At 34.7% G+C, this 71292-nt stretch overlaps 7 protein-coding genes and 1 non-coding gene across 13 annotated transcripts in view; 3 read left to right on the forward strand and 5 right to left on the reverse strand.

Moving 5' to 3' along the window:
• Positions 1-3140: 3140 nt before the first annotated feature.
• LOC133295421 (uncharacterized) lies at positions 3141-8219 on the reverse strand. Of its 2 annotated transcripts, none has more exons than XM_061494259.1 (4): positions 8072-8219; positions 7575-7702; positions 6548-6582; positions 3141-3390 (listed from the first exon to the last, which is right to left on the reverse strand). In XM_061494259.1, the coding sequence occupies exons 2-4, from the start codon at positions 7617-7619 to the stop codon at positions 3162-3164; spliced, it is 309 nt and encodes a 102-aa protein (XP_061350243.1). In that variant the 5' UTR covers positions 7620-7702; positions 8072-8219; the 3' UTR covers positions 3141-3161. The 2 variants fall into 2 exon arrangements, 1 of the variants encoding a protein (XP_061350243.1); XR_009749336.1 differs by lacking the exon at positions 3141-3390 and adding an exon at positions 5640-6149.
• A 10439-nt stretch (positions 8220-18658) lies between these two features.
• Positions 18659-22230, forward strand: LOC133295411 (serine/threonine-protein kinase BSK5-like). Of its 4 annotated transcripts, none has more exons than XM_061494242.1 (10): positions 18659-18745; positions 18860-19066; positions 19179-19314; positions 19563-19696; positions 19781-19886; positions 20035-20120; positions 20326-20514; positions 20658-20822; positions 21440-21553; positions 21941-22230. In XM_061494242.1, the coding sequence occupies exons 1-10, from the start codon at positions 18659-18661 to the stop codon at positions 22181-22183; spliced, it is 1467 nt and encodes a 488-aa protein (XP_061350226.1). In that variant the 3' UTR covers positions 22184-22230. The 4 variants fall into 4 exon arrangements, with proteins under 4 accessions (XP_061350226.1, XP_061350227.1, XP_061350228.1 ...); XM_061494243.1 differs by having other exon boundaries at positions 18866-19066; XM_061494244.1 differs by having other exon boundaries at positions 18869-19066.
• A 733-nt stretch (positions 22231-22963) lies between these two features.
• On the reverse strand, positions 22964-27012 carry LOC133295418 (protein DETOXIFICATION 42-like). The gene is made up of 12 exons (XM_061494255.1): positions 26936-27012; positions 26545-26666; positions 25847-26056; positions 25497-25687; positions 25223-25358; positions 25033-25129; positions 24726-24826; positions 24016-24179; positions 23752-23823; positions 23454-23672; positions 23225-23346; positions 22964-23084 (listed from the first exon to the last, which is right to left on the reverse strand). Exons 1-12 carry the CDS (start codon positions 27010-27012, stop codon positions 22964-22966), a joined length of 1632 nt encoding a protein of 543 aa, XP_061350239.1.
• Positions 27013-28896: 1884 nt separating this feature from the next.
• Positions 28897-32587, reverse strand: LOC133295415 (dicarboxylate transporter 1, chloroplastic). The gene is made up of 3 exons (XM_061494252.1): positions 31237-32587; positions 30408-30629; positions 28897-29590 (listed from the first exon to the last, which is right to left on the reverse strand). Exons 1-3 carry the CDS (start codon positions 32320-32322, stop codon positions 29228-29230), a joined length of 1671 nt encoding a protein of 556 aa, XP_061350236.1. The 5' UTR covers positions 32323-32587; the 3' UTR covers positions 28897-29227.
• Positions 32588-45630: 13043 nt separating this feature from the next.
• Positions 45631-45712, forward strand: TRNAS-GCU (transfer RNA serine (anticodon GCU)). The gene has a single exon. It is a non-coding gene; the product is annotated as a tRNA-Ser (tRNA).
• A 3591-nt stretch (positions 45713-49303) lies between these two features.
• LOC133295420 (transcription factor MYB83-like) lies at positions 49304-51489 on the reverse strand. Its single transcript, XM_061494258.1, has 2 exons — positions 51209-51489; positions 49304-50043 (listed from the first exon to the last, which is right to left on the reverse strand). The coding sequence occupies exons 1-2, from the start codon at positions 51481-51483 to the stop codon at positions 49350-49352; spliced, it is 969 nt and encodes a 322-aa protein (XP_061350242.1). The 5' UTR covers positions 51484-51489; the 3' UTR covers positions 49304-49349.
• Positions 51490-63517: 12028 nt separating this feature from the next.
• LOC133295414 (nucleolar GTP-binding protein 1-like) lies at positions 63518-66581 on the reverse strand. 2 transcript variants are annotated; one of them, XM_061494249.1, is made up of 3 exons: positions 66496-66581; positions 64019-66060; positions 63518-63764 (listed from the first exon to the last, which is right to left on the reverse strand). In XM_061494249.1, the coding sequence occupies exon 2, from the start codon at positions 66049-66051 to the stop codon at positions 64024-64026; it is 2028 nt and encodes a 675-aa protein (XP_061350233.1). In that variant the 5' UTR covers positions 66052-66060; positions 66496-66581; the 3' UTR covers positions 63518-63764; positions 64019-64023. The 2 variants fall into 2 exon arrangements, with proteins under 2 accessions (XP_061350233.1, XP_061350234.1); XM_061494250.1 differs by lacking the exon at positions 66496-66581 and having other exon boundaries at positions 64019-66063.
• Positions 66582-69490: 2909 nt separating this feature from the next.
• Positions 69491-71292, forward strand: part of LOC133295419 (uncharacterized) — a 12623-nt gene continuing 10821 nt past the window's right edge. The window contains exon 1 of the mRNA XM_061494257.1: positions 69491-69627. The gene's annotated coding sequence lies outside the window, so the exon portion shown is untranslated. The remainder of the gene's footprint in view (positions 69628-71292) is intronic.

Raw genomic sequence — 71292 nt, forward strand, 5'->3', positions numbered from 1 at the left:
ACTTATACCGTGAGCAGAACCGGTATCTGCACTTTTCGTCAAAAAAGCGACTTTCAGCATTATTGATTACTTTCTATAATTAATTAAGCCTTCTCATAATTATTAGATTCAATTATGGAATTATCTCATTAAACTCATAAATAATTAATTACATTCCTTAATTAACGGTGCGAGTTCTTACAGTGAGGATGGTGGTGGAGGAGGTGACTACAGTGGCTGCAACAATGGTAGTGGGGATAGTGGTTGGTGGCATAGGTGGCGGTGATTGTGATGACATCATGGAGATGGTGGTGGTAGGTGATAGTGGTGGTGATGGTGGCGATGGTGGTGGTGGTGGCAGTGACGGTGGTGGTGGTTGGCGGCGATGTCGGTGGTGGCTGCAGCAATGATATTGGTGGTGATGGTAGCGGTGGCGGTAGGTGGCAATGGTGGTGTAATGGTGGTGGTGGGGATGGTGGTTGGTGGCATTGGTGGGGGCGACAATGGTAGCGGTGGCATAGTGGTGGTGGTTGTGATGGCATCATGGAGATGGCGGTGGCGGTAGGTGGCAGTGGTGGTGGTCGTGGTGTAATGGTGGCAATGGTGGTGGTAACGATGGTGGTGGTGGTTGGTGGTGGCGGCGGCGGCTGCAGCAATGATAGTGGTGGTGATGGCAGCGGTGGTGGAGGTAACGACAATAGTTGCGACAATGATGGTGGGGATGGTGGTTGGTGGCGGCAACAATGGTAGCGGTGGCATGGTGGTGGTGGTTGTGATGGTATCACGGAGATGGTGGTGGTGGTGGCAGTGGCGGTGGTGATAATGGTAGGTGGCAATGGTGGTGTAATGTTGGCGATGTTGGTGGTAATGGCTGTTACGATGGTGGTGGTGGTTGGTGGCGGCGGCGGTGTCGGTGGTGGCTGCAGCAATGATGGAGATGGTGGCGATGGTGGTAGTGGCAGTGGCGGCAGTGGTTGCAATGATGGTGGTGGTGGATGATGGCGGTAATGGTGATGATGGTGATAATGCTGGTGGTTGCGACGGTGGTAGTTGTGGCGGTGGTGATGGTGGCTTGGTGGTAGTGATGGGTGGAGGTGGTGGTGATGGTGGCGGTGGCATCATGGTGGTGGGGGTGGTCACAACAGCACTAGTGGTACGACGACGGCGACGACGGCGACGACAATGATGGCGGTGGTCGTGTTGGTATGATGGTGGTGGTGGTGATGATGGTAGAGATAGAGATTGATTAAGAGAGATAAGTGTTTCTCATTTTGTGCCCGGGAACAAAAAAGCAGAAAATTTTCGATTCTTTTTTCTGTTCTCCAGCTCAAAAATTAATCCGGTTCATCCTGGGAACAAAAAAATAAACTGATTTTACCAAACGAGTTTTCTATCCATTTCTGTTCCCGGGAACCTAAATTAAAAACAAAAAATTGATTCCGAAAAGGTTGTCATGCGCACCCTAAGTGCACTAGAATTTATAGCAAAAGGAAGAGGAAATCCTAGCAAAACCAAAGGCACCCAATCCATCATAGACTTGTAAAACACTAAGTGAACATAGAGATTTGTAAAATGACAAGTGGACTACAAGTACAAATAATCCCAATAAAATATGCAGAACAAAAGGCAACAGCAGTGTAAGGTCTCCAAAGTGCCTTCAATCAATTATCAATTCGTGTCTCCAATTTAGATGCCACTATGTATGGCTGAACCTATTTGTCCGTCCCCAATAATTACTATAGGGATCATCGAATCAATAGTAATAAGTCTTCTTTGAAGAAGCTCGTATACAGAGAAACAAGGTGTTGTTGATATTAATGTTGAATGCCACATTGTATAAGCCTTTTTTTGTTGTATAATTTATACATAATTTATGCTCCGGTATCTTGATTACATTCCCTAATTGTGTGGGAAAAGATGATCAAAGATACTGTTAAATTGTTCATTTTTTATTCAATAAGTTTGTTATTCAAAATGATTAGTTTCATGTTTTTCCATAGAATAACTGTCTTGTCCCTTGTTGCTTTCCGCATCAGAAATACCTAGGCACTGTGTATGTTTTCCAATAACAGACACGTGGCTAGTGTCTTGTTAGAACTGTACTAACTTCAATTTTGGCCTAATTGACATTTAGGGTTTTCAACGATCTACCATCCTTGGCGAGGTTAATATTAATCTGGCTGATTTTCTTGATGCTTTGAAGCCTGCAACTATCACTTTGCCTCTTGATGAATGCTAGGCTGCAACGACACTACAAGTGAGGATTTCTAACTTTGTATTTGCCTGGTGTAATATCATCTTGTGTTCGTTAGTTCTTTGTTTAAACACTTGTATAGTTGTGTGATGCTCACCGACAAGGTACCGATCGCACAAGTAATATAATGAGTAAGTAAAGTATCGTTTCCTCCACAGGAATTATAAATCAAGAACCACAATAACCAGTCCCCTTAAGTTGGAAAACTCGGTTGTTTTTGGAAAATAGTGAATTGATGATAAAATAAAGATAAAAATTTAAAATATAATTTTCAATTTAATAAGCAATGGTTAAATTTGGATTTTTGAGAGAATAATAAAAGACATTGCAGCTAAGGTACACGCACCATATGATCCCCGCTTTAAACTTTGGATTGATTAAAAATGTTCATTCATTTTAATAACTCAGACAATTTATCATCTAGAAATAATTAGTTAAATCACAATTCCTTGGTAATCTAACCCTTTAATCTATTTGGAACCCTAATTCCTTAGCAGCCCCGCTTGAAATTAAGCATTAACCACAATAAATTAAACGAATGCAATTCACACAAGTCTATCCCTAGAGCATGCATAAATTGTTACTTTACCCCCTTTCAAAATCAGAACCCCAAATATTCCTATTGCGAGCCCTAATTCCCAAATTATTATCTCCTATTAGGTTGATAAAGTCTAACAGAAATAATAAACAATACGCACAGGGTAAAAATAAAATATATTAAAATAAACGAGCGAAAGTAAATCAATCCATTGTAAAAAGGGTTCACATAAGGTTTGTGACCCTAACTACAAAAAAAGAAATTAGTCAGCCATAGACATAGCTGACATACAATTATAAAAGAGAAATCAAAATAAAATTACGATGATCCACTAAGAACGATGAATTGCTCCCTTGATGTACTCCTCCAATTGGAATCCTTGTCCTTCTGTCATCCCCAAAATTCCTCTTTTTTTCTTCTCGCAACGTCCTTTAAACGTTCCGAATTTGACTCCCCGCTGAAGTTCGCGCGGGTCGCCCGGAGTTGGCGTTGCAACCGCGCCAACTCTTTGGAGTTTGTATGGTGCACGCATTCCCGCGCGGGTAGCGCCAACTTCCACGCGGATAGCGCGGTTTTCTGTTCCTTCTTTTTCCAATTTCCTATTTCTTCGTATTTTAACCTGTAAAAATTATAAAAAAAAATGAAAAATAAACTGAAATGAAAAAACTAAATAATAAAAGCAATTAATATACAGAAAATGCTCTTTTATAACTAAATTCTTATTATTTTTGGCTTGGAAAATATCACTACAAGTGAGGATTTCTGAACTTTGTATTTGCCTGGTGTAATATCATCTTGTGTTCGTTAGTTCTTTGTTTAAACACTTGTATAGTTGTGCATAAGTTTGATTTCTTAGGTTGTACATTTCTATTTACATGGAAATGGTATCTAACTCTTGCATATCTGTTGAAAAATTTTCAAGTTGCTAGAGAGATCAGTGATATCACATTTATTGTTTTGTTTCTTTTCCTGTTTGAAGCAAGGTCACCATGTTACAATATCTAAGGTGCTTTAGCTGACAACAATACACTTATTTTAAGTTATTATTCAGCCAGAAATAGGTGCAATGAGAAGAAGTTCACCATTAATCAAATTTAGAAGCAGCTTAAAATTTCTTGTTATGTGAAAACAATATTCTTACTGAAAAAATTAACGAGTTGAAAGCCTTCTGACAGAGGTGAGAGGTTATGAGAGTCAATACATGGTTTGCGGTACATATGGAAGAATTTCTTGACAAAAGAGAGCCTCAATGGTCATCTCCGTGATGAAATATATGTTTTGCAAGAAGAGAAAAAATCTATAAGAACTAAATTTAATGGCTGGCTTCTATGAATGATAATCTGCAGAATTTTGACAGTTTTTTGTCTAATAAATTGCAGATATTATTGGCATCATAATCATATGACTATAAATACGGGGAACTTTCTTTTTGTAGTAGATCTACTTGTTCGGATTCAAGAGTGGAAAATTGCCTTATTTCTATGAGTTTGTATTGATTAAGAATATAAAAAATTTAAAATACAGAAAATGTTGATGGTGCCAAATTTCTAATGAAGGTATCTGATAAAGTCCAACCAGAATTATAGGTTAAAAAAGAAAAAGACATGGAAAATTATATTGATAATGGTTGATTCAACCGGTATACAGCTCAAAACAAAGCCAGATTTCAGCAACAGAAATGAAGAAGAAAATTTTAAAATAACAAGAATAAGGAAAAGATATTCCAAGAGAATTCAAGAGCCCCTGGTCTCTTCCAAATGCCTAAGTCTTAGTCCCGAAGATGATGAATTCCTTTCCATGATCCCTTTTAATGCAAGAGAATTGTAGCTCTAGAAGCTTCCCATCATTCCACCAAATCAACCATATTCTCACCGTTTCTCGTACTAACTAAATGGTGAATATGTGGTGCTGACTCAGCATGTGGTAGTGGAGCTAAAGATTCCCTGAATCTCTCCCTACAATACAGCCTCATCTTCTTTGATTCCCTTACAATATCTTAACTATGAAAGGAAACTCTATTTTACCTAGTCTATCTTGAGTGGTAATCCTTAACAATGTGTCCCATAATCATTGCATAGAATCCTCTTGCATTTTTAGGTATAAATGGATACGAAAATGCTGGTATTGAAGAGGACTTGCAACAGAATGAAGACAAGAAGTGAATGGCTTTAACTAAAAGCTTGAAATGTAGCATGGACCCCTTGAACAAGGAGGTATTTTGTTTTCTATGATTCATTTATTCCAGTTTCTACTAATTCTTTTTTTTTTCTTTACTCATAAAAAGTTGTACTTCCCTCCTCTAATATCATGCATAAGGGAATGTAGATAGTATTTACATATTCCTTTTTTGAGTTGCTGCTTTCCTTGTTTTGTGTCTGATCCAATGTCATCAAATGATTGCAGTTGGAAAGGGTAAGAAATGAGAATTCGCTTCCTCCAGTGGATGATCACATCGATGAGGCAAGTTTTCCTGGTCTGCAAAGAGAAATCATGCAGCTACATAAGGTAAATGATTCTTACTGCATCTTCCTTTATAGTCATCCTGTATGAACATGTATTTTCCAGATTCTTATTTATTTTTACTCTGCTCAGGCCAATCAAAGAGTTGGGAAATATATTTTGTGTTGAATAAATCTTCATCAATGGTAATGCATTAGAAAGAGTTCTTGCATTGGAGATTGAGCTTGCTGAAGCATTGCATGCCAAGAAGAAATCAAGCTTCCAATTTCAGAGGTGTGGTCTTCTTTACAACAGTAATGAAATCTGATAAATGTTTTACCATTTTGGAAGCACTCCACCTTTAGAATCCACTTCTCTTTGTTCTCTCGTTTAAAATGTGAAGACTAGTAAGATCCATCACTTGATCTCTGAATGTTCCTTCAGTTTAGCACAAGGATTTCTGGAAGTAGCCATTTGACAACAACCAATTTATTCCAAATGCTTAAGTTGAAGTTTTAGGGTTCAATAGATTTTTAAGTAACTGATTAGAGATGACTTATTTTTTATTCTGTCTTCAGTTGGTTAATTACATGTATAATTACCTGAGATAAAAAAAATTCAATTAAGTAAATACAAGCTATTATGCACTCGTCATTTTTTGCATCGAGGTCAGATTACAGATTCACGGCCATGATGCTAACTCACGTGACTTCCAGTAACATGACATATTGGTTGTCAGATTTGTAGCTTAGTATCAATCTAGATATCTATGACTTGGCAACTGATAAGTTCAGCCTGCCCAAAACCCCTAATGGCAACTACTTCCCAAACAACTGCTGTTGTTTCAGCAACTGATTCCAGAATAAATTCATGCAAGGACTTGCGTGATGAAGGGGTTGAGGTTGATGGTGAAGAATCCAAATTACTGTGCAGATCGGCCTGGAGAACAACAATATCATGATTGGCATCTTTTGTAATGAAATGAAGCTTTCCATGGAAACAAGCAAGTAGATATGGAGACTCTGAATCAGTAAAATCATAAATAGGGACTTTTCCAGTAACTACTTTTCATTTATCTTGTCCTCGATCATATACCTTGATCATTCCACTATCCATAGAATCAGAAGGATCAAAAGCATATAATTCACCATTCACTACAACACTCAATTTTGTACAACCCTCAGCCATTCCAATTGTCAACCACACAAGTCATATCTTTCGTTAAGAACTAGAAATAAAAATCCACTGATATAAAAACTTACAGGTTTAATTGGTCTTCAAAACAAATAGAGAGTGTTAATCCCAGTTCAATGTTGAAATGCAATTATTTTAATTACCTCAGTGTATGCAGTGGAGTCATATAGGGGTTCATCTGCAACAAAGAAACCAAAATAATGAAAAACTAATGAAAATAACTATTGATGAATATTGACAATATTATTAATTTAAGATTTGAATCTTAAAATAAATTAACCAGGGAAGGGAGTAAAAATTAGAACCATATAAAGAAGAAAGAAAACATCGAGTTTAACTGGATTAAATTAAAAAAGTGCTCATCAATTTTTTGTAAACGACCCACAATGAATATCAATGCACTTGCACGGCAATCACTAGTTAATGCAGATGGCTTTATAGAGGAAATCTTTATGCTCGGACAATATGCTATGGAGATGTCTTCAACAGTTTATAAAAATTGGGTATTTCCTGACCAAGCATTAACAGCTTATCAAGAGGTAATCTATATGAATACACCCTACATGGATGATATTATATCTAACAAATTCATGCTTACCTTATCCAGAAATTTAACTTCTATTTAGAAGAAGAGAAGCGGCAAAGATTGCACTCCTAACTACTTGGATCTTAGAGGCTATGATATCTTGTCAAAAACTAATAAACTTTTTGTTATATGAGACTCCTGAATGGTTTTATATCTAAAAAAACTGAAGGGGTACATTTTTCAAATATTGTATCTGTAATAAAAACATAAGATAACCAATTTCAGAACTGTAAAACCACATACAATTTCTCTTTGATGATGGCATAAATTAGAAGAGACTTTTGATGTTAGTAACAAGTGTATTTTGCTTGATTCAGAGGAATGGCAATTGAGGATCCATGTTCCCTTCATGTTCTTCGCCTTGAGTTTAACTTAAACTAACATGTAAATTTAACATAAATGAGTTTTCTCCAAAACTGAACAGCATATTAAATATCAATATCAGCCAAGTAAACACAAAACCAATCCAGATTTTTCTTATATACAACAAACTTAATGAAAATATTGAAAGTTGAATAACTTATCCACAACATGAGAGAGAGAGAGAAGAAAAGGATATAAAATAAAATAGTGCATATCCTCACCTGTCCTAGAAAGAGCTCAGCCAAAACACAACCAGCAGACCACATATAAATAGCAGTTGTATATTCAGTTGCCCCAAATATAAGTTCTATCGAGAGCAGATATATGATATGTTGGGCTCACCCGGCACCTAAAAATGCAATAATATCATAAGCTCAGATACATACAGTCAAAAGATCTTCAAATTCAGTAGAAAATGGAATTAGCTTTCCTTTTTTTTTTTTTTTTTGGGGGGGGGGGGATAAACAAAGAATTAGCTTCTATTTTCACGTAATCATCATATGCACATTAATTAATTTAACAAGAGTAAAATAATTCCATAACAATTAAATGTTTTCAGTAATCTACACTCAAAACCGATTTCAAGGTCGTTAACACATGTACTCATCAAATCAAGTAAAAAATAAATCACAGAAATCAAAGTCATCAAAATTTTGGCAAACTCGGATACTGATAGAAAAAGAGAAAGCGAAGTTGAAGACACAGAGTATTGAAAAACCTTGTTGAACCAGGGATCGTGGAGGATGTCAGCATCGTGGAGGAATTGGGACCTTAATATTACCAACTGGATTTCACCTTCACCACTGTATAGTCATGGTAGCCACCAACGTCCTCTCACTTTACCACCTGTCTTCCACACTCCAATCCATAAACAGTGTAAGGTATCAGATGCATATGCAGATAACAAGAAAGGAAGAAAAGCTAAAAGAGATTGAATGAGAATTGTATTGAATAATGAAATACACTGAGATACCAGATCCTTATATAGAGGGATTCTGTTATGATTAACAGAATATAAACTTGACAGTTATAACTAACTTGGCTAAACTAATCTATTAGCTATATTACTCTATCATCCCCCCGCAAGCTGAGCAGTGGAGAGGAGAGAAACGCGAAGCTTGTTGCGAAATTCGGTAAACTTGATGTTGGAAACTGGTTTGGTGAAGCCATCAGCTACTTGATAAAGTGCAGGAATATGATGAATAAGAACTTCCTTGGTGATTACTTTTTCTCGTACAAAAAACAGGTCCAGCTCGAAATGCTTGGTTCTGGAGTGAAATAAAGGATTAGCAGATAACATCACAGCACTTAGGTTGTCGCAGTACAGTATTGGAGGTTTGGGAAGAGGAACTTTCAACTCAGAGAGCAATGAACGAAGCCAAGTGAGTTCTGTAATGGTGGAAGCTATGCACCTATACTCAGCTTCAGTGCTTGATCTACTAACCACTGGTTGTTTCTTGGAGGACCAGGATATTAAGTTGCCACCAAGGTAGACGCAGTATCCAGATGTAGACCTTCGATCATCTGGGTCTGAACCCCAGTCAGAATCGCAGTAGGCAATGAGATGAGAATGAATCGAAGGAGAAAATTGAAGACCGTAAGATGCAGTGCCAGAAAGGTATCTGAGAATTCTCTTTACAGCTTTCCAATGAGAATCTAAAGGATTGTGCATAAATTGGCAAACTTTGTTGACACAGTAAGAGAGTTCAGGTCGAGTTATCGTGACATACTGGAGAGCACCAACCACTGACCTGTAGAGTGAGGGATCATGGAAGGGAGAGCCATCTGTGGAGGAAAGTTTCAAGCCCGATATCATTGGAGAAGGCATAGGTTTGCAGTCTGCCATATGTGCTTTGGTGAGAAGATCAGCAATGTACTTGGACTGATTGAGCAAAATCTGTCCAGTGGGAAGCTTGTGAGCTTCAATTCCAAGAAAATGATGAATGTGGCCCAAATCTTTGAGGGCAAATGCAGAATTCAAGGACTGGATAAGTGTTTTTATGGTTGAAACACATGATCCAGTGATCAGAATGTCATCTACATAAACTAAGACATAAATTGTAGCAGTGGAAGTGAAAGAAACAAATAGAGAGCTATCACATTTGGTTGCTGTGAAACCAAGACTGATGAGGGTGGAGCTTAATTTCTCAAACCAAGCTCGAGGAGCTTGTTTTAAGCCATAGAGAGCTTTGGTTAAACGGCATACAAGGGACTTGTCACTAGCCACAAAGCCTGGAGGTTGTTCCATGAAGATATCTTCACTTAGATCTCCATTGAGAAAAGCATTGTTTACATCAATTTGATGGATGGGCCACTGTTGTGTTACTGCTAAGCTGAGTATTACTCGAATGGTTGTGGGTTTGACCACTGGACTGAAGGTCTCAGCAAAATCAAATCCTGGTTGTTGATGAAATCCTTTAGCAACTAGGCGTGCCTTGTATTTGAGGATACTGCCATCCGGTTTGTATTTGGTTCTAAAAACCCACTTGCAGCCTATGGGTGATCTGCCTGGAGGTAAAGGTTCCAATTGCCAAGTGTGATTCCTCATTAGTGCATCATATTCTTCATTCATTGCCTTGACCCAATGAGGTTGAGACATGGCTTGAGTGGCAGTGGTTGGTTCCAGTGCAACATTTAAAGCTTTTGGTTTGAAGACTCCAGCCTTGGCACGGGTAGTCATCCGATGAGTATTGGTGACAGCAGGTGCAGGCAGTGGAGGATTTGAAGTGTTGGTGACAGTAGGTGCAGGCAGTGGAGGAGCATCTGTGATGGGATTGACCTCTGTGGGTGCTGAGATACAAGGATTTGAATTGGCAGTGGCTTGGATTAACCTGTCAGGAGAAGAAACAAATTGCAAAGTAGAAACAGTTTCATTTACAATGGTGTCAGTAGGCAAAATCATAGCATTATGATCATTAGTTACTTGAGTTGAGGACTGTGACTGAACTATAGGAATAAAGGGAATGGAGGGTAAAGTTACTGAAGTTTGATGTGGACTAGGATTTTGTGTTAGTGTTGTGAAAGGAAACAAAGTTTCATCAAATAGAACATTTCTGAAAATGAAGATTCGACCAGAGGAAGCAAGACATTTGTAGCCTTTATGATGAGGACTATAGCCAAGAAAAGTGCATTGAGTGGATCTGTAATCCAGCTTGTGAGAGTTATAGGGTCTAGTGTGAGGGTAGCAAGCACAACCAAAAGTTCTGAGATATGTGTAATTGGGAACTTTGTTAAACAGAACCTGATAAGGAGATTGGTTTTGAAGCACTGGTGTTGGGAGAAGGTTAATGATGAAGGTTGCAGTGAGGAAGGCATCTTCCCAGTACTGTGTAGGTGTAGATGAGGCAGCCATGAGTGCCAAGCCTGTTTCAACAACATGTCTGTGTTTCCTTTCGGCTGTTCCATTCTGTTGGTGAACATATGGACAAGAGAATCTATGGATAATGCCATGTTCTGTGAGAAATGGGGTTAGTTTGATATACTCCTTGCCATTGTCTGTTTGGAGTGTTTTGATTTTGGTTTCAAATTGTAGTTCAACAAAAGCTTTGAACCTGGTGAATATAGTGAAGGTTTGAGATCTGTTTTGCAAAGGGAAAATCCAAGTATACCTGCTATATGCATCTATGAAACTAATATAGTATCTAGATCCATTTGTGCTTGGAGTAGCTGCAGGTCCCCAAATGTCTGAGTAGATAAGTTCAAGAGGTTTAGTATATATAGTGTCAGAATTGAAAAAGGGAAGTTGATGCATCTTGGCCATACAACATGCTTTACAAATGGCCTGATCAGTTTTATTACAGAATGGAATATTACAATGTTGAAGTACAGACTTTACAGTTTTCAAGGCTGCATGTCCTAATCGACCATGCCAAAGACCTAGAGTAGAAGAATTGAATTGACTTGATACAGTATAACAGGAAGTATTGGAAATGCTAGACAGACTCGAATTAGTACAAGTAGAAGAAGGAAACAGTCTTGGATGCTTGGACTCCTTTGCTGGCTTTGAAACAGCAGCACCCTCAAATGCATAGAGACCATTTTTAAGCTTGCCTTGGAGAAGAATCTCCTTGGTAGCCTGTGATTTGACAAAGCAGACATTAGCATGAAACTCAAAGAATACAGCATTGTCTTTTGCAAACTGAGATACACTTATGAGATTTTTGGATAAGTTGGGAACATGAAGCAAATTGGACAGTGTAAAGGCTAAAGAAGAAGATTCAAGAACAGAATGACCAATGTGCTTTATTTGCATACCTGACCCATTACCTATCTTTACGGTTTCTTGACCTGTGTAAGGTGTTTTGGATGCAAGGTTTGAGGAATCTGGTGTGAAATGGTTTGTGGCACCTGAGTCAGGGTACCATGTGGGATCAAATGCAGAGAAGAAATCTGAGGTGTCATCACTTTGTGAAGCACTGGAACTTGCCATAGTCATGTTGGATTGAATCTTGGAAGGTGCTGAAAACACTTGTTGCTGCTGCTGCTCAAATGGATTGGGATAGCTTTGACTGAAGCGATGGTAACACTCCCAGCCAGAGTGACCATATTTGCCACAAACCTGACACTGCTGTTTGCCTCCATTGAAAACATAACCAGTTTGGAAATTGTTATTGTTGAAGCGACCTCCACTTCTGAAACTTCTTCCTCTGTAAGGCGCATTGCCTCTGTATGGACCTCCTCTGCTGTTGAAATTGGAAGGACCTCCCCTATTGTTGAAGTTAGAAAAACCTCCTCTGAAATTGCCTCTTCTGAAATTCATCTGTGTGAAATTGGCTTGGAGATGATTCAAATCATGTTTCTTGTGTTTTTCAATTCGTTCTTCCTGAGCTAGCAGTAGAGCTTCTATCTCATTAACACTGTAGGCATCAGATCTTGAGGTCACTGAGGTAATAAACGGATCATATTCTTCACCTAATCCATCAAAGATTGCATCAATATGGTCCTCAACAGAAACCTTGGAACCAGTTGCTGCTAGTGCATCGACTATCTTCTTAATCTGCAAGAGATATTTTGAAACAGGTCCTTCTTTCTTGGTGTTCTTGAGTTGAATCTTGAGCTGTTTTATTTTGGCACGAGTTTGGGAAGTAAAGAACTCTTCAAGATTCTTCCAAACTTCATATGAATAATTGCAGCCAACCATTCTGGTGTGCATCGACTCAGACATTGAAGCCAAGAGCCATGACATGAGGAGCTGATCTTGTTGCTCCCAGATTTCTTTTTCTACGGCAGATCTGATATTAGCAGCATCATCTTTGCTGATGTATTTCTGCAACTTGAATCCTTTAATCGTGGCCATAGCCTGTTGTTTCCATGGTAAGAAATTTCCATCATCCAGCTTAAATGATACTGGATTGGAAAAAGTGTGTAGAGGAGAGGATGAACTCGCGGAAGCAGAAGACGATTCTTGAACTGTGGCCATGGATCGAAGTGAGCTCTGATACCATGTAAGGTATCAGATGCATATGCAGATAACAAGAAAGGAAGAAAAGCTAAAAGAGATTGAATGAGAATTGTATTGAATCATGAAATACACTGAGATACCAGATCCTTATATAGAGGGATTCTGTTATGATTAACAGAATATAAACTTGACAGTTATAACTAACTTGGCTAAACTAATCTATTAGCTATATTACTCTATCAGAACATATGAAAACTCCTCACTCTTGTCACATAGTGGAGACACGTAACTTTTGTTGCCTTGAGATTCTATTAATTATATATATGGTCAAATCAATGGGAGACTGGGGAGTACATTAATGAGAAAAAGCATAGTCTCACTCTAAATTAACCTCTACTACTTTTTAATTTTAATTTTATCTCAAATTAGTCTTTAAATTTTAACAACTGTTATAATAGTAATTTTTGATAATTTAAAATTAAGTTATTAATAATGAATAAATTATAACCGTTTATTCTTATTAAATTTAAATCGTTAATTTATATTTTTAATAAAAAAAACCACATTATCTTAATTTTTAACTTTTTAAATTAAAAAAAAAAAAACTTGAGGCGTTATTTTCTTTTTATTATCCTGGAACTAACAAAATAAGAAATATTAGAATTTTAAATAGAAATTATGAATTAATAGTTTAAATCAGTTAAGGATAAACGGTTGAGATTTAAACCATTAAGTCACTAGGTGTGGAGTGTGAACTAAAGGTGAATGATTTGCATAGTTGACATGAGGTTATAAGTTTGAATCTCTATGCTATTATTGAATTAAAAGAATTAATCGCTAATATGAAATTAACAAAAGGACCTATCATAATAATAATTATAATTTAGAGAGTAATTAGGATGAAATTAAAGTTAAAAATATTTATTTATAAAAAAAATCAAGTTTAGGGTGACTATATGAACTTTTGCTTTGCATTAAATATTGGTTACAAAATTTCGAATGAATAAAATACAACCGTGCCATTTTCCTTTAAAAATAAAAATAAAAATAAAAATACAACTGTGCCCTACAACTTGAGCATAATAATGGGTAATACGTGGAAGTTGTATTTTTTCAATTAATTTCTTAAATTAAACAATAAGTTTATATCTTAACAATTACAACATCTAGAATTTTGCAATTCTAAATTTTTTTACAGGCAATAATAAATAGTAATCAATAAAAGATGATAGACTAATTTTTGTCATTGCAAAAGTTTGATTATAATTGCAGAGCACCATTTTATTTTTAATTTTTTTAAAAAACTTTTTTCTTTTTTATAGCCAAAAAAAAACTTTATTCCTTCAACATATGTCATTTTGAAAGAAAAAGAGAACAATACTATGTCAATAACATGAAATTATTTATAGTTAAATGGACTAATATCCTTCATATGCTAACTCCCATATTAAATAACAGTTGTTTTTTTATAAAACTGTCTCTTTTTATCCAATTATAATTTAACCTTTATTTATTTATTTAATAATTTTTTTTATTCCCAAATAAGTCACAAGCTCCTTGTCATAAAATTAGGTCTTACAATGGGTATTGCATGCTATTTATGTTTTGATTGGAAGCTGACCCTTTATACAATAGGTAGAGATTCCAATTGATGCGTAATTGATAGTGATTTTCGTATAATATGTAAATTGGCCGAAACACAATTTTTAGATGGATATAGAACACTTATATTATGACTACTCAAATAAGCAAACAAAATCATTTTTTCTTTGGGAAAATAACAATCACATAAAAGTTATAAATTAAATTGGGCCAACTTGAAATTTGAAAATATTAAAAATGTGCTATATCTAACCGGTTAAAAATAATCAACAACATTATTATAATTTTGTTTTTGGTAAGCACATTATTATAATTTTTATTTAAAATATTCTTGCCTCGTACAATTAATTATGTTTGTTTTAATCCTCTTAAAACTAATTTTATTTATAAAAAAATCATAAGAATTAGTTCAAATAATTTATGTAAATGTAATAAATTATTAATTAATATCGGGATCAATTTTAGAAAGATAATTTTCTTAATCCAAAAAGAAACGGACCTTAAACTTAAAACTTAACATGAAAATGACATATCTACACATGTTTTGATAAATATCTCATCGCTCACCCACTTCAACATTGACTTATTTGAAAGTAACAAAAGAAATAAACAAGTATTTGTCAAAATTGAAAGAACATAATTAATAGGAAAGAAAGAAAAAGAAAAACTGATAATATTATAGTAATGATAGATGAAAAAACAAAATGATGAACGGGGTGCCACGTGACTAAAATTGTCAGAAGAGGGTTGAGAGGAAAGCGTGGGATGTCTTGGTAACTGTAATGGAAAGGGAAAAAAGCGAAGCATTTGTTAAATAAAATGTAATAAGAGATTTTTTTTTCAATTATATATATATACATATATATATATATATATATATGGGTTTTATTACTATAATGTTACATGATATAAAAACATTTTCCTACCCTTACAATAAAGAAGAGAGAAGGTGAAATGATGAAAGAGAAAAAAAAAACATGTGGACCCCACCTCTTAATTGTGTGTGTAGGAAGATTTTCTTGGGTTATGTAACATAATAGTAATAAAACTCTATATATATATGGCAAAATGATTTCTGCAGCTGCTGTACCTACAGCAAGCAAGGATACACGTCCGAATCCTAGGATACGGCAATGGATCCTGAGTTTTTTTTTTTTTTTTTTAAAAGCCGTGGGGCCCACTTTTCTGTGTCAGCTGTAGATAATACTATCTACGGCTGCTGCAGAAATGTTACGCCTATATATATATATATATATATATATATATATATATATATATATATATATATATACGAGGAATGATACTTTGACACCGTTGTTAAATTTGAAATTTGACACCTCATCTGAGAGTTGTTAGGTTAAAAAAGATCAATGGTGTCACTTGCTTATAAATCAGAGCCGTTGATCTTTTTTGATCTAATGACTCTCACATGAGATGTCAAATTTCAAATTTGACACTGATGTCAAAGTATCATATCTCTATATATACACACACATATATATATAGGTAAGATCCTTTGATATCGGTGTCAAATTTCAAGTTTGACACTTCATCTGAGAGCCGTTAGATAAAAAGGATCAATGGTGTCACATGCGTACAAATCAGAGTCGTTGATTTTTTTTATCTAACGGCTCTAAGATGAGGTGTCAAAAATTCTACCTCAGATATATATATATATATATATATATATATATATATATATATATATATATATATTAGAAAAATAAATTTTATGTTGTATGAAAATTTCAATCTCATATCATAGATACATCAAGTTGAAACTCATTTATTTAAAAAAAAAAAAGAGTGGCACACCTTTTTATTGTGTGTGTAAGAAGGATTTGTTTTCTCATATATATTAGAAAAATATTTCTGCAGTTACGGCAGATAAGTTATTTGTATTTATTCCAAAACGACGTCATTTTATAACTGTAAAGACTATAATAATCCTGAAATAAATTAAAATTATAAAAACACCATGATTTCCTCCCCTAACCGACGTCATATTGGGTTTACTGCAGAAAAAATGAACCTTATATATATATATATATATATATATATATATATATATATATATATATATATAGGGTCAGGATCATTTTACACTACTGTAAGTTACACTTTTAATCTTGTTCGTTGATCTCACTTATATCTAAGGGTTCAAATTTTTTAATGATGCGAACCATTGGATACAAGTGGATCAATGGTCAAGATTGAGTGTAAGACTTCTAACTCTTACACTAGTGTAAGAATATCCTGCCCCATATATATATATATATAGAGGTTATACTTATTACTTCTTTTTCTTACGTTTTTTTATTACCAAATTTTAACCGTTAATTTTTGTCATTCTAACGGGTATAATTTATTATGTCATACTTATTAATTAATTATTAATTTCCAATAAATTATAACCTTTAGATTGGCAAAAATCAACAGTTAAGATTTGGTAGTAAGAGATAGTAAGAAAAATATGTAGTAAGTATAACTTCTCCCATATATATATATGAGAAAAATATTTCTTAAGTTGCTTGATATATTTATCTCCGGTTAACCCAAAATTACATCGTTTTATTTATTTATTTCTTTATATTAATTGATACACCTCTGAATGGTTATGATTATCATTTTTTCTCTCTTCCTTTATTACCATTGATCCATTTTTGTACGGTTATGATTTAGTGACCGGAGTTAAAGTTGTCTCAAGTAATTTGAAGAGTGTATTACCGGTCAGACATAGTATAATTGTAAATAAAAAGTTTGTAAATATAATCTTCTCATATATATATATATATATATATATATATATATATATATATATATATCAAAATAATATTTTTGCAGTTACTGCATATAAGTTATCTGCATTTACTCCAAAATCGACGTCGTTTTGGGATTGAAAAATTAAATAATTATAATTATAAAAGTATAATAAACTTGAAATAAATTAAAATTATAAAAACACAATGATTTTCGTCCTAAAATGACGTCGTATTAGGCTTACTGCAGATAACTTATTTGCAGTAACTGCAAAAAAAATGAAATATATATATATATATAGGGAAATATTTTTCTCCTTTAACATAAGAGAATAATTGTCTTTACTGAGACAAAAAAGGGGCCAACAATTAGAAAAAACAAAAACAAAAAATTGGCAAGAAATTCGATCTATGTGTAGGAATCAAATCTTCTTGTGTAAAAGGAGAAAAATATTTCACATATATGTAATTATGGAAAAACTATTCTCATGCTATATGAGATAAGTTTTCTATGTTACACACGATTCGATAACCTATGTAGCACCGATATCGACACGGGGCTCGAGACACGATATGACACGATACTCCGATACGTTAATTCTAAAAAATGTTAGATTTCGACACGTTAGGACACGTTTTGATATTAAATAATATTTTTAATTTATGTAGTGTATATTATATTTAATATTCAATAATTTAACAAAAAAATGAAACTAAACTTATAATATTCATCAATTTTGCAAAGAAATATAATATATTATATTAAACTCAATAAAATTGTAATCGTAATCCAACGAATTTAATAGTTGGAACCAAAAACTCAACGCAGTGCAACCTTTGAATTTTTTTTGAATTTCTATAACGCGTATTGGAGTGTCGGAGTGTCAGAGAGTGTCGGACACGACACGTCAGAGCTTTTGAAGTATCGGTGCTTCCTTGTCGATAACTATGCCACCTTTTTTATTTTTTATTTTTTCAGTAGTGAAACTCATAAGTTTATCTCTATAACATAAGATAACTTATTTCTTTTAACATGATATTAATAAAACTCATATAATTATATAAGATTGATATTGAATTATAGAAAAAAAATATGAGTCCCCACCCAATAACAGTATAAAAACCACTAATCTTATGTTATAATAATAATAAAATAAAAAAGAGAGAGAAAGCAGAGTGAGGAAGTGAGTGCAGAGCTGAGAAGAAAGAATGATGATGATGAGAGGTAATTGATATCATTCATTGGAGGAAACTCAGAAAAAAAGAAAAAAGAAAACCTTTTGATCCCAAAAAAGTTCATCTTTTTTCCCACCCACTTTCTCTCTTCCCAAACACCGCCGTATTTCGCTTTCTTCTTTCTTCTTTCTTTTTATCTCTTCAAAACTTCTCTTCCTTTAACATCTTATCTTTTTTCTCACTAACCCTTCATAAAAGTGACAAGCAGACAGAGGAGAAAGTGAAGAACTGTTGAAGACAGAGAGAGAGAGAGAGAGAGAGGTGTCATTCAGTCAATTATTTTTCTTGTGAGATTGCATTTTCACCAATGGGAGCTCGTTGCTCTAAATTTTCTCTGTGCTGGTGGCCTTCCAATATCAAATCAAACCTTCATGACTTGTCTGATAATGGTGAGGTTCTTATTCTCACTTCATTGGTCACTCACTTTCTGGGGACAGTTATTTGAATGTGAAGTTTTTGTTTTTAACATGGATTCATTTCTGGGTGTACTACAGATGATGGGAACAAGAATGAGAAGGATCCTTGGGCTGGTTTCACTGAGTATAACATGGATCAACTAAAACTTGCCACTTCAGGATTTTCACCTGACAACATTGTCTCTGAGCATGGTGAGAAGGCTCCAAATGTTGTTTACAGAGGAAGGCTTGAAGATGATAGGTTGGTTGCTGTGAAGCGCTTCACCAAGTCTGCTTGGCCTGATTCTCGACAATTCATAGTTCGTGATGTTTCTGCTTTTGGTTTCTTTTGCATGTGTGTGGTTGTGTGTTTTGTGAGTGGAAGTTCATGTTTGATGATGTGTTTGTTTTTGATAACCTTTTTTGTTTTAGGAGGAAGCACGAGCTGTGGGGCAGCTAAGGAATGGACGGTTAGCTAACTTGGTTGGGTTTTGCTGTGAAGGAGAAGAGAGATTGCTTGTTGCAGAGTTCATGCCCAATGAAACTCTTTCCAAACATCTTTTTCACTGTAAGTTTCCATCCATATGTTTATGTTTATCTACCTTGCATTTCTCCAGCAATCAACAACAGAAAAGATCTAATTTTTGAAGTCATTATTGAACCGCAATGTTTGACAAGGACTAGGCATTTTGCTTTAGAAGCTACATTAATAGCCAATTTTAAGTAATCTGCTTCCTCAATTTCATCTTAATTTTTGTTGATATTTTTTTGTGAATTCTCTGATTTTTGTGATATTTGTATGATCTGCTTCGCTAGGGGAGGCCCAGCCCATGAAATGGGCAATGAGGCTGAGGGTGGCATTGTATTTAGCACAAGCTTTGGAATACTGCAGCAGTAGAGGAAGGGCATTGTACCATGATCTTAATGCTTATAGAATTTTGTTTGATGAGGTACTTCAGCTTTTATAACCGGGTTTGTGCCTCTTTTTATTGTGTTTTATCAACTATCTCTTACATGGTATCAATGGTGGACAGGAAGGCAACCCTAGACTCTCTTGTTTTGGACTCATGAAAAACAGTAGAGATGGCAAAAGCTATAGCACAAATTTAGCCTTCACTCCTCCAGAGTACTTAAGGACAGGTAATAAATGATAAAGATCAACAAAAAACATATAGGCATTATCTTTTTTATTATTTTTCCCTTGGGCTATAGAATTTTTTTGGTAATTCCATGCATTCTGATTTATTCAATTTCTTAATTGAGCTTACACATGTCTGAAATTTGGCAGGAAGAATCAACCCTGAAAGTGTAATTTACAGTTTTGGCACTCTATTGCTTGATCTTCTTAGTGGAAAGCATATACCACCCAGCCATGTATACTCCCTCCTTCCCATTTCTTGTCTTCATTTTAATTTAAGCTGATATTTTTGTTTAGTCAATCTTTGACCTGTAGAATGTTGGCACTTATTGTTGAATCTTACTAGATTTGCAGTAACATCGTATGATGATCTTGCTTAAAATGACCATAGCATTTCTAGAATTCATAAATAAATAGGTAGCATAATCTCTTTACATGCAGGCACTTGACCTTATACGAGGAAAAAATTTTCTATTGCTGATGGATTCATGTTTGGAAGGTCATTTTTCAAATGATGATGGAACTGAGTTAGTGAGATTAGCTTCACGTTGTTTACAATATGAACCTCGTGAGAGACCAAATGCCAAGTCACTTGTGACTGCTCTAACTCCTCTTCAGAAAGATACTTCAGTATGCTCTTCTTTTTCACTCCTTGCTTTTTGTCTCAAGTTCTTCTATCACAAGTGAATCAAGAATCAAAGTTTACTTGGTTGACTTGTACACATTAGTGAAGCCTCTTGGAAGCATAGAAACGTATTTGGTATTTTTAACAGGTACTGTCAAATGTTTTATTGGGCATACCAGATGGGAGTCTATCATCAAAGGAAACAGTTTCATTGACACCTTTTGGTGAAGCTTGTTTAAGAAGAGATCTGACCGCAATATATGAAATTTTGGGAAAGGTGGGGTACAAGGATGATGAAGATGTTGCGAATGAGGTAATTCATTGTTTCTCTAGATTTCTTTTTTATTTAGATTTTTACTAAGAGAATGCTGTAAGCGGCTTTTCTTTTCTTTTTTTCTCTGTCTACAAAATTTTTTAAAAGCTGCTTGATGCCAAAAGTATTAGTTTTTAAACATTGTTGTGTCTTTAATAAATATATTGTGCAATGCTATTAGTTGTTAAACCTTGTTTTTAAACTGTTTCTTGAAAGTTTTAACTTTAATTTTTTATTTTAAGATTTTCCAATTTGCTCAATTTCTTTGAGTATCAAAGTTTAATTAACTGCCAGATGCTCTTTATGCATCTCAAAAAACAGTCATTCAACACCATCTTCATTTGATTATAAAGAGGCATGATCTTTGCTAAAAGACACTGTTTATAAATAACTGAAGACACTATGTTGAGAATCTTTCTTATGCAAGATAATTTAGTACCTTTGGGTTTATTAGTTCAAGGGAATGCCATCTTGCGGTTTTGATTCTGCTTTTCCCACTATGTTGTACAGCAAAAATGTATTGTTTAATAATTCTTCTATAGTTCTTAGCAAAGCTGGACCTTCCTTAACCATGTAAAATTATATTTATGGAGTTGTATCCTTTCATTGTATCACAGCTGTCCTTCCAAATGTGGACAAATCAAATACAAGAAACACTGAATTCTAAGAAGCATGGTGACTCTGCTTTTCATGCTAGAAACTTCTCTACGGCCATTGATTGCTATACAGAAGTAAGTCAGCTATAAATGCTAGGAATAAGAACGTCTGAGCATTGCATTCCTATACTACAAAATAAATAAATACTTTTCCATTGTCAATCTAATAAAGTTAAGTCTTTACAAGATTGAATCTTTTGTCTAGAACCATGAATGATGAGTTGGTGGAGTAATGGGGTCAATGCTTTGGATTACCCATTAGCCTTTGAAATTTAAAGTTGAGGAATAGTTTTAAATGTATCCATATATCTTGCAAGTTGCAAAAAGAGGGAGCAATAACCAGAATACACATTATCAATATGTTCCCCTCCATTACTCCCAAAGCATGCTAAGTGAAGATTGGTTAGTGGTTAATATATTAGTGTGTTAAGGTTCTTTTTCACAATATTTGGTTTTGTGTAGTTCATCGATGGTGGAACCATGGTATCACCAACAGTGTACGCGAGGCGCTGCTTATGCTACCTGATGGATGGCATGGCACAAGAAGCACTTGGAGATGCCATGCAAGCTCAGTCAGTGTCTCCCACATGGCCTACTGCATTCTATCTTCAAGCAGTTGCACTCTTCAGCCTTGGCATGGACAATGATGCACAGGAAAGTCTTAAAGACGGCACAACATTGGAAACCAGAAAGCATAGAAATTGAAACTGTATAGTTTTTCTTTTTCCCTTTCTTCTCCTTCCCTTCATTTATCAAGCAATATTTTTTAAGTATTACTATTAACTGTATGTAATGTATCTTTCCCTTAGCTTCTCTAATATGCTTCAGACTACTGATTGCGACCCCTCCATTCTCTTTTGGTTTTTTTGGTCGAATGCTGTGAATCTCAAATTGCTCTGCTTCTTATAAAGATGTCTTATTTCAATACTCTTTAAGTTATTGCATTTATTAAAATTAGAAACACGTAGGCTCACTTGTCATTAAAAATGAAGAACTGGATGGAATAAATGCAACAATTTAGTAATGTACTTCTAATTTTAATTGGATGGGTAGCTCACCACTTGTGGCACGGAAACTTTCATTTTCATGTTGTCAATGTATGAATTTTTTTTTTTTTATTTATTTATTTTATGCACAGCTACAAAACATAAGCTTGATCCTACAGTTCATTTATTTTCCGTTTGCATCAAAGTGCAATTGCATTTTTTTTATGTACATATCCTGAATCACAAGTGGATCATTTATTTTTTTTGGATACGATGATGACAATTAAACACGGGACAGGATCCGTTTACAAACTTTTTTGAATTTTTTTACAATTTACACTGTATTCTCCCGGGAGAACATAATGTAGTTTGTAAAAGTTTGTATTCTCCCGGGAGAATATACTGTAGTTTGTAAACAAAAAAGTTTGTAAATATAACATGTCCCATTAAACACATAACCTTACACAGACTATCTAAACACTTCACCTGTAGATCAATCTTAGTGGCTTATCAGAAGTGGATCATTTAAAACCAATCCACCAAGCACAATGGAGTTGACACCAAGGATGGCCCCGGGTGCTGTCACTGTCAACTCCCAAGGTCCTGATCCAGTTCCAATCCTGCATCAACGTAGTTCATTGACTCAAAGTGATTGGCTTGAATTCATGAAATTTGTAAGAATTACACGTGCCATGACAGTGATCAATTTGGTGGAAAGAATAAGAAAGAAAAACATGGAGAAATCCTGGTGATTTATTACCTCAAAAAACCAACAGATGCTCTAAGACCCATATAGATGGTCAAAGCAATCCAAATTCCTATGAAACCGCCAGCAGAGGATAAAATAAGTAAACAAATGATGCTAACAATTGCCACCACAACCTGAGAGTGAAGAAGACCATAATGAAGTAAATCAATTTCTACGTTTAAGTCCTCCTTCCTTTGGTTCAAACTTACTACCAAAGAAAAACATGGAAGAAAATACCCACCAAAGAAAAGCCTGAATATGCAAAATCTGATGCCCCGAAGTTTATACCATCAAATACAAATGCCAAAGCGTTGATAGGTTGAGTGGCTTCTACGAACTGATAAAAATAATCAATTCTAATGAGGTGGAGGACATCAACATCTTTTGTAAATAGTTTAGCTCCAAAATGCAGTCCTGTTCCAAGAATGAATGCAAGAGCCATTCCCAGAACCAAACCCAACTGCAGCATGATTGTTTATTACAGACACAAACTAATCTCTTGCAGAAAGATGGGAAATCCTTTTAACATTGTATAGAACCTTTAATACTCCGGATGCGGTTGCTTTGGCCTTGTCATAGTCCTTGTTAGCAAATGCACCTGCAAGAATAGCCTGAAACCAATATGATATTATCATAGAAGTTATGAGCAATTAAAAGTATATAGGCATGTTAAAAAAACATTGTCATCAAAGCAAAAAGAATTCATGTATAGCACATAGGTACTTCATCTTTGATATGAAAGCAGCATGTAGCAAGTAGCAACACAGTAGGGCAATTACTGAACAATGTAATCATAATCTAACCTGCCCCGCAACAGCTAGACCATCAGCAAGAAGAGACACTGCCAACCAAACCTGCAGGCAGACTTGAAATGCAGCCATGGATGTTGATCCCTGGCGTGCAGCTAACGATGCTGCCAGAGTCACACAGAATGTTACAGCAATTACTCTTATTAATAATAGAAAACCTGGATGACAAGAATGAAACAGGAAAGGACAAATATTGTGTCGAATGTCAATGCTAAAATGCCAGGTGACCTATATGCAAGGAATACAATTTATAATAGAAGTATCAACTTGAATACAAAAAGGAAAGAAGGAAAGCGAGGTAGAAATTTTTGTTAAGAAGTTTTTGGTGCACCAAAATATGGGATTAAATAGTATCAAAAGAATTCAGATTGAGAAATTTTTTGTTTTCTCTTATTTTTGTTGCACTCATATTATGTGTTTTATTTGCATTGAGTTTTAATTTTATAAATTCTGTTACTGAACCCAACGAACCAATTCACCTCCCTATTGGTTCTGTGATATTATTACTGTGTATTGCTAGTTAATTAGTGTGTCTCCAGACCAAAATTTTATTCAATAAAATTTAAGTTGATTGAGGCTTCTAATCCATCTTGTTAATCTAGAATATGAAGCTTTGATGTATTTATTTCTATAATAAACTTAAAATGTAATCAATATAGAAAAAGTAGTACGCATTATCCCTTTTTATGTAAATAAATCCTTACCATTTTTAAGAAATCGATCAAATTGAAGATGCTTGATGCTTGGAGGTATAAGATCCACTTTTTCCATCAAGCTCCACAGGAGTATAACGCAAATTAAGTACCTAAATTCAGTTAATTTGAAAATAAAAGATGACTAAGGCCAAAAGAAGCAAAAGGAAAATAAGAGACGATTGACATGATAGTGCAGCTTAAAGAAGTTTGCAGCAGAGTCATCCATGTTTAAAAAAATGAGAGTATTGTTATCAAAAAAAAAAAAAAAAATGAGAGTATAATCAGAGCATTTGGACTGCAATGAAATAAGACTCACTGACATATGACATGAGCAATGGCTGCACCACTGACACCCAAGTGGAATACAAATATGAATAAAGGGTCTAGTGCTATGTTGGTCACATCTCCTGCCACTACATCACATAAGAAAAAATGTCATTAGAAAAATGCAATAGCAGGATATTACAACACTAGATAAACAACAATTTGAGTCTGTTAAGGCATACCAGTTGCATATAAAGGTGGTTTAGTGTCTTTAAATCCTCGGAAGACTCCCTGCATTGCTAATGAGAGAAGAACTGCAGGAGCACCAAGGGACCTCAATGTCAAGTAGTTTTGTGCATGGTTTAGCATAGGAGAGTCCTGTATAAATATTCTGTATTATTTGGCAATCATCCCATGCTTGTCCAAGGTCCAATCACTAAAGGAACAAGTTCAAATGAATGCCAAACTGCTAAAAGTAAAAGTAACATTCTCTTAGTATGTTTATAAAGCACTTACAGATGCTACTCCCATGAAGTTCAATAAAGGTTTTGCAGCAGATATGAGGACTATTGCCTGGATGAGGCCAAGAATGCCACCGATAACTAATGCTGATGAAGCAGAAGGGACTTGCCTTCTCTTATGCTTAACCTTAACCATATTAAAGCTAACACCAACCATATCTGATTTGTGAACATTTGCACCAGTGTCTGACCAAGAAAAAGGAAGGGATCAAAATGGGCATGTAGAAAACTTTTTATTGGCAGTCCTGTGGAGCATTGAGATGTTACTCCAAAGGAATAGTGGAGCCCAAGAAAACTTTGCTGAGTTAAACCAACATGACTTAGAAAAGAATGGGAGAATTATACCTTCATGTGGTATAAGCTCTTTCATTTCAGCATCCATAATTGGACCTGTTTTCAAGCATTTACTCTCCTTTACCAGAGGGCTGGCTCCATTAAGGGTATCTTCCTCAGCCACAAAAGAGGTAGTGACACTGACAAGTGGGAATATTGCAATCCTCGATATCTGATTGAAGAGAGCTATGGACACTCCTACAGCAGCAAGCTCCACTGGACCTGTAGGGATGGACCAATAATATTTAACAATAGATGCATTATAAGAAAATTCTAATACATATAAGGTAGTGTTGATTATTTGAATTTTTCCTCTCCAATGGTCAAGTAGAACAAAAAGATTTAACAATAGATGCTATTTATTTCTAGTGATTATTTTTGATCAAATCACCAATCAGACAGCTTCTGTAGCTGTCATTATGATTAACATTGTTTCTGTTGTTCCCTGTCATAATATAAACTCAACATATTTATGTAATATGGATGATATGCAAGTCAGATTAAGATTGTTTCTGCATTCCTTGTTATAATATAAACTCAACCACATTCATGTGAAACGGATGATATGCAATTCAGTAGCAGCATCACAAGACACACTGAAGCAAAAGTCAACTTGAACAGCCACGCACGCCAACATACTATTGTAGATGGGGAAAGGTGTCTATAGTCTATTCTAAGCTCAAAGCTAGTACACTAATGACAGAACGTACCTATTTGACCAATGAATGCTGTGTCAACCAATGAAGCGATAGGGTCAGCTGTCAAAGCCATTGCTGAAGGCAATGCAATTGATAATATTTCACGTCCAAGATTGTCAGGTTTCAAAACTAGTCTGTAGTAAGAAGAAAATCAAGAATTTCATCAATACAATAGCTCAAAATAAAAAACTTAAAAACAATGAGATTAAAGCCTCCCTACAAAGCTACAAATGCGTTCCTCTTAGTATCATTTCAACTTAATAGATGAAAATTTTCACAGAAAAAAACTACAGTTTAAGTGATACTATGCATATTGCTTAATGAACAAAACTACTCGTTTAGCTTTTCAGTTCTGGATTTTTTTTACAAAAAGATATATTCCAGAAATTCTATTAAATGGTACCTGGCATCAGTAAAGAAATTGGAAATTGGAATTCTCCTTCCATCTCCTGATGAATGCAGACTCTCTTTGTCAGCCATCTCTAGGAAGCAAAATTCAGCTGTGATGTTCAAAAAACCAACTGAAAGAGAAGTTGTAGATAGAAACTAGAGTTATAAGTCTACTGATACCTAAATAAAAGGATATAAATTGAGCTCCAAATAAGAGAGAAAAATTGGATGGTTAAGCTTTGAAACTGAAACCTCAAGCGTGAATGGAAAGAGAGTAAGAGACCACCCAGTTCCAAATAAGACAGAAATTGCCTTTCAGATTCTCACCCTCGACTAAAACGGCATCCAACACTTAGTGTATGTCATATCATGTACTTGAAAAGTTCTAGCTTGAAAACTATGCATTTGTGCATTTAATGTTAGCTTTAAAATCTATCTACCCATTATTGATGCAAAGCGTCTCCCAAACGGTTAGTCCCTCTCAGTTAGTTGAAATCTGAAACAACAACACTCGAGGCTACAGAGCTAGCATGCCCCATGCACGTATCAATCATCGTCCTATCACAGTATAGGAAGAACAAGAACAATAGAACAGAACTATAAACGTTTTGAGTTTGCAATGGGAAGTACAATTTGTTCTGGTGAAAAAGCTACCTTTGTATATGACAACAGCTTCATTAGCGTATATAGCTATGATTTGCTGTGCATAGATGGGAACATGTGGCAGTACGAGGTTGAAGAAAATTACATCAAAATATTCAAAATACATCCTTGCCAACCATTGCTAAGTGCATTCCAGCTGCTTATACAATTCTATTGCTATGTAGTAACTTAATTTGTTTGATTATTGCCAACATGTCATTTGGGCTAAATTTCAAGTTATTTAATTATCATAATTGTGTTAGTGCATCTTAATATTAGTATTAGAGAAATATAAAATTATTAATGAATCTTCACCTAATTTAACTGGTATCTAGAGCGTAACGAGAGTAAATTTTTTCCGAAAACTCTGAAGTTCATGAGTTTCCGGACTCAATGGTTCTTTACAACTTGTAAGAAAATGGCTCTTAGTAGATCGCAACCCAATGCTTAAGTGTATACATCTGGGATGAGGTAAATGGAAAATAGACAAAACAAATGAAAAACAAAGGTTTATTTTAATTGTACCTTCTTAAGCTAAGAGAGATCCTTATTTTGATACTCTGGCAACTTTTTCATATTTTAAATTTTTTTAACTTCTCCAAAACTTTGTTTCTTCTTTTAAAAAAGTGCTTTTATACTGGAAAACTAAACTTTACCAAAAAAAATTACAAATTGTACTCGCTCAAATAATATCATTTTTTTTTTCAAAAAAAAGTAAATCTTTTATTATTTTTCTGAAACCTTGAACTTTAAAGCCTATGCCGATCGCAGGGTTTAAATATCGAAGTTCAAACCACAGGGAACAAAAAAATAGCTTTCGAGCAACCTCATTCCGATAAATCGATACACAAGCGATGCCGGGAGAACCAAACCAAATAATTAAGATGGGATCCATCGAAACTCATGAATAGAAGGAACATGCTTATTCATTTTAACTTCGTTTAAAAAGTTACTTTTCGGTTTAGAATGTTGTTGTTTTTTTGGTAGTATTGTTTAGAATGTTGTTAAAACTGTCTAATTTGTGTACTTCCTAACATATTCCGTTAAATTATCAACAATGTTATGCCCATGTTATTTAGTTCGAGAATAGTATTTAGAAAAATTAAATATTTTTAAAACCATTCAATCAATTAGATTAATAACATTGAAAAACACGCTCCCATGCAAAGTTGATAAAACATGCAACAAGAGGACAAGCTTACGAACCTAATGCAAGTTATTTAACTCTGAAGAGTGCAGAGCATTCCTCTAGGGAAATATGAACATTCCTAAAGAATTTGCTAACAATTCATGATACTGTCAAATTTCCAGCAACAGGAGCGCAAGATCTTAATTACTCCACACTATTGCGATCTCCACACAAAAAACAGCAAATTTGAGGAAAAACATTCAAGGCATGTATAACTACAATATATCCTGCATAGCAGGATGTCCTTACATTTCAAAAATCATGTAAATGTTCTACCTCAGATCTTAAACGACCAAGTATATGCAGGTCCCATCTAAATCTCCATCAAAACCTCCCGTAGATTATTTCTCGAAAGAATCGTAAAAAGATTAGCAGTTTGCTTCAACTGCTGATAATAACGAGAATTCGTACATGACTGTATGCAAAAATATTAAATTAGAAAATTTGTGTAGGCAAATCTCTATAACAGGCCCTTTACCACAAGCCAATGGCTTTCCACCAAACTCCTCCAACTCCAAGCCAGATTATCATGTTAACAATACTAATAAGGAATCCATAGCCCCACCATTTAGCAAGGGGAACATAGTTGGCACCGTAAAACACGGGAGCTGACCCAATCCCATAATGAGTAAGGCCGCCCATAAGGTTGGAGAGGAAGGACAGCACCATGGCTGCAAAGAATGGAGGAGTCCCCAGAGCAGTAGCAACAGACAGGAATGCAGTAAACATGGCACCAATATGAGCAGCTCCACTTGCAAAGAAGTAATGAGAGTAGAAGTAGAGAAGGACCAGAATCCCAAAAGATAGTTGCCATGAAAGACCCAACCCACCAACAAACTGTATAAATAATAAAATCAGCAAATCATTTCATTCAAATACTCAAGGAATCTGATAAATTATTCTAATAATTTCTCAAAAAGTAAAATTAAATTTTATAAACACGTAACATGTTGCATAATGCCTATTCTCTTCTGCAGAGCATCTTCTGGAATGTGTATAATACAGTACATGCCACAAATATGGAAGGAACTGATGGAGCGCATGTAAACTATTATCATGATAAAAGAAAATTTATTCAGTGGCAATTAACAGCATTCACAGGACTAAGAACTCATGATGACCCAGGTGATATCCTTTGTTGTTTCAAAAAAGCTTTGCAGTTAACGAACCTAGAGTGGACAATTTTAAAACCAAACATATCCACATACATATACCAGAGGAAAGGAAGTAATTTTGATTCAGTATTTGCTTTAAACATTGAGGTGATGCCGGTAAACGCAGAAGTAGGAATAAAGCAGAGAAATGAAACAAGATGCATAATGAAGACTTAATTCCAAGAGTACACAAGCAAGCTGATTAATCATTATATGCTAGACAAGTGTATGTCGATAATATACAGTTGGTTGAAAGCTTATTCAGCTTCTACATATTTCAAAATAAGAAAAAGGTTCCTGTGTTGGTTTGATTTGGTCAAACAACTAGAAAATATGATAATGGTACAATAAAATTAAACAAAAAACCATGCACTCACTATTTCACTCCAAAGAATAGATAATAGGCAAAAGAACTGAAGATAAATTATCAGGAGCAGCATAAGTTATGCTAAATGAATATTAGCCAGCAGCTGGAGGAGAGAGAAGACAGAAAAAAATACCTTGACTACAGTTTGACTGAACCAAGAAATGAGACCATATTTGTTCAAATACCCAGCCATTGCAATGAGGGCAGCAAACCACGTGAGAGTATCCCAGGCAACTCCCTCAGCTAAGCACTCCTTCCATGTCACGACCCCAGTGACAAGGAGTACAGTTAGTCCAAGGATAGCAGCAGTCACAGCATCTATATTAAGAACCCCTCCAAAAATCCAAAGTCCCACCTGGTAAAATAAAGCAAGAGAGGGAATAAGTTACTGAACAAATGCAGTAAGACTGACACAAGGTATACAGTAATACAACTAAAACTGAATGGTTAGTTTTGCAGACCAATAAAAAGTTGCAAAGAACCAGAGGACCCGCAGCTCAATTTAGCAAACAAAATGAAAGATGGCATGACTAGTCAAAACCAATGTCTGTTTTTTTACAGTTTACTTGGCCAAAAAGCAAAACCACAATGCACATATGTCCAATGATCAGCCTAGCGGTGCTAATTGAATGCTCAACCAAGGACAGAAAATCCAATAGGACAGATTAGAAACCAAATCACACTACTACTATCATATACAGCTAATATTAGGTTCATAAAGGAAATGACACAGAAGAAGCAAAAGTTCAAAGTGAGTTCCTAAGGACCAACTCAGCAGTTAGTTTAGCATTTCTCACAAAAGAGAACATTAATTTGCAATCACACTTTCAAACTGAATGATTGACAAGCTAAAGCTAACAAAAAACCAAATCAAGAGAGCAAGTAGCTAGCAAAGTCATCCACAAACATAGTTCCAAAATAGTCGATTTAAGTTACCCTATTGCAAATAGGAATTTGATTACCGTAAGAAACAGAGTCGCAGTCATGATCTTCTCATTCGCTGACATAGGCCCCATCTTCTCTAACTTCTCCCTAGCAAGCTTGGGTGCGTCAGGACTGTTTTTCAAGGTAGGAGGGTAGATGATATACAAGATCAAAGGCACCAACACCAACGACACCAAACCAGGGACAATGGCAGCTTTTGCCCAGTCCAACCACCCAATGGTCTGGTTAATGGAGTTCAGAGTGAGAGTGGCACAAAGGGGATTCGCAGCCATTGCAGTCAAAAACATCGCCGACGAAATAACCGAAGTCTGAAAGCAAGTAAGCATCAACCACGACCCAAGTCTGTTCTCCGTTCCGTCACCGGCGTTACTACCACAAGCCACACACAGAGACTTAACCAACGGAAGAAAAATCCCACCAGCTCTTGCGGAAACCGAAGGAATAGCCGGTGCCAACAAGGCCTCGCTGAAAACCAAGCTATAACCTAATCCTAACGAAGAGCTACCGAAAAGGGACACGAATTGATAAGCGACGCGATTTCCGAGCCCGGTTTTGATGAACCCTTTGGCGAAGAAGAAGGCAAGGGCAATGAGCCAAGGGATTGGATCAGCGAAGCCCGAGAATGCAGCAGCGAATGGTAGGGTTTTGGTGAGAACCGAAACGCCCAAGCCCAATATGGCGACGGCACCAAGGGGCAATGGCTGTGTGATAATGCCGACGATGGTTCCCAAGAAAATCGCTAACAATTGCCACGCGTTTCGTGAAACCCCAGACGGAACGGGAACAAACCAGAGTAATACCCCCGTTGCTATAGAAGCTAAAAGCGGTTTTATTGCCGCGCCTTGCCATGGCTGAACCGGAGCCGGAGCCGGAGCCGGAGCTGGGGTGATGGCGGCTGAGGCTCTAACAGTAGTAGTGGAGTGTTTCCGATTGAAAGTGACGTTGGAGAGTGGGAAGGATGGAATTAAAGAAATGGAAGGGTTGCGGTTTAGTGTGAGGGGTTTGAAAGTGGCATGGCGTTGTGGTGGCGATTTGGAGGAGGAGGAGGAACGGAAGCGGAAAGATGGGAGAGTTGTGGTGGTGGTGAGTGCTATGGAAGCCATGGTTTGGGATTGGGATTGGGATCTGGTGCAGCGTTTTGTATCTTAATAGAGTGGCACCATGTGGCTGGAGGAACAACCAAGGGAGATTTGATTGTGAGCCGTTGGATTTGGAACGGACGGTGGAGGTTGTGATTGGAATATGCGGCTTTGTTTGTTGGTGAGGAATTGGTGGCTTTTGTGCTATTTTATCTTTGTGATTACCGTCTTTCACAATTTCAGATATGTTGAATTCTCCGTCAGAACATAACATAAACACTGTGTTGTGTGACAGAAAGGAAAATAAAAATAAATGACATACTTATTTCATTCTTCTGCACAGTACCGAGAATCTCACCAACTCAACTCCCCTACTGGAAATCATGTATGAACGGGGGTTGTCCCGTGGGCCACGTGGCGAGATGTGAATGGGTGAGTGTCCACGTTGGATTGTTGCTTTTGGTGAAGTGGCCTGGATGAACATCTTGTGAGGAAGGTGGTGATGACACGTGTTGTTCTAATGGCATTGCAGTGGAAGCAGAAGATCTTCAGCGCGCGCTCGCTTTTTGGCTGTGGAAAAAAAAAAAGAAAAAGAAAAACCAAAGCTCAAAAGAGACAATTAGTGAGATATGTTGGAGCAGTGACGTGGCAGTTTTGGAAGATGGCTATTCGCAGCGACCATTGGTGATAAGAGACAATTGTCAATTAGGGATCATTTTGCAAATCCTAAATTATATTTTCGACTTTCGAAGGACTAGCCTCGTAATTACTAATTACTAGGCTCGCTATCAAGAATCCAAGATCGCGAGTACAAAACAGGACCCATAAAGCACGTGGATCAATGCGAAAATACAATTTGTTGATGCTACATTATTAATAAAAGCATATTATAATATTCGAATTCAAGACTCTTTTTTTATCCTTTTAGTTAAATCAACAATTATTATCAAGTAACATGCACTATTTGTAAAACATATATATTTCCTTCACTTATTTTCGTTCTTTGCGCTTCGTCCTTATCAAATAATGCAAGGAAATAATATTACCACATGAAAAGAATATTGTAGTATAACTTATCTTCAATATAAAATAACCCATGGGCGAAAAAAAAAATTAAGATTTATTCCTATGTTGCACCCATACTATACCGACACGACATGATATTCTAACATGTTAATTCTAAAAAATATTAAATTTTGATACGTTAGATCACATATTGATATTAAATAATATTTTTAATTTATAAAGTGTATATTATATTTAAAATTCAATAATTAAAAAAAAATGAAACTAAACTTATAATACTCATCAATTTTGCAAAGAAACATAAAATGTAAATATTTACTATTATATTTTCAAATTGAAATATCTTTTACACTTCAATAAAATTTATTCAGTATTCATTTTTAATGTCTATTATATAAATTTACTAAAATATCAATCAATTTTTTCATAATATATAATAAAATTTCAAATATTATAGATGTCGAAGCATGTCAGAGTGTCGTAATATCGGACACAATACTTCAAATCTTTTGAAGTGATCGTAGAACATAAGTTTATGCTATATGATGGATGATTTAATGCCTATTGTTTTGAACGAACATTAATGGGTATTCTGTATTATCTTATCATTCGTTAAGGGGTTTTTCCTTCTTATATATGCTACAATAGACGATTATCATAGCAGTGGGTAGTTATTGGTATTCTATCATAGGGATCATGGTAGGGCCATTTATTGTCACTACTGCTAGGGTCTTGAGCACGTCCTAACTCCTTATCCGGGTTCCGGACTTGTACAACGTACTTTATCCTTAAGTCCTAACAGATGTGGGCTCTATATGGGCTTGCCTAAGCCCATTTAACAAACACGAAACATTAAGGCCCCTCAGCTTAGAGTATGATGTCCGCTCTACTCCGAGTTAATAACATAGATTGTTTTTTTGTAACGTTACTTATCCTTACTTTATTAATACCATCATTAAATGTTTTCTGCCTATTCATCTTAGTCTTGCCAACTATCCTTTTTTTACTAGTCTTGATTTTCCCAAACGGCGCAATTTGACATCTATTAATCATTTGTTTCGAAATTCAAAACGTCAGTTGCTTTTTTCGCATCCTTTCATCTCCCTCTTTTTTCTATATAACTTCTCTTTCTCAAATCTTTGTTATGCTCTTTCCTTCTTCTAGCCATCAGTTCTTCTTCCTTTTTCTTTCTTTTGCATTTTCTTGTTGTTCTTGTTGGCTTTACTGCCCCGTTGCTGCTCTCGTTCATCCTCTTCATTGAGCTTTTTTACCAAGTAAGTTTAGTAAACTTCTCTTTCTTTACAATCGTTATTGCATGTTTATCTTTTTTGACTTCTCCTTCTTATAGTTATTATTCTTTATCTTTTTACTGTTATGGACCCTTTTGATACTTCTTCTGATACTTTTTCCACCATCCTCTCTAAGAAAAATCTTTTTAATTCACCAACTACAAGCATACCTACAAGTTTCCCTTTTTACCATCGTATCTTTACTCCTTTTAGGGCCCATGCACTCCCTTTACCGGGTTCCGAACGGATTAGGGTAATTTTACGCCCACAACCATCCCCCACTAACATATTAACTATTAATTCCTTTACTGAATTAAACTTTAACAGTGTCTTTCCATCCAGGAACATGCCGAGGAATCGTCCCTACCGTTCGCTTCCCGCTTCTCGTTTTGCGCTCCCTTCTACTGTGGCGGGTTTAAAATGGGTTGACGAAGAAGCCTTAAGACTTCTTCAACTTATGAAAACAATCCGAGTACTCTCCATGTAGCCTTACAGTCAGTACCCCTATTCCATGATTCCATTATTACTTCTTTCTGGGTTGTTGTACCCGGAGAAGATGAACGAGTTTTTTCTTCCTCTAGGCAAGGTGAGAACTCTTTCTTTTTTGTCTATAAATGTTTATTTTTTGAGCTTAAAATCACCTTATCTTTTACCGAGTTTCAAATGGACGTCTTGAATCATCTTGAAGTCGCCCCTTCTCAACTTCATCCTAACAGCTGGTGCTTTTTACACAACTTCAAAATAATTTGTCAAGCTTATGGATTTACCTATTCTTCTCGAGTACTTTTCTGTCTTTTTTCCATGTTCTGAAATGCCATTGAAAAGGGTAGTACCCGATATAGTTGGGTTTCTTTGAAAGCCCGCCCAGGATTTCGATGGTGTACTATATATGAGTAATTGGAAAAATTTCAAAGAGGATTACTTCAAAATTTGTATACCTGAAGCTCTTCCTTCTACGCCTTTTTCTTCTTCTTCTCAATCTGCACCTCCTACCGCCTTCTTTTTGGATCTAGATGTAGCTCCTCGGTTCCCTCTATCTTGGAACCGAAGTCGTTAGACGCCTACAACCAAAGTATTTTTAAATAACTCGAAGAACTTGACTAACGAGGAATTTGAACCTCCTCAACATTCCAATGCCTTGGAATTGGTATCCCATCCAAATGCTCCAACTGATAAGCTCCAGCATGAGTGCAAGTCGTTACTCTCTATGGACCTTCCCAATTTGCTGCCAACTTGCCATCTCCAGCATTTTTGTTTCTTATATCTATCTGCCTGAGCACCAGATCTCCGACTTCAAACATCTGGTTATACCTTGTTGCTACTCGCTGCTTGGATGCCATCTCCACCATTGTTGCCTTCTCTTTTTCTTCTTCTAACAAATGTAAATCAATCTTCATCATTTCGTTGTTCTCTTCCTCTTTTTCTTCTTGTATCATTTTTCTTCTCCATGACGGTTCTTCGACCTCTACTGGTAACATCGCATCAAACCCGTGAGTGGAGTTTCTTGAATACTAGCTGTATTGATGTTATGTATTCCCATAACACATTATGTAACTCCTCCAACCAATTTCCTTTACACCCTCAACTCTCTTTTTCAAGCCATTCCTCAAAATTTTATTAGCTGACTCCACATACCCATTCGTCTGGGGATGCTCTACTGCTGCAAAATGATGTTTCACTCCTAAGTTGGCCATCACTTGTCTGAACTTCTTGTTTATTAACTGAGTCCCATTGTTAGTAATAATTATTGCCACCAAACCTACAAACTATCTTTCTAATAAAGAACTTATGGACTTTCCGAGTAGTGATACTTGCCACGGGATCCGCCTCTATCCACTTTCTGAAGTAGTTTGCTGCCACAATCAAGTACTTAATTCCCTCAGCTGCTTTGGGAAATGGACCTAAAAGGTACATTCCCCATTTAAAAAATGGTCATGGAGAAGAGATTGTAAACAACTCTTATGGGGAAGCTTTATACAAAAAAAACCATTCCCCGTTAAACTCGACTAGCGAGTGTGGGGTGGAGGAAATCCTTGTACGCAGCCTTACCTTTGCATAATTGCAAAGAGGCTGTTTCCTAGATTCGAACCCATGACCTTGCAGTCATGAAGGAATAGCTTTATATACATTAGAAAATTCCTGACATTGTTCGCACCATCGTACATGCCTTTTTGCATTTTCTCCCATCATTGGCCAAAAATAACCTGCTCGGATAGCTTTCTGTGCTAAAGACTTCCCTCCAAGATGATGTCCATATATACCCTCATGAATTTTTTCCAACACATACTCGGTATTCGATGGAGCTATACTCTTCAGCAGAGGCAAGTTAAACCCCCTCCTATACAAGCTCCTTTCAATCATTACAAACCATGTCACCTTCCTCTTTAACCTACTCGCTTTCATCTTATCTTCTGGTAATTCCCCTTTTTCCAAAAAAGTTTTAATTGGATCCATCCAATTGCCTTCCTCCACAATCCAAACAATACTCGGAGCTTGAATGCTCTGCTGTATTATAGTTTTAAATTTCCTATAGCTTTGAGAGGACATCAGCCCGGACATTGTCATTTCTCCAAATGTGCTCTACTCGGACTTCTTTAAATTCTTTCATCAACTCCTGCACTCTTGCTAAATACTTGATCATAATTTCTCCCCTCACCTGATAAACTCTACTTATCTGTGACGTCACCAACCGCGAATCACTGTATACCTCTAAAATCTTCGCTCCGAGTTCCTTTGCTTGCACCAGCCCTGCAATCATTGCCTCATATTCTGCTTGGTTGTTACTTGTAGGAAACTCCGACATTAATAAGTGTTATATAGTTACTCCTTATGGGTTTTCCATTATGATCCCCACTCCACTTCCTCTTTTATTTGATGATCCGTCCTCAAATAACTTCCGCCAACCATCTACTTCTTTACTTTCGGGATGCGTCATTTCTACCACAAAATCTGCCAATGTATGTGCTTTTATTGCCATGTGCGCTTCAAATCTGATGCCATACTCTGACAATTCTACCGCCCATGCTACCATCCGCCTATACTATTATCTGATGACAATGAAAATAATGACGAAGCCTCCTTGCTGTTATCAGTAGTGCAAACGCCACCTTTTCTACATGTTGGTAACGCACCTCAGCTCCCTGCAGTACTTTACTTATAAAGTACACAAGCTTTTGACTTATGTCTTCTTCTTCTCAGACAAGGACCAAGCTAACTGCTTCCTGCGAAATAGATAAATATAAGAATAAAACTTCACCTGGCTCCGGCTTGCTAAGAATTGGGGGTGAAGCTAAGATTATCTTTAAATGCTGAAAAGCAGCTTCACACTTCTCTGTCCAAGCAAAATTGTCTCTCTTCTTTAACAATTGAAACAATGGCAAAGAAACATGAGCTGAAATTTGCCAAGAACCTGGATAACGTCGTTACTCGCCCATTTAGCTTCTGAACCTCCCTGATGTTTCCTGGATTCTGCATTCCTAGCACAGCTCTGCACTTATCTGGATTAGCCTCAATCCCCATTTCTGTTAATAAGAATCCTAGGAATTTTCCTGTGGGAACACTTAGCTGGATTCAACCGCATATTATGCTTTCTGATCTGTCCAAAAACTTCTTATAAGTCTGCCAAGTGTGTTTTACCATCTCCCGACTTTACAATCATATCATCCATATACACGTCCAACATCCTACCTATTTGTTCCTTAAATACTTTAGTCATCATCCTCATGTAAGTGGCTCCTGTATTTTTTAATCCAAAATGCATCACATTGTAACAATAAACTGCATCTTCCGTTATAAATGCCATTTTTTCTTGATCTTCTTTCCACAAGGGTATCTGATTGTACCCGGAATAAGCATCCATAAACGACAAAACTTTATAGCCGGAAACACTATCCACTAAATGATCAATACTTGGAAGTGGAAAAGGGTCTTTAGGGCAAACTTTATTCAAGTCCGTGCAATCAGTGCACATCCTCCATCTCCCATCCGGTTTCCTTATTAAAATCAGGTTGGCTAGCCATGTTACATATTCTCTTTCTCTAATGAAACTGGCTTCCAACAACTCCTTCGTATTTTCTTCAATTGCCTTCCTCCTTTCTAGACAAAATCTCTTCTTTTTTTGGGCAACCGGCTTTGAACCGGGCATTACCGACAGATGATGACAAGACAAAACTGGATCTATCCCCGACATGTCAAAAGGTTTCCAAGCAAACAAATCTGCATTCTTTTTTAACAACTCTTTCAACTCTTCTGCTATCTGCTGCTCCAACTTGGAACCTACTTTGGTAGTTTGTTCCACTAAGGTTCCTAATTGGAATTCCATCATCATTCCGGCGGGTTCTGGTCTTTCGTCCTTATCTTCCATTTGAGGATCCATCCCCACTACCATTACTCGTGGCTCTACTTTCTCTTCTTTGGTACTCGCCTTCTCTTTCTGATTATCTACTTGATTTCTTTCCTTCCAGGTTTCGCCTTCCATTCCTTTCTCTTTCTTATTTTATTGTGGAATCCTCAAGCTCATATTATAACAACTCCGAGCAACCACTTGATCCGCCCTCACTGTGGCTATATTCCCATCTTTGGCCACAAATTTCATGGCCAACTGATCTATTGACAAATTTTTTTTGAACTTCTTCATAAACGGTCTGCCTAAAATAACATTGTATGCCGACCCTAAATCCACGACTGCAAACGACAAAGTTACTATCTTATGCGTAGGCGCCTTGCCTAATGTTAATCTCAAAGGCATATACCCCAATGGCTTAATTTTATCTCCTATGAATGCCCATAAATCAGCTCCACACGGCTCTAGCTGATCACAATCTAAATCCAGCCGCCTAAACGCATCCCAAAATATGATGTCAACCGAGCTCCCCATATTTACTAACATTCTATAAACACGATAGTTTGCTAATAGTCCCGCAATGACCAAAAGATCATCATGCTCCGGGTCCAAAATTTTGTCATCCAAATCTTCAAACACTATCTGCTTGCCCGTCTTCCTCCTTTCTTCTTTAAAATGAGGCTTCTCGGAAATAGCCATACACATTTTTAAATGCTTTTTCTGAGCATTACTTGATTCTCCACCTCCAGCTCGCCCTCCGGCTATAGTGCATATATGTCCCACATGTACTTGACTAGGTGATGTCTGTGCTTCTGCCTTTTGACCCCTACTCGCTTCTTTACCCCTTTCTTTAACAAGGCTACGGCTTATATCTGGTCGCTTATATTTATGGTCTCTTTCTCTACATCCTTCTCCTTCACCCCTTCTTACATACTTCTGCAACTTTCCCTCCTTAATCAACCGCTCAATAACATTCTAATAGGTGGCGGCCTGGGAATATTTCTCATCTATGTGCTCATCACCTCCTTCAGTATTTGTGCTCTAGAAGTATTTAACGGAGCAAACTCCCTTTGATATGCTTCCCGGAACCTTTCTCCAACTAAGCGAGGCCTCCTTTCTTCAAACTGTCCTCTTCCCGCGGGTCTATCTGGCCTCCTGTTTTGCGTAGCTTCTTTGAAACCTTGTTCAATTTCTTTTTGAGAGGTTGTAAATTCCTCTAAATTAATGTACTTCCGAGTTCTTTCTAACAACTCATCTTTAGTGGCCGGTCTCTTCTTTGCTAAAGAGTTTTCCAAACCTCCTGGTTGGATCCTAGTGGTGAACAACAACAAATATGTCTGATTTTCCCACCCCCTGACTTGCCTAGCCTCCGCCTGGAAACGTTCGTAATATTCTCTCAACTTCTCGCCAGGATTTTTCCTTACTCCACATAAATTATGCGTAGTTTTAGGTTGTGGTTCACAGTGAGAAAATTGTTGCGTAAATCGCAATGACAACTCCGCCCAACTGTCAATAGAATTTTTCGGCAACGCTGTGAACCATTCTAAAGCTTATTTTCTCAGAAACACAGGAAATGTTCTGCACGAAAGAGAATTTGATTCTCCACATAATGACATAGTTTCTCTAAAAACTGTTACAAATTCCCGGGTATCTGAACTTCCATCATATGCCTTCATGTCATTGGGCTGCTTAAACCACCCCGAAATGGGTTCTGCTCTCAACCTCCATGATAATGTTGTCCCTGATGGCCCTTGATTAATGGACCTTACAGGAACACCCTGCTGACACTGTGGCTGATATGGTGCCACCCATGGTTGTCTATTCATAAATGATCCTCCAGGTCCCACGTTCATCATTGGGCCTCCATAAGGTTGCGCCCTATAACCGTCTTGACAATCTTGCCCATAAAAATAATATTCTGGGTTATCTTGGTGATTACCCGTCTGATGTTGAGTTCCTCTTCCCCCTTGATTTTCTCTATCCCAAACATAATAATACCTGGTTACATCTGGCAGGTATTCTCCCCTGCGATTGTGATGAAACTCTTCTCGCTCATACCTTCTTCCTCCTTGATATTCGACCTGGCGCCTTTGATTCTGCCAACCATCATCTTGGGGAGTATAATTTTGGCGGCTTGCCTCATGTTGGTCTTCCTCCCAAACATCGTAATGTTCCACACTTGCTCGCCCACCTTCTTCTTCGGGAAGGAGCCAGTCTCCTTCCTGCTTCTCGAGTATACTCCACGTGTACTCGCTCCTCGTTTCTTTGATCCATCCCTCGTCTCCTGCCTCGGTTATCCATTCCTTCTGGAGGACTTCTTGACTCCTTTGAAGGTTTCCCCTACGAATCTCTGGCCTTCTAGTCTCTTCGTCTCTTGGATGAGACAACAGAATATAACTAGGACGAGGGGATAGTGAACCCCTTCTCCTACAACGTTGCACATTCTCTTGATCTTGTCTCTCTTCCGAACGATGCCTCATTCTTCCTCTTTCATGGTGATGTCTACTCCTTATGTCTTCTGCTAACTGGATTAAAGCTTGTCCAATTGTATTCAGAGAACGACTCCTCCCACTGGATTGAAAAGAATCTTCCTCCACTCCACCGAAATTTCCATTCTCTACCGCCCGCTCCTCACGGTTGTTACTTGCCATTAAAAAGAAAAGGTAGGAATAGTTTTACCTTCCCCACAAACGACGCCAAATGTTCTGGACGAACATTAATGAGTATTCTATATTATCTGATCCTTTGTTAAGGGGGTTTTCCCTCTTATATATGTTATAATAGACGATTATCATAATAGTGGGTAGTTACTGGTATTCTATCATGGGGATCATGGTAGGGCCCTTTACTGCCACTACTGCTAGGGTCTTAAGCACGTCCTAACTTCTTATTCGGGTTCCGGGCTTGCACAATATACTTTATCCTTAATTCCTAACTCAGATGTGGGCTCTATATGAGCTTGCCTAAGCCCATTTAGCAAACCCAGAACACCTATTATATAAGAAACAGTACTTTTTGTACAAATTAAATTATCCTCCACCTGCACAATTTATCTTTGAGATATGTATGTTATTTTAACAAATTTGGTTTAAGTGAATTTAAACAGTCACTTTCAATCTAAATTGAGGAAATATTTTAGGTACACCCATCGCACCACTGACTCAGTGCGACAGGTCAATCAAATGAAGTATTTTTTGTGATGTGTGTACGAGAAGAAGAGAAATTTTTTTTGTTTTATTTCAAGTATCAATTTTTGAATGAAACTAGTAAATACATCAAATATACCTTCTCCCTAGAATTGGACTTGGACCACACTGCATATTCTTTACATTCTTACACGTATGTACTTTTCATCTCTGAGAAGGGGAATCGGGCCTAAGTCTACCAGGCTAGTTGAGATGCAAACATTTAAAATGGATTTCTATTTTTGATCTTCAATATGAATGGCTTTAAAAGTTAACTTACAACCTCAACTTGAATTGGGCCAACACCATAAAACTATAAACCTACCGAAGCAACTTACAAAAATTTAGTAAAATTATACTGCCCTTCATAAAGTTAACAGTTATTATTTCAGGGAAAAAAAAAACAGTTATCACACTTAAAATGAAATCTGAATTATTTACTTTATATACTAAATGAAAAAATTACCACCAAAAAATAAAAATAAATGAATAAAATTATTTTAAAGTAAATTTGTTTTTAAAGTACACAAGTAAGATGCATTTATTTTAAATTTCACTGTTAGGATTCTAATATATTTTAAATTGAATCAAACAAATTTATATTTACTTACACACAAATTTTTTTTAAAGTAACTTTAAAAAAAATCAAATGCTAAAAATTCTGGTTAGTTATGAGGTTTTATTATTTCTGAGTTTCTGGCGCCAATATCACCCAATAATAAATTATTGCTGATTACTAAGAATTGGCCTGCGATCATTAGCACTCAAATAAGGCAATAACATTGCTTTTAAACTTTGAGGGTGTTTGGTAAAGTAAAAAAAAAAAAAATTATCTGAAAATCACCATTCTCAATAATATAGTAGGAATGTGAATTTTTCAAAAATGTTAAAAAAAATTATTTGGTAAATCAAAATATTAACAGAAATATTATTTAAGTTTTTTGAATATATGTTAAGTTAAGAGTGAAATATTGCTAAGAATATATGCTAAATTTACGTAACTAGCCATGTAATTAATTTTGTTTATAACGTTTTTGTTTTTCATTTCCTCTCTGACTCCTATCAAAGTTGTCGTGGTTATAAATCTCGTGAATCACATGTTACAGAATCTTCCATGTCTTGTCGGCATATTTAGGATCCATCACAACCCTGTGCTTAAACGCCTCTATTTGAAAATTCATCTTTTTCTGATTACTCATCTTTCCCTTCCAATCCAAATCCCAATACCCACGATCCAAAATCGTAACTTTCTTAGAAACCGGAATCCGAAAACCCTTCGGGGAGTGTTTGGCAGAGAATTTTTTTTTTTTATCTGAAAATTACGATTTTTAAAAATATGAGTTCTTTGTTATCAAAAAGTTATTTGGTAGACTAACATATTTCTGGAAATATTGAGCTAATTTTCTGTGTTTAATTGTATTAAATTTTTTTTTGTCATAAAAATCTTAAAATATCACCTTTTAAATGGTATTTTTGGATGATTTTTTCAAAAAAATTTACACATAAAATAAAATCTCAAGAAAATTGGATTCCCAAATTTTTTTTGAAAATCTTGTACCAAACATAAATAAGTAATAAGTAAGTTTACCACTTTCAGTTTCCTGAAAATTCAAAAATAATCCTAAAAACAAACGGCGCCTTAAAATTGGAGACTAATCAATCCAAAAAAAAGAGAGGGGAAAAAAGAGCTTAAAAGTTGAAGTGTGAAGACTGAAGAGTATAATGGGCCATCAACCGTCGAATATCATTCAATAATATTATTCATATTTCATACATTATTTTTTAAAATATACTTTCACATTATTTTTTATGATAAAATAAAAAAAACATATTTTAATACAATTTCGGATCCATTTAATACAACAGGAACTTCGCGTATTCTTTTCATAATTTAGTTTCATTATTCAATTTGTTTCCTCTATAATTTTTTTATCATTGTGGATTATGCATTATGATTGGACGAGTACATCCTTCATAATATTGCAATATTTAGATATTTCTACGAGAGCATATATTGAACATAGCACCACAGCCACAATGATGAGAACACAATTTGCAAATGGAATCTAATGGAAAGCATACAGACAAGACAAAACGAAACAAACATCACGTTGATAAAATAATTAAATATACTTTAAATAATAATAATAAAAGAAATGAGCTGAGAATTGTTTCATTCAATGTTATAAAAATCGGTGAATCGTTTATGTAATTGGGCCGATTTTTATATTGGACCAGCCGTGTTATAGAATCGGTGCGACTTGGTCAATTTTCGTAAAAATTGGTGTCCCGACCCGATCAGTTCAATGACTGACTCGGTTCATAAAAAAAAAATTAATTTATTCTCATCAATTGATGTCTTTCTTTTTTTCAATCTCACACACAAATTATTTGTTTTCTTTTGAAATATTTAAGTGATCTGTAGTTTATTAACTTAATAGATTATGTACCTATAACATTAATATTATCTTGGTTATGCAATATGTAGAAAATTTTGATTTGATTTATATATAGTTAGAGATGTCATCTATTGAACCTGAAATACTAGTATAACAAATATTATATGTTTGATTAATCTTTTATTGGACAATGATGTGTAATTTATTATTTTTCATATTAAAATATTTAAAATTGGTATCATTTTTGAACATATATTTAAGTATATTTATATTTTTTAATATAAATTATAAATGGCTTTAATATTTCTTCAGTGAATGTAGATAAGTTATCTACATTCACTCCCAAAACGACGTCGTTTTGGATTAAAAAATTTAAAAAATGTAATGAAAAAGACTATTATAACTCTTAAATAAATTATAATTATAAAACTATCATGATTCTCGTCTCAAAACAACGTCGTTTTGGATTCAATGTAGATAACTTATCTATATTGACGGCAAAAGATACGAACCCGTTATAAATTTACATATACTTATGAAATTATGTGATTGAAATTTATTTAAAAAAAAATTAAGGTTGAAGATTTATAAAAAATAATACGAGCGAGCTTTCTAGTCCATTGTTTCAAGAAATAAATAGTCATCCAATGATATACAAAAGTTTATTGACACGTGTTCTTAAAATGTTTATGGTTAGAAATTAGTGATGAAAATTGATATGTAGTTTTGGTATCAATAATACACAAGTCGCTTTGGCCGAGTGGTTAAGGCCTGCGAGCTTTTTAGTCCATTGTTTCTAGAAATAAATAGTCATCCAATGATATACAAAAGTTTATTACACGTGTTCTTAAAAAGTTGAAAAGAGTGTTATCCAAAAAAAAAAAAAAAAAAAAATTTGAAAAAAGTTATACTTATAAATTTTTTGTTTACAAATTACATTACTTTAAAAAATACACTAAGTTGCATTATGTATTTTTGAAAATACATAATGTAATTTGTAAAAAAATTTGTAAATTGATTTTCTTTTTAAGGTAATGGTTAGAAATTAGTGATACAAATTGATATAAAGTTTCGGTATAAATAATACACAAGTCGCTTTGGCCGAGTGGTTAAGGCGTGTGCCTGCTAAGTACATGGGGTTTCCCCGCGAGAGTTCGAATCTCTCAGGCGACGATCTGTTTTTTTATTTTAATTCAATTGTCCCTCGATTTTCGCGTATAATAACCCACGTCTGACGGTCCAACAAAACAACAACATCGACTCTATTGCGGACAGCTACCTACCTGTGTTGGAAAATAGCATACACTCATCGTTTGTTTATTAGTAAGCTGACCCCTTTCTTTAATAAGTACATATACCTACTTACAATACATTACACATTTGCATAATTTTTAACATTTAGTTATGAGTAATTTATATCATTTTATTATATAAACACACACATACACACACTTTAATTCTACCATACACTTTAAATGTGATGTAATTTGTTCTAATAAAAACCTGTAAAAAACTTTTTTTTCTTCATGTTTTTATTTATACCGTTCAAAAGAAAAGATTGGCTTCAAATTCAGAGCGAACGAAGGTTCATCATCACGCCTTTTTTTGTGCTAATGTAAGGGACCAAAGTTGATTGAAAACAATGTCACCTTAACAACCTTGTGAGCAATTAAACAAAAAGTCATGATTAATGTTGGACTCTTCTCTCATATGGCAAAAGCAGCCATTGGATGTGTCTGAAGTCGTCACATCGACACTCGCATAAGTGTAATACAATAATTACTAGCAAAATCATTTTGCATTCATTTAAGTTGTTGTCATTTGACCACGTGGAAATTAAGATGAAAAATTTAGAGTAAATTTTACATATTTAAAACTGTGACAATATCGAAAATGAAATGCAGGTAATTAATAATAATACTCTTAACCTTAGATTATTCTCACAGTATTTATCGAGTAATGATAAATAAAAATCATTAATTCATTATTTTCTCCGCCACACGAAACGAGCATGTCATTTCCTTTTCTTAAGATTTAGGTACATGACAAAAATCTCGAATTTGGTCCTTCTCGTTATGTCATGACTCATGATTGATAAAGAGGTTCTTCCAACACTAACTTTATCAATGATTTTAAATTTTAATCATTCCCAATGCGGTTCGTTTTACCGTACCCCCAGACCTCGATCGTCGTCATGCTTGATCGATTTTGATTCTATAATTATTTTTATTTTTTGAGTTAACACAATCTTAATTATTTCTTTAAAATAAATTGATTTCTCTTATATTTTTATAATTCACAAGTTTTAATTCTTTGAGTTGTTTACGAGTCTAATCCGAAGTGTTATTGAGTGAAGGTTCTTTTAATGATTTATATTATTCTCTAAGAGTCCCATGCCCATTGAGTTTAAAAGGTAGATGTTACATCATGTTCAGCTTAACTGTGCAAGCTGTGCTAAGAAATTTCACACAAAAAATTAGGGTGGGCAAGAATCGAACTCGGAACATCGACTCTGATACCATATATAAAGAATCATCTCAACACAAAACTTTAAGGGCATGTTTGGTGTATAGTATTGTATAGGGCCTGATTGTATAAAACTTAATTAAATTTTAATACTATTCATCGCTTGGTATGATATTGTATATGGTAATATCATCCAATATTTTAAAAATTAATATATTAAAAAAATTAATATATTAATATTGAAATGATATATTAATTCTTGAAAATTGTACTTGTAAGCAATATTAATACATCAATCCCTTATCAGGCCTAATCTCACCTCCTTAGGCCTGATTAAGTTATACATCATTTTGATGTATTAAGGGGTTCTACTGTATAAACTTATACTATACGATGGTCACACCAAATAAATGAAAATGTCATAACGTTAGTGGCAGAGCCACTTACATCCTGGGTATGGCCTTGGCTCGGGTTAAATTTTAACAAACTATATATAATTATAATTAATTACAATTTGGCCTGGGTTAAAATTATAATTTGGCCCGGGTTAAAATTTGTAATTTGGCCCTGTTTAAAACTTAAAATATTTTTGGTAAGAGATTTGGGTAAGTTATATTAGGTTATGTGTTCAATTTTCACTTATATAAAAAATAAAATAAAACATTTTTAGTAAAATTAAAAAATATTTAATAAAATTATAATTCTTCTTGATATTGTATGCTCAGGAGCTTTGTATTTATTAAAAATTACATATATTATTATATGAACCAACTAAAATTAAAAAAATAAATACACTTATAATTTTTTGGCCCAGACTAAAATTTGAGCCCGGCTCCATCGCTGCATAACGTATAGTATAAGCTTATCCTATCAAGCTTTATACATCACATCAAACATGCCTTAAGGTGTTGGGTGAATGCAATTTTAATGGTTTATATTACTCTTTAATACACCTCTCACATAAAAGCTCTTTGAGCTTGAAACGTGGATATTGCATAGGCCCAATTTTATTTTATTTTTTGATTTTACCTTATGCTTATTTAATTCCACAAATCGAACTCATGACCTTATGGTCACTGAAGCTCTGATATCATGTAAAAAATCACTTCAACCACCCAAAACTTTAAGGTGTTGGGTGAAGGCCTTTTTAATGATTTATATTATCCTCTAACAAGATGTTTAAACTCCTCCCAAAGGTGATATGTGTAAATAGAATCAAGGCTCTTTTCTTTCTACTTACTCAGCTCCCTTGCTACCAACTAAGCTACCATGATTTGGTGGATTGATTGTGTTCGATCCCATGTTAAAATAATTCAGAAACACACGTGTTAATTATGGCATGGGATGTTTAATTATTCCAATTGGAAATGATATCGGAAAGCACTTTCCATTTCCCTTCCCTATCTCTCCGTTCGTAATCCAACTCGTCATTTCAAATTAAGTTGCTTTAAATTCACTTCATGATAACTATTCGATACACAATAACATATTTCTCGTTGCACTGATTATTTGCCACTATTTAGCTATACTTTAAAGTTGAAAACCAAAGCTGAAGTTATAATTGCACTTGGAATTTAATCTTTAATCTCAAACTAACTTTCTTATAATAATATGATGAAAATCCACAAATCAATGAAAAACTAACCGACTAAGTACCTATTAACCGTGATTCACTCATCACCCATTGTGGACATATTCTTTTGATTAATTAAACCCTTCAAATTCATACACAACCACGAATTGTACGCAAATCTGGTTGTTGCTTCCAAAATTCTAAAAGCACAATCATTCAGCATTATGATCTTAAAGACATTCAGTTTGAACAAAGGATAAGTATTGTAGAACAAACTTATCACTAATAGTGGTATTGTTTTGTACATCATATCCCAGGATAACTACGATATATAAATAAATAATATATATATATATATATATATATATATATATATTTATTTATATAATTAATTAAACAATATTTAGAAGTATTATCCATACAATAGTTGAACCGAAAAATAATGATTAACGGTCCATGCACATTTCTTTTCACAAGTATGACGGATTCTTGTAATTAACAAAGTGACTTCAATTTCATCACAATTATGTAAAATTCACAAGACTAATTACATGATCACCATCCAAATATACATGACTGACTTTTATTTCAGACCTACCTTGTTATTCAGTGAATTTGCTCCCCCAGAATAACGGACAAAAATTCAAATATTACAAGGTTTTATGGCGGTGCTGAAGAAGTTTCAATAATAATGACTAGGCAATATAGGATCCTCAGAAGACTTAAAAGAAAGGGAAAGCTAGCTAGGGAGAACACTCTCCCATTAATGCATCAGTTTGAAAAATCAAGAAAGGGAAAGGAGGAAATATCTTTCATCAAGTCCTCCAAGTCCCACTCTCCCATGTTTAACTCTTCTTGAAACAAATTCTCCACCCCAGTTCTAATTTCACCTCTCTTATTGTTGCTAATATTGCTGTTATTAATAATACTGTTTATGTCATCAAAGTAACTATTGCTATTAGTATCTCCTTTGCATGCACTCTCCACTTTCAGGTTATGGTCAGAAATAGTGCTAACACTCTCTAGAGGAGGAACACACATTTCCCCTTCTGCCCCAATATTTACATTCCCAAAAACTCTATTTTCAAAATAAAAATCTTTGCTGTTAACTCCACTCTGTGAGAAACATGGCCCTGTACCGTTGAAGAATCCACCAAAAGCTGGCATGTTTAGTCCATGCTCTATTATAGGAAACCTGTCAATTATGGTATTGAGAACTGTGGTTTGCACTGATGGTGATGGAGATGAACTGAACATAGGCATAAAGTCAGCATGTTGATGATCTTGCATAGAAGTAAACCCTCCCATATTATTAAGGTCTTTGTTATGCTCATATGAGGACTCGCTTGTGTTTGGTGAGGTTGTGGATGACAAGTTCTTGAGTCTTTTCTTTATTGTTGAATTCCAAAAGTTCTTAATTTCATTGTCGGTTCTCCCAGGTAAGCGTGCCGCTATTTGAGACCATCTTTAAAAGTGAAACACAATTTAATGTCATTTTAATACATAGCACAAAATTAAATTGAATTGAGTGGGTGACTATGTATATGTTTCTTTCCATCTATCTATAACTAAAAAAAAGAATGCATGCTTTGCATGGAAGCTAATAAATTTTTTTAAACGATACAAATAAAGAAGTGTCATCAAGTCGAAGTCAAGAAAAGACGAATCACAATGCCTATCTATGTTATTTTCATTAGTTCTTTTGTCCGCTACAAGGATCCGCCTAGACTTATATATATCATTATTATTTATATTTAATGCATGTTTTGAATGTATTTTTAACTTTGAATTATTTGTGCCACATCTTAGACCATGGAGAACTAGATTTTGACACCCAAACAAATTTTTGCCTGTCCTTTGTTCATGCAAGGTATTTTAGAATAAGTAATGTTGCAATATAATTTTTCGGACATGCGATGACTTTGTTGTTGACTTTCTTGCATACTTCTATGTTTTATAAATATAGGCATTTTTTTATGGGAAAATGGTGTCATGGAATTTGAGAATCTTACAAATTATTCATATATTTTTTCTAAACCACACCCGCATCCGTACCTAGTGGCTAACAAATATTGAACTTTTGAAATGGTATTAAATAAGACTTTCTTTTTTCTTTTCAGACACTAATAATGCATCTACCTCTTTCACTTTTTCAGATAAAGATGATGGCTACAATTAGAACGAGCTCTAATGGACGTTAGAAATGCCAGATACACTTAATACTTGGATTTACATAACACAAGGGCAGCAATGACGGAGTTCTTAAATATAATACAAAAGTTTTAAAATATTATTTAATTAACGCAAAATCACTTCTCATCTTTTTTTGCAGCAACTCAATATAACTATGTATTAAGGATAATATATAATTATTGATTTTTTCTCTCCGCAACGTCAGTCGATAATGTCTAAGGGAAAAAAAAAATAGCTTTATTATTATATTCATATACTATTCTTAATATATAGTTATAACGAGTTGCCGCAAAAAAATTTCCTTATAGGAGAAGTGAGCGACTCTTTAACTAATTATAAGTTCTTTGTAATGTTAATGATGCATGGATCCAAATTTGGTAATAAAGATAGATAAATTTATGGGAGAGAACATATAAGTATAAAAGACAAAGGTGGACCTGTTTCCAAGAAGGGAATGGAAATGGATGATGAGTTGTTCTTCTTGGGGTGAGAATGCGCCTCGTTTAAGATCAGGCCTCAAGTAATTGATCCATCGAAGCCGACAACTTTTGCCACATCTTTGCAAGCCAGCATTTCTGGCCACATCAGTCCAACAACCTTGTCCACTGTTTAGCATGTAGTTCATGAGCTTGTCATCTTCCTCTGGTGACCACAACCCTTTTCTAAGCTTGTTATTGGAATTGTTTTTTGGAGATGTCTCAGGCTTCCTCATATTGTAAGCCTGATCCGGACCCAGTATTCCTCTGATGGGTAATTTCCTATCCCAACAAGTTCGATGTAGATAAGAGAAGGATTTATAGAGAGAGAAAGATAAGAAAGAAGCTTCATGGGTGGGAATGATGATGATGATTATGATAATGATGGTTGTGGGGTTTGCTTACAAAATAGGGAAGAGTCAGAGAGAGAGAGAGAGATCGAGGGGTTGGGTGACGAGTCTAGGTAGAAAACTGTTTTGAGAGGGACCTGAGGAATTGAGATAGATGGTGTCTTCTTGTCCTTGACTCCATGTCCTTGTCTTTTTTTTTCTTTTCTAATTATTCCTTCACTCACAAGGTAATCATCATACATGAATCATCGGGTGCCAGACGAAGAAATATTTGTACATACGAGTTTGTTTTATAACCAAGTCAAGTTTTTTTGCTTCCACTTCACATAATCTCTCCCTATGTACCCCCACACGTGACACGGTGTATGTACGTAGTTGAAGATATTGAACATATATCAAAGATAATAAAGAATAAAAGTTATGACTCACCCTGAACAATAACGTCTATAAGTTATTCTGTTAATTAATTTTTTGTGCATAAGATCCACATGCACATACTTAAGCTTCATTACATAAAAAGAAGTAAAATCGACTCCAAATATGTATGAACATATATATTACATACGCCTTTTGTGAGCAATCACTTCTATCTATGTTAGTTGACTAATAAGCTATAATTCCGCGTACAAAAAGAAATAGAGGTTTGTTAATTATGTATTTGTATTGGTTTTATAAATTTTAAGTTAGGGTACATGAAGGTCGGGTCCAAGGGTAGGGTAGTCTCAGTATGGCTGCACCAACAATGGCTAAGTAATTAAACACATACATAGCAGATATAATTTTGTAGAGGACTAATGCTGACTTTCATAAATGGTAAACCAAATAGTTTATTAAATTGAGATTGAAGGAAGTGATTCACTTTATCCTTCTTTCGTTTTGTCCTGTATATTCTTTTCCAAACAAAGGTGAAACGTGCTAGAAAAAGAAGAAAGAAACGGTGCAACAGAATATTGACTTTTCCAGCGATCTTTTTAAAACAAGGACAATACATATATAGGTGGGTTATATATATATATATATATATGGGAATGATATACTTACTACCAAAAAAGTTTACAACCTTTACAACCAACCTAATCACAGTTGATTTTCGTCAATCTAACAGTGATTATTTATTGAAAATTATTGGGTCGCATTAATTAATTATTAATTTCTAATAAATTATAACCGTTAGATTGACAGAAATCAACGATGAGTAAGTTGGTTGTAAATGTGGTAAACTTTTTTTATTGTAAGTATATCCTGCCCCATATATATATATACATATATATATATATATGAGACAGGATCCTTTGACACTGGTGTCAAATTTAAAATTTGACACCTCATCTGAGAGCCGTTAGATCAAAAAAGATCAATGACTTTGATTTGTAAGCATGTAATACCATTGATCTTTTTTTATCTAACGGCTCTCAGATGAGGTGTCAAACTTTAAATTTGACACTGATGTCAAATGATCCTACCTCTATATATACATGTGAGAAAACTTTGAAGAGAGATCTTATAGCTATGTACTTCAGTGAGTACATAGGTATTATATTAAAGTTATATTTTTTTTCACTTTTCATGTCAATGGACAGTTTCTAACTTCTGAGGAGAGAAAAAAAATATAACTTTAATATTATAATTATGAGATAGGTTATTCTGCCTACTTTTTTTTTTTGCCTACAACTCTAAAAGATCATTAGATCAGAATCTTAAATAATATTTATCTTTCTTTCTCCTCTTTAGATTCTGATTTAACGGTGTTGGAGGGTGATAGACAGGTAAACAAAAAAAAGTAGGAAGAATAATATATCCCTATAATTATATACTTCCCGAAGTATATAATTGTAAATAGGGGTGAAAGTGGGTTGGACTGGGTCAAACTTTGCCCCAAAAAGCCCAAGCCTACGTCAAAAAAATTCAATTTGACCTGGCCCAAGCCTAATACGAGTCTAACTGTTAGCCTGGCTTGGCCCATTTATAAAAAACACAAATGACCTGGCCTAGCCCGTTAGCCTGTTAATTTTTAACTTCCAAACAAAACCATGAATCAACTTTACAAAATACTCAAATTCTGTTGCTAAACCAAAAATCATAATTTCAACGTCCAAACAGGATAATGAATCACAACAAAACTCATACAATCTGCATTTAAGTCAATTTCAAAAACAAAGTGTTCAAACTAAATAACATATATTTCATCGGATCCAACAAACAAATCCATACTATATAAATTAAAATAACTACATGAATCCAACAAACAATCATGATGCTTGTAGTAAGTATAATATCTCCCAAAAACCTTTTAATATATTCATATACACAATCTAACATGATGAGATGTTCGTTCCTCCTACATAAAAAATAAAGTCAGATTTCTATTAAAATATAATCGAATATAATTAAGTTATAAATAATTGCAATTGATTAAATTTATATCTTTTGTTTTGTCTTCAAGTCATAGTTATTATATTCTATTTTTTTTAAAATAAATAGTATAATATAGGCCGACCTGTAGGCTTATAGGCTAGGCCTTGTAAAAGTGAGCCTACGTCCTTTTTATTAAACAAGCTTTTTCAAGGCCCAAGCCCGGCCTATTTTACGAAATATACTAGGTCAGGTCTGGCCTGACGTAAGCCGAGCCGAAGGCCCCTGTAGGCCGGCCCGGCCCAGTTTCACCCCTAATTGTAAGCAGTTAAAACGATACAACTTACAAACTTTAAAATAATAAAATATTTTTCATATATATATATATATATACAGGAAAATATTAGCCTCATGTGATAGTAGATAGCAAGTTTCTCCTACACACTCAAAAAGGTTTGGGATCCACTTAAATTTTTTCTTCTCTTTCCTAGTATAATGAGACCCACATGAGTTTGTGAGTGTAACATAAAATATCTTATCTCCTATTGCATAAGAAAATCTCCTATTGCATAAGAAAATATAATATATATATATATATATATATATATATATATAATATATAAGATAAAATTATTTCTGCAGCCGCTTTACGTACAACAATGACAGGTGTAGGGTTATGATTCCTCATATTTAATGGTTTCATCCTTTGTATGGTTATGATTCCCTGCATTTAATGCTTTCAAGTATATATATATGGCAAGTATTTGATTGCTGCACGTACAACAGCTGCAGAAATATAAACCTTATATATATATATATATATATATATATATATATTGAAAAATATTTCTCCGGCAAGTTGATATAAATTTAACTACGGCCACTCCAAAACTATGTCATTTTATTTATTTATTTTCTTATATTAATTGATTCAACTTTGAATCATTTATGAGTAGCCGGAGATAAATTTAACTTCGGCCACCCCAAAACTATGTCATTTTAGTTATGATTCTCTTTTTCTCTCTCTTTCTTCATTACCATTGATCCATCTTTGTACGATTATGATTTAGTAGTAGCCGGAGATAAAATTATCTCAAGCAACTTGAGAAACGCGATAAGCCATATATATATATATATATATAGAGAGAGAGAGAGAGAGAGAGAGAGAGGTAGGATCCTTTGACACCAGTGTCAAATTTGAAATTTGACGCCTCATCGGAGAACCGTTAGATCAAAAAATATCAATGGTGTCACATGCTTACAAATCAGAGTCGTTGGTCTTTTTTGATCTAACGACTCTCAGATAAAGTGTCAAATTTCAAATTTGACACCGGTATCAAAGGATCCTGTCTCATATATATATATATATATATATAGGGTCAGGATCATTTTACACCAGTGTAAGTTACACTCTCAATCTTGTCCGTCGATCCCAAATATATCTATGGCTCTAATTTTTTCGTAATGTTAGTCATTGGATACGAATGGATCAATGGTCAAGATTGAGTGTAAGACTTCTAACTCTTACACGGGTGTAAGAATATCCTACCATATATATATATATATATATATATATATATATATATATATATATATATATATAATGAAATTACAACCCGCAAAACAAAGTTGAATTGGACAGCCAACTATTTACTCTGTTTATGGAGATTAACACATTTTGCTCACGTAATTATGATAATATACAAAGTTGAATTGGACAGCCAACTATTTACTCTGTTTATGGAGATTAACACATTTTGCTCACGTAATTATGATAATATCGAAATCCACGCACATCGAAATCAAAAAGAGAAACGGAAAAGAAATTAAACAAAATGAATTACCGTTCATCTAATATAGGTTATATCTAGCTTATCTGTACTATATTTTTTTCACTGACACTCATTATAAGCCACTCATGACAATTTATAAGAAAATATAAATTTGATTTAAAACCCTAATGGTCCTAAGCCTAAACTACTAAAAAAAAATAGGGAAAAGTTCACCAATGCACTTGTAGTTTGTTTCAGAATCATTTACACCCCTGTGGTTTTTTTTCTATCACATGTGCCCCTGTGCTTTGTAAAAAATAAGAAACCACAGGGGTATATGTGATAAAAAACATACCCTTTTACAAATCACAGGGGCATAAGTGATAAGAAAAAAATCACAGGGCATAAGTGATTCTGAAGTAAACCACATGGGCATTGGTGAACTTTTTCCAAAAAAATACAATAAATCAGAGGAACCTCAATTGGCTTTTTGCTCACTTATTTATGAAAACACAAAAATACAATTATTTAGCGGGATCCCAGTTAACTTTCTGTTCACGTATTTACAAAAATACAGCTATTTAGCGGGACCCAGTTGATTTTTGAGTTACCCAGCCAACTATACCGAACTATGGGTCAGATTATTTTCCTTATTTTAGAATAAACTTCTGACAAACCTACTATTCAGAGGAATTGTGGTAGTTAAAGTGATGGATGTAGAGGCTAAACACTTCTCAAAAGCATATTGGATGATTGGAAGGACCATAAAAAGGACTCTCCACTGCTGCATAACTGGTATAAGCACTACGTTGGAATGTAACAAAACAAAACACACAATCATTTTAACAAGGAAGAAAGTAGACCCACTCCTGCACGAGTGAAAGGAGACTCAATTTGAATGAGGATAATGGCTGCCCTTTCTATATGGTTATTCTGTAGATATTTATTATGATTGTTCTTTTTCATTATAACCACATTACAAGTTCTACGGACTCAGAAAAGATTAAAAGGATTGTGGTAGTTAAAGTGGTGGATGTAGAGCCTAAACACTTATCAAAAGCATATTGGATGGTTGGAAGAACCATAAAAAAGACTCTCCACGTACTGCTGCATTACTGGTATAAGCACTAAGTTGGAATTAATGTAACAAAACAAAACACACAAAATCATTTTAACAAGGAACAAAGTAGACCCACTCCTGCACAAGTAAAAGGAGACTCAATTTGAATGAGGTTAATGGTGCCCTTTCTATGGTCATTCTGTAGATATTTATTATGATTGTTCTTTTTCATTATAACCACATTACAAGTTCTACGGACTCAGAAAAGGTTAGAAGGATTGTCAAAAAGTTGCAAGATAGTCAAGGAAAAGTTAAAAGAAGCAATCAATTTAATAAATCAGCATCTTCCCATGTATTATTTTCGTTTCTATTTTCGATGGAATATGTTTTTGGTCAAAAAATTTATCACTAATTTTGACAGAATTTTTTCCGTCAATAATTAAGGCTTTTCTAGTAATACTAGAGAGACAAGTGCGCAAAAGAGGGATGGTGGATGATATATTATGTCATAAAATCATATATTATTGAACTATGAATGTGGCCGAAGGATTTGCTTTGGCATAAAAATTGTGACATCAACTATTGGTTCAAGTGACAAAAAGTTTGCTCTCTTGAATAGAAAAAATAATTTTGAAAGAGACACCTCTAATACGGACAATAATACTCGAATTGGACTAGTCGACATTTGGGTAAAAAATATTGTGAAGGGAGGATACAAAAAAAAATTAAAAATGTGAAGGGAGATCATAGTTGCTTGGGTGTAGGTAGAGAAAATAGGTTGAGAGAAGGAAAGAAAAAAAATATCATTTGTCTACTTCAGAGTTCCAACTTATGTCGTTAGAAACGCATCATATATGTCGTTAGAAACGCATCATATTGCTTTGACTTCAAATAATATAATGATTAATCACAGTTTTAGCAGATACTCTAGGCTCTACAGAATAAGTGAGAGGATTCATGTCCACAAGTTCTAAATCTTCACATAGATTCACATCATAAGAATCGAACCATATTTGGAGTTGCTTCAAAATGCAACCTCAATCAATAAAAATAGAAGGGTAGAAAGGTATAATGTAAGGGCCGGGGAAACCACCAAGCGTAAACATGAACATATATATAATGACTTATCCCGTGTTTGAATTTGCTTCCATATACGTACATCTAATAGATATTACTAGGTAGCTAATAAAACTTCCATACTTCAAAGGCTTCAACTTTTCTATGCTTTCTTCGTACTGCATGTTATCTTGCCAAAGTTTAGCCCTGTTCATGTTGATTACCTCATAAATAAGCAAGCATGACTTTAGTTAGATGAAATGGGTCCTACCAACAACAACTTCCCATTACAAACCTTGAAATAAATTAAGAAAGTGCAACCACCAAAATAACGAACTATCTCTAGAGGCAGTGGACATGTATATATTATACGGGATACCATTTTTTCTGCCTACCTTTGCCTACCACCCTCCGACACCATTACATCAGAATCTCAAGAAGAGAGAGAAAGATAAATGTTAGTTAAGATTCTAATCTAATGGTGTTTTAAAGTGGTAGGCAAAAGTAGGCAGAAAAAATGATAGATAGAATAACCTATCCCATGTTATATACCATGAACGTTTTCTTAGTATACATGATTCGGATAAAACAGCTACAACAACGACATAAAAAAAGGTCATGGTAATTGGTAGGTATAACGACTGAATCGGCAATTACATGCTAGCTGTAATACTCAAACTTCAATAATAATTTAGTAATATACAGTTAAATGATAATATAATAAAATTTCACTATTACAGTTACAATGATATATATTATTGTTTTAGGAAAAATACTATCAACACATTTTTGGCATTCTTTTAATATTTTCCTTCTAAATAGATGAAATCTCATTCTGGTTTAAAAAATATGCCCTGTTAATGTTTCTGTTATTCTATTAAATGATATTATTATTATTATGAGGGATAAGTTATTTTGCCTACTTCTATTTTGACTACATTTGCTTACCACTTTCATTATCGTTCGATTACAATCTAATCCAACGTTACAATCTAATCCAACGGTCCATATTTGCGAAATAAAATAAACCCTTTTTTCCCCTTTTCTTTCTCCTCACTTCCTCCCACCCCTTTTCTCTTTCCTCCCTTTTCTCTCTTCCTCTATGCCATACCTATTTTTTTTTCCTTCGTCGCTGGTGTCTGCCGCTGTGGACCTCTTTAACCCCCCACCCATGGTAGTTAAAATTGAGATTTTGCCTAAAATCAGAAAGAGGATAAAAAATCGTAAAACATAAAACCCTAACGTAAGAAAAATCGTAAAAAATCGTAAAAGCATTTGGAATTTTGGTACAATCGTTTTGATTGAAAAAAATCATAAAATCTAAGATTTAAATTGGGATTTTAACTACCATGCCCCCACCCTCTTCAACTCCATGTGCAGTGAGAAGCTTCTCAACTTCAGAAAAACAATTTGAAAAATAAAAAAAAACCTTCATTTTCCTGCAATTCTATCCAAAGCGGCGATGCCACAAGGTGGGTTCTTCAATCTTTACCTCACAACTTGTTGTTTAGTTGTTTTCCATGGTGGCGCAAATTGGGAATTGATAAAATTTCCCGTTAATCGCTTGTGTCTATTGCCGTGAACAATTTTTTTATCGCTTGTGTAGCTTATTAGGTTTTTTTTGGCTCTTCATTTGTAAAATAACAAAAGCAAGATTCAAAGAAACTTTACTAATAGTTAATCACGGACGAATGCAAAAAGATATATCAAGGTTAACAACTCGACCATAAACCAAAGCCTTTTACCACTAGGTATTGTTATTACTCCAAAATTGTGAAGATTGTGAAGAGGCATTTTACATTTGATGATTGTTATAAGAGGTCCACAGCGGCAGACACCAGCGATGAAGGAAAAAAAATAGGTATGGCACAAAGGAAGAGAGAAAGGGGAGGAGAGAGAAAGGGTGTGGGAGGAAGTGAGGAGAAAGAAAATGGGAAAAATTGTTTATTTTATTTTGCAAATATGGATCGTTGGATTAGATTGTAATCGAACGGTAATGAAAGGGGTAGGCAAAGTAGGCAAAATGGGAGTGGGCAAAATAACCTATCCCTCTCGTAAGAGGATTATTCTCACCCTTCCTCCGATAACAATAGTCCAATGCACCCTCTGTTTCCATGAAGAGCTAGTCTTAGAGCTTGTTTGGATCCTCTTATTTTTAAGCTAGAAGCTACTTATAAGCTAAAGCTAAAAAAAAAAGCTAAAAGCTATTTTGAAAATTACATAAAAAACTTAGCTTAAAATTACTTAAAAGCACATATTTCAAGAAAATTATCTCTCTCTCCATCTTTATCACTATTTATTTTAAAAAAAACACACAATTCAAGAAAAACAGATAAGAGCTTAAAAAAAACTCCTCCTAGGAGCTTTTAGTTTTCAATTTTTTTCTTCAATACAAAAAGAAGAGTTTTTCATTATAAGAGTTTTTCTCAAAATTTGTTTGGTCTAACTTATGCTTATAAGTAGTTTCTAGCTAGAAAAAGAGAGGATCCAAACAGACACTTAAAAACTGTATTTCGAGAACAAAATAGTTAGAAGAAGTTGTGTGGAGATATCTCCGGACTATTTAAAAAAAAATATGATATCAAACGAGTGACATTTTTAGCTAAAGGATCAATGTTCAAACCCAAAAATATTACATATCCTGAGTGTAATTGTTTTCCCTCTCTTTTGAGTACCCATCATAGTCACGTCTCGAGAACAAAAATGTTGAAATAGTTTCGCACTTTCGCTACTTTAATATCAATAAATAAGCCTAGACAAAAAAAAAGCATATGAAAATAATGAACGATAGATGGTTCAAGGATGTCATGATGAAGTTAGGCTAATTGATCATTTTGGTGTCTAATTTAAAAAAAAAATAACTCAAATAAATAAGAGTTTTATTTATTTTTAAATTTTAATTAATAAATTAAAAAGATCATGATTTTTTTTAATTTAAATAAAAAATAAGATGGAAATATATGATAAATTAAGTTAATTAAAATATGCCATTACTCATAAATAAATTCATTTTTTTTGTCTAAAAAAATCACTTTAAACAATTTCCCACTTGGAAACAATTGATATTTGAATATTTTCACATAATATTTATTTTTTAATATCACCGACACTGTTATCATCATTGTCTCTCTTATTTTTCTAACACCAATCATTTATGCTATTATAAAGGGGATTCACTCATTTAATCTTTTATTTTTTAACATACAATAATTATTATTTAATTAAACAAAAATATAAAAAAGAGTAAAATTGTAAATATAAGTTACTTTATAATAGCATTTGCTTTTAAATATTCTGCAACTTTTTATTCTAAATCTTATGTATGTACTTCTTTCTTTTAGATGATGAAAAAAATTCCTTTATAAGTATTTATTTGCATTTTGATGAGTAGCAGGGGTTTCTCAATCCAATTTTTTTGTTAATATTAAGATGAAAAAAAGTAATCATGAGTAGTCAATTATAATTTCAAAATCTTACTAAAAAAGAATTGTAATTATAGGATATGAAGTTTAATAGTGTTTTGAAAGCAATTGCAACTAAGGGTGTAAATGGGCTATGCCGGCCTACGGGAGCCTTCGGCCTAGCCTATATTAGGTCGGACTTGGCCTCTTACAATTAGTAAAATTGAATAGACCTAGACTTTTATAAAAACCTATTTAGAAAATAAGTCATAGACTTTTTCATACATATCGGGTCTATAAGCCTACATGTCGGCATATATCATATTATTTATTTTAAATAAAATAAATAAAATTGTTATTTTAATAATTTTGAATGATAAAATAATATTATTTTAGTTATTCTTTTAATTGTTGAATGTTTAATAGGCTTAAACAGGCTAATAGGCTTATGCCAATATTTTTATTTTTAAATATAGGTCAGGTCAGACTTGTAATTTAGGACCTAATAGGCCAGGTCAGACACAATATTTTTTACACAAACCTGATCTATTTAAGTTAAAACCTAGTCTAGTCTAGTCTATTTATACCCCTAATTGCAACCATAAGCAAATGGTATTTACAATTTTTATTACAGATATTTAAAAAAATAAAAACTTTAGAGACCAATTGAGATAACCCAACACCATGGACAAACAAATTCATGTTTATATAAATCTGTTCAACTTTTAACTATAAAATGTAAATTTAAATAAAAAAAATTATAATAGGAAGAAAATTCATGTTTACAGATTGTATATACAATAATTTATAATTTATAATTTGTTTAAAATTTAAATTTATAATTTATTTAGACTTGTATTTAATCTATTTTAATTTATTCAAACTCGTATTTGATATATTTTTATAAAATTAAATTTATATTTAAAATAAATTTATATTTTAATTTATTCAAACTCGTATTTGATATATTTTTATAAAATTAAATTTATATTTAAAATAAATTTATGTAATTATTTTTTTAATGAAAAATTATTAAATAAAGATCATTTTAAATTAAAATAAGAAAAAAATATCTAATGTTACTGTAAATAACTTTGTTTAATTTTCACCGAAATAATGTCATTTTGGGTTGAAAAATTAAAAATTAGAATGAGAAAAACTATTATAATACTGAAATAAATTTAAATTACAAATACACCAAGATTTTCACAACAAAACAACATTATTTCAGTGAACATTAGAGAAATTATCTGAATCTAACGTAACTTTAGAAAAAACGAACTCTTAAAATAAATTATGTTTTAAAATAATAAAATTTATTTAAATTTTATTTTTTAGAATTTGTATTTCTTTTGTAATGTGGTGTAATAATTTGGCCTTAATTGGTTGCGTTTTCAACAACTGATAAACAAAGGATGAGAGGAATATCAGTTTTCATTGCTCTTTTAACTACAATTTTATTTCGAAATCAGGTTTAAGACCAGTTTTAAGTATTTTCAATTTAAAAAATAGGTCGTGTGTTTGTCATCTTAAATGACATAAATTATGTCATTTTAAAAGAGAGATAGACACAGAAAAATAAAAATCATGGGAGAGAAAAAGTGAATAAATTTTTTTAATTTAAAATTTAAATAATTTTTTTTTCTGTGTCTGTTTTCTCTTAAAAGGACAGAATGCTATGTCATTTAAAATGACAAAAACTTTTCCCTTTAAAAATATGTCTACAAATTTATAATAATTAAATAATTTTCTTAAAAAAATTAAAAATAAAGAAACTTTAATACTTTTAAACAAGAAAAATTAACTTCTAAAATTTTTTAAAAATAAAAAAAATATAAAAACATTTTTATTGTAAAGGTTATCCAAATTTCTTTTCAGCATATTTGCAAAGAGAGCCCTGTGCTGATTATTTAGTGTGGGATGCGATCACCAGCGTGGCTTAATTGTTTTTATGATCTTCCTTGGGCAGCTTCTGAGTCCGATGAAAAAATAATCCCTACGGTCGTGATAGAATTGGAGATTGTAGTTTCGTTCTTCTTGGGCGTCTGGTCAGTTAATTTACCCCCACAAAAATTGTGTTTGAACAACGAAGCAAAAGACAAATAATTTTACCCATCTTCTATACCAGAAATAACGGGTATCAAAGTGCTCTTTTTTTCTTTTTGGGCTTGGCTCTAGTCTTGTGCTAGAGTGAGAAACTAATTAAACTCACGGTTGCAACATGTGAAACAAATGCTTCAGTGTTTTCGAGTAAATAAACGATGTTACCACTCACAAAATTCAAAACTTGGCCAAAATTGAACTAAATAAATAAAGAGCAACAAAGCTAGCTGTAAAAATTGCAACAGACAGAATGGCAAACTTAATAACAATAATAATAAAATGAGGCAGAGTGTACCAAGTAAACTTTGCTGCCATAAACCATACAATAAACTCCAACAAAAAAACAACTACGAAAGAACAAAATTCTTGGCACCCGCAAAGCAATGCCAATGGATGTCTCTGAAAAGCATAATTCAGCATCCTCTGCACAGAAAATAATTCTTTTATTACGTGACTTGTGAATACTGAAAACTATATCATTTAAGATCATAAAACATGTATATCTAATTAGGTAAATCTTAAAGGTCGCAAAGGAAAAACAACTTCGAATCAATACAGCTGAGTCATCATCTGTAACAATAACCATCATCCAACGGTAACATGAGCATCCAATGAAATTTTTGGTGTGTGCTTTCTTGCTACATGATAAGGCAAGCTGCAGAGATAAAGCACATTACCTATTTCAGCGTCTGTCAGTTTTTCCACTGGAGCGCTTCCCAGAATACAAGTGCTTGGGCTTCAGATTAGGAATGACTCTATCAGCTTCTCCTCGACGGGCATCCTTGTTTCTCTTCTTGACAGAGTTCTTTGCAAGTTTAATTGCCTTGACCTTTTGAGCAGAATCCTTGAAGCCCTCTCCAGGCACAACTTCATTTGGTAGGCGCGGCACTGACCTGGACCTTGACCGTGATCTACTCAGACGCTGCTTCTTGATAGGTGTGTCACCATCAATATCCATCCCATCTCCACTTCTTGTTTCAGGTGATCTTTCCCTTTTCCGACCTTTCCTAGAGGCAGATCTGCTGCGCATCCTCTTAATTGCCAAAGTGGGATCAAGCCCCAAAGATGACAGCTGCCTTCCCATTCTTTCTGACGTGTACTGCTTGTCCTTGTCAAATTTTCTAGGAACAGTTGGCCGGCTCTCTGCAGTGCTCTTTTTAATCCTATGCCGTCGGATGAGCAAGCTTTTCTTTTTCCTAATCTCAGCTAAAGCTGCTTGCTCTTCTAGAGTCAATGCAGTTCCATCTATCTCAAAATCATCATCTTCTGCTTCTGCCTGTCTCATTCCATCTTCTCTTTCCAACTCAGAAACCCTATGTAGAATATCAGGATCAATGAAATCATACACGTTATGTCCATCCAAAATTTCCGGCAGTATATCTTCTTTCCATTCATCATTGGCTAAAATATAATTCTTTCTCAAGTTCATTGAGTATACACCTGCCCCACCATTTTCATCCTCCAGATCTTTTTCAGTTTTTCTCTTTTCCTTCTCAGCTGCTTGCTTTGCTCTAGCTTCTACAACTGCTGGAGGAATACATGGTAGCCTTTCCTTCTGGTCACGTGGTTTTGGTAGAGCAACATGGAACCTATTCAAGCAGTCATTAATTTTCTTGGACTTCATCTTTGTCTCCACCCTCTGATTCAATAGCCTCTCACATGCTGCATTTTTTACTGCAATTACCCCTTCTTCTGTTAAAGTGCTCATGGTCAACAACACACTCTCATCATTTGTAGGCTCACCTCCTTGACCAGCTACAGTCTTCAAAGCTTCAGCTTTCATCTCCATGACCAACTTCATGTCTTCCTCAGATATCCCCTCCAGTGGTTGCAAGTCAGTCTTGTTACAGACTATAATTAATGGCTTGTTCAAAAACAAAGACTTAATGCCGTGAAATAGAGCTGCCTGCTGGGCAATAGTGTAACCACAAGATCCAGAGATGTCCAAGAAAAACAATATCGCAGCTCTCAGATGTGCAAGAGCAGTGATACTGCACATCTCAATGATATTACGATCTTCAAAAGGCCTGTCCAAAATCCCTGGTGTATCAATTACTTGGTACCTTAGGTATTTGAAGTCTGTATGACCGACAAAGAGAGACTTTGTAGTGAAAGCATAGGGCTGCACATCCACATCAGCTCTCGTAATTTTGTTAATGAATGAGCTCTTGCCAACATTAGGGTATCCACAAATCAAGATAGTCCTCGTATTTGGATCTATCGACGGAAGCCTAGCCATGTGTTGTCTAACCTGTTCTAGGTAAGCCAAGCTTGGGCCAATCCTCTTAATCACGGTGCACATGCGACCAAGCGCAGCAACCTTAAGACACTTGCATCGATATAGTGAGTCGCCATACTTCAATAATCTCACATAGTCTTTGCAAATCTTACCAATAAGATTCCTGGCAGTATTGATTTGTCCAAGTGCAAGCTTGTAATGGTCTTTGTTGTAAAGCACATGGAGGAGATCGCCGTAGAATGGATGAATATCATCAAGCCGAGGGAACTCATCAATTATAGCAGAGAGCTTTTCATGAAAATTTGACTGGGTATACTTCACTTTGCGCATATAAAACTGACGGAGGCGGGTAATTGCATATCCCTTGTGTACAACTGTTGGTGTCTGACGCTGGGTGCGAGAGAGGATGATATCAACAACGTCCTTCCCATTTGGTACCACAGTAATCTTCTTAAAGTTATATTGGACCATCGTTTCAGCCTGTTCAAGACATATAATTCGAGGTTAAAATTGTAAATTTTTAAAAATACAGCAATTTTTAAAAACTAAAAATTTCTCATGATTTCTCTGACTCCTACTGTTTTATCCACAGACGCACACAAGATTTCTCATGTCCACAGCACAAACAATCAGGACCGTAGATGAATTATCATTCTGTTATGAAATCTTCCAAAACTAAAACCTCGAACCGTAAATGATACAAAAACTAAAATAATAATAATAATAATAATAATAAACCTAATTCAAGAAGTGAATGTCCGTATAAACCAAAGAGATCAAGAAGTTTTCAGAATGGGACGTAATCTAATTAATCCTCATTCTTTTCAGGCAATTCATCAAACAGAACAAAGAAACCATGTATAGCGATACGACTACATAAGTAAAAAGAAACTAGGAAGAGAAGGATCAACTCACCCCAAAAATCGTTCACTTTGATGTTGAACAATCGAGCAAGATTGAAGACAGGGTTTTATTTAGTTCGATGCCGCAACCCTTTGCGCACACCGACTCAAATATAAGGCAGTAATAATAAGGGTTTAAGATTGAAGGAGGGAGAGAGATTTCGTGGGTTGCAATCGTTAATCCAACCCAACCCGGCCCAATTAATATAATGGCCTCGATCAAATGAGTCGACTGAGCCCATTCCTATATCTCTCATTCATCATTTGCTTAGAATCTTTTTGGCCTCGTCGGTGAATTAATTCAACCTAATAAATAATACAAAAGTACGAAACCAACTTTAATAATTTTTAATTTCTTTTAAAATGTTCGTTTTTCTTTTTTATGAAATAAAATTATGATTTAATATAAAAATTTTAAAGCTAATCAATAATTTCTCCTTCTTAAAAAATTATGACTTAGTCGTAGATATTACTATATCATAAAACATTTATAATAAAAGGATAATAATGTTCAATTCTAGTGTTATTTATTCTTAATTTTCTTTTGTCATTTATTATTTTTTTGGTCCCTTTAAGTATATTTATCCACCAAAAAATAAAAAGATACTCAAAAATACCTTTGGATCAAATCATACATTCCAATTTTTTCTACATTTTCAACACTTCAGGTTATAACCTCGTACAAAATGAGGAATATTATGGAACAGTGATCATTTTGTCACGCTTGACAAAAAAATTTACCGGACTGCTACGCAAACAGTAAATTTTGCCAAAATGTCACGCGGCATATTTCGCTACACTGTGTAGCGAAATATGTTTGCATACAATTCGTTAAACTGTGTAGTGAAATATGTCATGTCAGGTTGCACAGTCAGCAAAAATGACATGTGTCAAGCATGCAGAATTCAAGCATAATTCGCTACACAGTGTAGCGAATTTCTACCTACTTGACACGTGTCATTTTTGCTGACTGTACAGCCTGACATGGCATATTTCGCTACACAGTGTAGCGAATTATATGCAAACATATTTCGCTACACAGTATAGCAAAATTATGTCGCGTGGCATTTTGGCAAAATTTACTGTTGGCGTGGCAGTTTGGTAATTTTTTTTGTCAAATATAGCAAAATGGTCACTCTCCCGAATATTATCTTCTTCTTCATATTTGGTCTTTCTACATCTATGTAATTTATGTAATTTTAAACTTGTATAAGCTGAGATAATATTTTTTATGCTTTATTTATTTTATAAGTATTTTTTACAAAAGTTGAAGTTATTTAGATTTTGAAAAAAAATATTTGATTTTTGACTTTTACTTTTTTTAGAAGCTAAAATTTTTAGCTTCCAAAAAAAGTAATTTTTTGGCTTTTTTGTGGTTTCTAATTTTTTTAAAAGCAGATATTCAAGATGTGTATGACAACCATTTTGTTCTTTGTCACTGTTTCTAAAAGAAATAATTATTTTCTACTTTTGTGCCTTGGAATAGTTTCTGAGAAAAAAATATTTGATAACATGTTCTATTTTTATTCCGAAAATAAAAATTGCTTTTGATAACACAACAAGTAATATAAAAAAAAGTTATATTAAGCATAAAAAAAATTCGGATCATCGCTTTTCTTTTCATATGGTGTGGTGTTGGTGGCAGTGACGGCGATGGTGGTCGTGACGTAGTGGTGGTGGTGATAACGGCAGTGGCTGCGACGATGGTGGTGGTGGTTGGTGACAGTTGTGGTGATGGTATCGATGATGGTGACTAGAGCCAACAAAACGAGTTCGGCTCGGTCGGCCAACCCGCCCAATGGGGGCGGGGCAGGCTGAGTTTTTCAACCCATCTCAAAAACGGGACGAGGTGGGCTCATTCTTTGGCGGGTTGACGGCGGGCATAGGCGGGCCGAGGCGGATCAGTGTAAAATAGGCTCGGGATGGCGAGCCAACCCGCCCAACCCGCCAAACGGGGCGGGGTGGGCTAAGTTTTTCAGCCCACTTTCAAAAGCAGGCGGGGCGGGACGGGCTGACTCATTTTTTGTCGGGTTAATGGCGGGACGAGGTGAGGCGGGGCGGGCCACACACTTTGCCACCTCTAATGGTGACGACAATGGCAGTCGCGATAGTAGTGATGGTTGGTGATGGTGGTAGTTGTGGTAGTGGTGACACTGGCTGTGGCAGTGGCTGCGATGATGGTGATGGTGGTTGGTGGCAGTGATGATAATGGTGGCTGCGGCAGTGATAGTGGTGACGACGACATGTTGGTAGTGATGGGTGGAGGTGGTGGTGATGGTGGCGGTAGCATCGTGATGGTGGTGGTGACGGCGACATTGGTGGTACGACGACGACGATGGTGTCAGTGGTCATGTCGGGATGATGATGGTGGTGGTGATGATGATAGTAGTGGTGGAGAGTGATTGAAAGAGATAAATGTTTCTCATTTTGTATCTAAGAACAAAAAAACATTTTGTTTGATTCTTTTTTCTTTTCCCCAATATAAAAAATAAGAGGTAGGATTATTTGACACCAGTGTCAAATTTAAAGTTTGACACCTCATCAGAGAGTCATTAGATAAAAAAAGATCAATGATGTCACATGCTTACAAATCAGAGTTGTTGATCTTTTTTTATCCAATGGTTTTCAAATAAGGTGTCAAACTTTAAATTTGACATTGATGTCAAAGGATCTGCCCAAAAAATAAACCGGTACATCCTAAAAACAAAAAAGTAAATGATTTTATCATATGAGTTTTCTACCTATTCTATTCTGGGAACAAAAATAAAAATAAAAAAATTGATTTTAAAAAGATGGTCATGCATAGAACTGTCAATATGGGCCACAGCCGGCGAGCCAGCCCTTCAACTCCCATTATCAGCCCCCTTATTTTTTGGCCCTCATGTTATAGGGTTATTTTTTACCCTAGTCTCAATAACACTCATTTCTTTTGGGCTAACACAGGGTTAACCGCGGGCCAGCCCATTTTTTTACCAAAATCCTAAACCCCTAATTTCTGTTTGTTGTCGTGGTTCTTCTCCTTCACGGACTCCATTTTTGTTCCCATTTCTTCTACTTGTTCTGTTCTTCTTCTTCGTAGAGGCTCGTTTTGTTTGATAGCTATTCTAATTTCTTCTACTTCTCCTCGTTCTTCTTCTTCGCGGAGGTATGTTTTCTTCTCCTCGAAAGCTTCATGTTTTTTTTTCTCTTTGTCTTTGTCGCAATCTGTGATGGCTTCAATCTTTTTGAAACAAATGTTGTTGGGTCATCGACTGATTCACCCTTCTTGTGCCTATGAATTTTTTTTCTCTCTGTGTTCTTCTTTGGGTTTTTGTGGCAATTTCCCATGGCATGTGTTTCACACAACTTTAATTTTTTAAACCTATATAAATATTGTTCTGCTATCTTCTGGAGTTACACTGCACGTTTTCATAATCCCGATTTCTGATTTTTATTCGATTAACTTTAAAATTCCATTTATTTATTTATTTTAATTAATTTTAATTTTTCAAGAGTATGATGATGAGCTATGTTGATTGTTGGGAATAGGGATGTTCTGCTTCACTGCATGGTCAATGCAATTTTGGGGAATTTAGGTGTTCAATCAGATTAGTTATGCTTCTTCGGTGTTCATCCAAGAATCTATGAGTAATATCCCACAAACATAGCTTGCTTCCTACTTTATTTTCTACATTGAAAATCTGATACTAGTTTTAGGCATTAGCGTCTCCATTGAAAATCCCACAAACATAACTACTTTTACATTCAAAGGGTAATAATCTCTCTCCCCCTCTCTCTCTAAGTCACCCATTATACGAAGTGGAAGTGGAATGAGTTCATTCATTGAATCTTTGGAATCTGTCCCTAAAAGTCAATATTATAATATGCATCCTCCATTTTTATGAAACTTCTCTGGTTTTCTGCAGTGTAAAAGTAACAACAGTAACACAGTGAGTGAAGGAAGGAAAGGCAAAAACTCCATACAGGGAGTGAAGCTAAAGCTACTTATAGTGTTTTGTTTCAATTCTGGGTCCTTTATCTGTGTTCTGCGTATTTAACATGGATGGTTCACTCCCCAATCTATTTTATTTCGAAATGGCAGCGTAAAATGAAAGATACATTTTCTGATCTGCTAACAAAAAGCAATAAATAATTTTATTTTAGTTGCTTCTTGTTGCGTAAAATCGACAAGTGCACCGATCGTATCAAGTAATAAAAGTGAGTAAGATATCGTCCCACGAGGATTGAGGCACCAGATTTAAATTTAACTATTCCTTTCTTATTGGATGAACAAGGGTTGGTTTGAAAATAATGGTATTTGTAACAATTGTGAACTATTCAATATTTCGTGAATAATTCAGAGAGAAATTTGAAGAAATTAAAAAAAACAAAGATTGAGATTTGAGAAAAATATTAAAAGAAAAACTATTGCAGTAAAGGACGTCAACACCTTTACGATCCCCACCTTGTAATATTAATTAATATTTATATTTAATTACCCAATTGACCAAATAATTCACCATCTATAATTAATGAGTTAAGCTCTAATCCCTTAGTGATCTTAAGATTATTAACCCTACTAGAATCATAATCCCTTAGAAATTCCTTTTCAAGTTAATCCTTAAGCCCAGTGAATTTTCTACATTTGCAGTTCATGTAGCCTATCCCTAGTGCATACATGAACATTTATCTTACCCTTTGTCAGGAATTAGAATCCCAATATCCCTATTGTGAACCCTAACCCTCGCAATCCTAATAGAGTCGCGAATTCTAAAAGAATTATGGGATGAAGAACAGAGTAAAATAAATTCAATTGAATAATTAATCATAA

This window comes from Gastrolobium bilobum, unplaced genomic scaffold (assembly GCF_033153095.1).
Source record: "Gastrolobium bilobum isolate Gb01-03AN ecotype WA unplaced genomic scaffold, APGP_CSIRO_Gbil_v1 utg46055, whole genome shotgun sequence".
Taxonomy (NCBI): Eukaryota; Viridiplantae; Streptophyta; class Magnoliopsida; order Fabales; family Fabaceae; genus Gastrolobium; species Gastrolobium bilobum.

Excerpts from the sequence above, each read along its gene's own strand:
- LOC133295411 (XM_061494241.1), top strand. The coding sequence starts at position 18,659 with ATGGGAGCTCGTTGCTCTAAATTTTCTCTGTGCTGGTGGCCTTCCAAT. Across the intron at positions 19,067-19,178 it reads CTGATTCTCGACAATTCATA|GAGGAAGCACGAGCTGTGGG; the intron begins GTTCGTGATGTT and ends TTTTTGTTTTAG. Across the intron at positions 19,887-20,034 it reads TCCAGAGTACTTAAGGACAG|GAAGAATCAACCCTGAAAGT; the intron begins GTAATAAATGAT and ends GAAATTTGGCAG.
- LOC133295421 (XM_061494259.1), bottom strand. The coding sequence starts at position 7,619 with ATGTGGTCTGCTGGTTGTGTTTTGGCTGAGCTCTTTCTAGGACAG. Across the intron at positions 6,583-7,574 it reads CTGAGCTCTTTCTAGGACAG|ATGAACCCCTATATGACTCC; the intron begins GTGAGGATATGC and ends TCTTTGTTGCAG. Across the intron at positions 3,391-6,547 it reads ACTCCACTGCATACACTGAG|GTTAAAATACGAAGAAATAG; the intron begins GTAATTAAAATA and ends TAATTTTTACAG.
- LOC133295418 (XM_061494255.1), bottom strand. The coding sequence starts at position 27,012 with ATGGCTGACAAAGAGAGTCTGCATTCATCAGGAGATGGAAGGAGAATT. Across the intron at positions 23,824-24,015 it reads GTCTAGCTGTTGCGGGGCAG|GCTATTCTTGCAGGTGCATT; the intron begins GTTAGATTATGA and ends TATTGGTTTCAG. Across the intron at positions 23,673-23,751 it reads CCGCATCCGGAGTATTAAAG|TTGGGTTTGGTTCTGGGAAT; the intron begins GTTCTATACAAT and ends ATCATGCTGCAG.
- LOC133295414 (XM_061494249.1), bottom strand. The coding sequence starts at position 66,051 with ATGGTCCAATATAACTTTAAGAAGATTACTGTGGTACCAAATGGGAAG.
- LOC133295420 (XM_061494258.1), bottom strand. The coding sequence starts at position 51,483 with ATGAGGAAGCCTGAGACATCTCCAAAAAACAATTCCAATAACAAGCTT. Across the intron at positions 50,044-51,208 it reads CATTCCCTTCTTGGAAACAG|ATGGTCTCAAATAGCGGCAC; the intron begins GTCCACCTTTGT and ends TCACTTTTAAAG.
- LOC133295415 (XM_061494252.1), bottom strand. The coding sequence starts at position 32,322 with ATGGCTTCCATAGCACTCACCACCACCACAACTCTCCCATCTTTCCGC. Across the intron at positions 30,630-31,236 it reads CTGCGACTCTGTTTCTTACG|GTGGGACTTTGGATTTTTGG; the intron begins GTAATCAAATTC and ends TTATTTTACCAG. Across the intron at positions 29,591-30,407 it reads TCAGTCAAACTGTAGTCAAG|TTTGTTGGTGGGTTGGGTCT; the intron begins GTATTTTTTTCT and ends TTATTTATACAG.